Genomic DNA, 56,179 nt, shown 5'->3' on the forward strand with positions numbered 1-56,179 from the left:
TTCAATGATTAAGACACCGTATAAAAAAAATAAACTTTTAACATTAGTTTAATTTGGGTAAGTGCGTAATTGGGTGGTTGAATTATACAAATTATACGGCAGGCAATGGAGTAGTTTGATTCTTAATTTTGCAAACATGGTTAATGCTTGTTTAACACTTTCATCAATTCTTAAGACCATACATAAGTAATATTTAAGCATTTTGGTAAATTTCATTGATGCACGAGAAATGTGGCATTCAGGAGTGAGATAATTTTTCTTAAAAAACAAAAACTCATGTTAAGTCTAAAAATATATGAAATAAAGATATTAAAAAATAGAGCATATTATTAAAGATTAAAAAGAGTTTGCAGATTATTTATATTACCTATAACATAAGCTTAAAAAATGCATACATTTACTGACTTGTATTAGGTAAATTATTAAGATAAAATTTTAGTTTTAATTAAAAAAAATAACATTAGTAATATATGTAATATTACACTTAAGCTGTTTTGTTGTTAATGTTATTATAAATTATTAAAAAAATAATATAGATTGAAAAAGACATCAAAAGCATTTATTATAATATACCTAAATTTTTTCTTAGAAAATCGAATAAAAAATTTCAAAGCACATTCTTGGGATCTAACCGTTGGATGAAGCAGCACGCGTCCTATGTTTCCCAAATGTTGTACGGGCCTGATTGATTGCAGCGCCAATAGAATTAATTATCACAGACTCAGGCTGATCTGGTCCTAATGTTTAAATTAAAAATATTCATAGACCCATAATATTAATTTTTTAATCTTTTCGCCTATCAATTTACTCATTATCATAGTTTACTGTTAAAAAATAATAATAATATATTGAAATGTATATTCATTAATATATAATTAATAATAAAAATGATGTTATATATAATGTGGTATTTTTTATTAAAGTCTTTTAAAATTTTAAAATATTTTATTTATTTATTTATTTATTATTATTCCGTAATGCTATTAGTATAAAAAGATACTACTGTTAAAAAATCATTGTCATTGAAATTTGCATCATTAAACTACTTGTAAAAGTGAAAAGATAAAAAAGAAAAATAATTATATAAGATTCCGGTTGGTGAGTCAGTTTTAAAAAATTAAAAGTGAATGATTTTTATTGTGTATTTTTTTTTCTAATATTAAGTGTATTTTTTGTTAATAGAAGGTTGTTGGTGTATATTTTTTCTCTCTTCCTTTATTATGTTTTCATGTTACTGTTGTTTGTTCTTTTTCTATTCTTTTTACTACAAACTTTGATCCCTTCACCCCTTCGTCTTTATCAAGTAATCACATAAACTTTAACTATGCAAGATTCAGAGATTTATTGAAATTCACATCATTACCTGTAGCATAGGCATGCAAGTTCGACAAAAGGGAACAGAGAGAAAGCAAAAATTATAAAGGTAAATCTACCAGTGAAGGCAAAAAAATTCGAAAAGATCTAAGAAAAAGAAAAGAATATTATGATAGTTTCTAATTATGGATGTTTTTAATAATAATAATAATAATAATATTAAGAAAGAATTAAAAAAATAAATAGATGAAAGACTTTAAAAACATAAAAAAATTATATTATACACGACATTTTTCTATAACACAATCAATAATATATATTATTTAATGTATCATTTAAGTATTTTATTATTTTTTTATCGTAAATGATGAAAATAAATAAATTGACCAACAATAAATATTAAGGATTATACAAGATATTTTAAATCCTCTTATACTAAAATATTTGACACTAACAATTTAATTAAGATATTAAATTGAAAATTAAGGGTCTAGTAAAAATTTAATTATATATTTCCTAAACTAATTATTTAATAGTTTTTATAATATTGATATATATATAATTTAAATTAAATGTTAAATTAATCATTTATTATTTTTTAAAAATAAAAGCTAGTAAAAACATCTATTAATTATTTGAATTTAATGAAATCAAACATGCATTATTTGAGAATAATCACTTTAAAAAAATAATAAATTTAAGTGTTGATCTTTAAACTAAATTAAAACAAATCTCCATTAATTTTTAGAATAAATATAATAAATAAATATTATTTAATAATTAGTCTGATTTAAAAATATTTTATATAAAATTATTAACATTATAAAAAATAATATATCTTAACTCAGTGTATTATAATCTCTTTTCTTGTCTATTCTCTAGATAGTTTGTTTATGCTTTGTCTAAGTATATTAGACTTAAGTGGGAAAACATTAAAATTAGTTTGAATTGAAATATTGAGAAATAAGATAAAAAAAATATTATTGGTTATTTTACTTAAAATTTGAACATATAGGTAATTAAATAACTTAATTTTAAAATAAAAATGCAAATTTTTTACTAAAGATAATTATCGTCTTTAAAGTGTCAATGATTAAACGGTTTAGAAGAAATTTTCTAAATGAAATGTTATTAAAAGTCACTACTAAATCTTCTTGTAAGTTAGAAAGAGAACAATGAAAGGAATAATTAAAAACAATTTTATAGTCGGAGAAGTCAAAAGATAAATATAAAGTAAAATTTAACAGAAAGAAATATCAGGTCAAAATATTTTATGAACACTAAATTAAAACTTTTTAAAAATGAAAGAAAGAGACTTAAAAAAAAAACAGCTTGAAAATTGGACCTAACCTAAAGCGACTGGTCAAGTTAGCCTGGTGGTATTATATCAGGTCGATAACATTCCTACGATGAAGAACAATAATCATTCCTTAAAAATCATTTATTAATTAAAATATTTTAATATTGACTTTTTTAATTAGCCTTTATATTTTAAAAATTACTAATTTAATTATTTTCACTAATATAAATTTATAAAAATGTGAATATTTGAATTAATTACATCATTATTTTAACAGTAATTAAATACTAAAATTAATAAATTTTAAAAGTATAAGAATTAAACTAAAAAATAAAATTTTATCAAAAAAATGAATATAATTTAAAGAATAAAAATATATTTAATTTTACACATATTATGGAGTAACTTCTATATTAAAAAACAATATAATAAATTTAATTTAATTTTTGCATTGAAGAGCCCACTGAATTGGAGATAGTAGAGCCCTTGTTTTTATATGAAAAGGACGTGATAGAGCCCCACTCCATAACTATTTGTCGCTTCTCAATCCAACTCCAATTATTCCTCTCAAATAATTTATCTCTTTTTTCTCTTTTTCTTTTAATTCAAGAAAAAGACTCAGAAAAACTAGCTGTAGCCAGGTGTGTCTTTTGTTCACTTATTTTTTAATCATTAATGTTGTGTTGAATAAAAAAAATTCAAATATTTATTTTTTTAATTAAAAGAGTGAAAGAAAAATAATTTATCAAAATAAATTGTAACCTTTTCATTTATTTTTATTTTTCTTCCATCGCTTTCCTTTGATTCTTCCAAACAGAAGGCAAGAGTTATTAATTTAATTGTCTTATCAAGTTACCATATCATATTATATGATTTTTTTACTCATAAAGTGGGACTTAAGCTATTTTTTTTTCTTGCTAACAAGGATGGCTTGATATATGAACTTTTTTTTTCCCTTTTTCTTCATATTTATGGGTTTTCGTACCGTTTAAATATAAATATAGGTTCACAATAAAATATATAAATATAAAAAAATATTGTTAAAATTCTTCGTGTGTAATGATAAATGCTTGTTTGATGAACAGAAAAGAAAAATATAAAATTTAATTTGAATAAAAATATGAAAGATAAAAATAGGATAATATTTCATTTCATTTATTTTTAACTTAAAGCTCTCACAAGATAAAACTTACACTAGAGAGTAAAGGAGAATAAAATTATAGGATAGACTTCTTATATTATACTAGTTAAATAAATATTAAAAAATAAGATATGATAAAAATAATGATTTTATCCTATTTTATTTTCTTATAATGTAAATTTAGATTTTGATTTTATATAAGTTTGATAGGGTAAAGGAAGATGTGCTTAATATGAACTGAAAAATAAGTTACAACAACGTTAGTGTATGCAAGACGTAGAATGAAGAAGATATTTGCAAAGGACACTTTAATACTTATGTAAATGTTGATTAGCATTGGAATGAAATAGGATTAGTGTTTTTAATGACTAATATGATCAGTTTGATGATGGAATAACACCACAGACATGGGATATGGAAATCACTCTTAAAGGAAATATAATCTCAAAACCAGTTTCCCTTTGGCCTCTTCCTCCTCCGATCAAATACACAGGATTGCAGGTCTCTCCACAGGTGTCAAAGTAGTGAGACCTTTTTTTTTCTTAAGTTAAGTGAATTATTTTTGTTTTTGAAATCTTTAAATTTATTTATTTTATTAAGTTTTTCTACTAAAAACTGTGAATTATTTTTTATATAAGACTTTAGAACTTTTATTATGAAAGTACAACATAAAATAATTTTAAAAGTTTAGAAGGAAGAATTTTAATAAAATTTAAAAATGTAATAAGATATAAAATTAAGGTTTGAAAAGAAAATAATTTTTTGGACTAAATTTAATAGTTTGTTTTGTTAGTATTAATTTAAATTAATTTAATTGATTCAATTATAAAAATTTAGAGAAAAAATTAGGAGTTTTAATTAAAAATTTGACAACAAACACTATATTTATTAAAATATAAAATTAAAAATACTTAATTAGAAAAAAGTCTTGAAAAATTATGATTACACATGATTGAAACTAGATAGATAAAATTTAATTAAGCCATTAAAATTTGAATCACAAATTAAACATAGAATTATAAATTAAAAGGATTCATACATGTAAGATTATTGGATAAAATATATGTTTAATGATTATAGCTATAGTTAAAATTTTAATCTTCTATTTTTTTGTTATTTTTTATTTTTTAGATATTTAATTTATTTATTAATAATGTGATAAATATATCATATTTAATTATATTATGTTAGAGTAATTATTAAATATGTCAATATAATTGTGTTAAACAATTGAAGAATTTTGTTATCTATAATTTAGATAAATGCTTGTTTACTAATTGTGGTCTTTAAATTATCAATTGCTAAGTTTGTTATAGATCATCAATAATTATATATTTAGTGATTTAATTATATCAGTTAGAGAATTAGTCACTTAATTATTAGATTTTATTTATTTATGACTAAAAATTAAGTTATAAATAACTATTTTTCTTGTAATGAAATTATTGATATAATTTTAAAATTTATCAATGATAATTTCCATATAGACTATATTTACCTATATCTTAGCATACATGAATTATCTATTGCATTCATTGATCTTTGAGTTTAAAATTATATGATAAGCTGCAATAACTCTCACTTGATTTTCTGTTGTAGTTCATTTGCAAGTCAGCTTATAATCTGATTTCAAATCTTAAGGACAATGGAGAGATCAATAATAATGTGTTTAAAGTAATATGAAAATGGAGAAGTTCTTCCAAAAATCTCTATTTTTTTTTTTTTGAAGGTTGCTCATGATAAATTATTAAGGACAGTGGAGAGATCAATAATAATGTGTTTAAAGTAATATGAAAATGGAGAAGTTCTTCCAAAAATCTCTATTTTTTTTTTTTGAAGGTTGCTCATGATAAATTATTAACTAATGTGAAAAGATGCAAAAGAGGAATGGCTAACTCTTCAAATTGCTTTAGGTGTAATGAGGACGCAGAAAATGTCATACATATTCTTAGGGATTGATGGTTTGCCCAAAAGATTTAAAATTCTCTTGTTCTTCCTGAAAACTGAATTCCTTTCTTTAGTTAAGGTTTGCATAGTTGGCTCGAATATAATTTGGATACTCAAAATTTTAAAAATTATCCTCACAAAGATGTGTTATTTGGGATAACAATATGGAATTTGTGGAGAAACAAGAACCAAGCTATTTTTCAAAATCAGCATTCTACTGCTAAAAGGGTATTACAGGGTATTTTTCATGAGTTTAATTGTTTTCCTTTTTGTGGTAGGTTTAATCAGGATGCTAGTGTGATGGATTCCCAGAGTCTAATAAAATGGGAGGCTCCTATCCAATCGCATCTAAAGCGATTGTAAAGGAAGATTTTTAATAGTTAGGTTTTGTAGGGTCCTGGATCCTTGTACTCCTATAACTGCTGAGCTTTAGGGATTTTATTGAGGGCTCAAGATGATAGTGCAGGAAAATATTCAGTTGATATGAATTGAATGTAACTCTAAAGAGACTATTTCTTTGCTTGTAAATTATCTTAATTGTAATTTTTTCTTCTTATAATTGGTGAGATTAAGGATTTGTTAAAATGTATTCTTTTTATTAGGTTTAGCCATGTTTTGAGAGAGGCTAATCATTGTGCTAATTGGCTAGCGAAGACTAGGTAGGGCTGATGATAGAATGACTTTTTATTCTTTTGATTCAACCCTTTTAGATTTACTTTTTCTTTTATCTCTTAATGCTATAGGTTCTTGATATCCTAAAGGTACTACTTAGGTTCTTGTTGTTGTTTGGCCTCTAAGCTCTATTTATTAGCAAAAAAAAATAAAATATTCATTTTATTTTTATAAAAGAAACAATATAGAATATCATAAAAAATTATAAATAAAATTGAGATATATTGATTGTTAAAAAAAAATTATACACTTTTGTAATGTTAAATATATATTTATAAAATAATGATTACATCATTTAATATTATAAGTATTTTTTAAATAAAATTTTATATTTATAAAAAATAAATTAATTTAATTATCTTGTTGTTATTAGTTATTTAGTTTTTTATTTATTATAAAAATAATTGAATAAGTTATTTTATATAAATTCTATTATATTTTTACACTGTATAATTAATTAATAATTTAAAATTTTATGACAATAATTATTTATTTGATCATTCTATTTGAGTAAATCATTTATGCTTCAACATTTTCAGTGAAATAGAAAATTATAAATATTTAACAATAATACAAACTATTAAAATTCTATTAACATATATTGTTAATTTTGTTTAAAGTCGTAACATATTAGAATATTTCATATATTTTAACTTTATTCTTGATAAAATATTGATCTTAAAAAAAAACTAATATTACTAATTGATAATTATATTTTAAATTTGACTATTGAAGGTAGAAATTAAAAGTTTAATAATTTTTTCTCCCTCTCTTAAATTAAATTAAGTCTCATGATTTGTCTTACATATTTTCTATGGTTTTTTATTTTATCAGATTTTAGAATTTTCACTTAATAGTATTCAATCTGTAGACTGTATATTGGGTAAAGTAATGTATTTGCATAACTTCTTCAGTTTATTAATCTTATCTCTTTAATTATATTCTAATAAAATAAAATTTTTATTATTGACAAAAATATTTTCTTTTATACACTCTTTTTGGGCTATACTTCCTTTTATACTTTATTCATTCTTAAGATATGATTTTATCATTAATAATAATCATATTTTTATTTATAGTTTTTATTTTTCTTAAATTTAAAAATATTTCTACAGTGCAGAAAAATTTGTTAATATAATATATATCTAATTCGTAAAACTTATATAAACTTTTCTTAATGGTCAACTCAAACCTCTAAGAACAAGGTAACATTGAGAATTTCCATATACAGTACAGCCTACGGTGCCATAAGATTGGGGATCAAATCACGTTTAAAATAAAACAACTTCTATTCAACTTTGAAATGCCCGCAAAGCTTTTTTCCGGCATAGATGCACAAATCAAGAGAGAATAATTATACAGTTAAATAATTAAAATAGAGGAATAATAAGTGATAATAATAAAAAGTTAAGAATAATATAAAAATATCTAAATTCTCTCTCAAGTATATATTTTATTTTTTATTTTAATATGAAAATAATTTAGTTAAAAAAATTAAAATAAATTTTTTTCTAAATATCAATATTTTATTAAAAATAATGTAGATTATAAGAGACGATCTAGTTTATTATAGTTCTAAAATAAATTAATAATACATGTTAAAAATTATTAATCTAATTAATATATATATATATATATATATATAATAGATTCTCTCAAAATTCTTATTGCAGCACTTTCAAAATCTAATTTTTATTTTTTTTTCTTTAAATACATTAAACGCATGAGAAAGAATAAAACTTAATTAACTGCGCCGAAATTGTATTATATAAGGAGAGCTAGTGTCCTCTAAAACTAACAACACAATCTTGAGTTTACAAGATGGCTCCTTTGAATAGTTTCGTCTGCATTTGCTTTCTTAGCTTTCTTCTCTGTGGCATCAATGCCGTTCAAGTCACTCATGATGGAAGAGCCATCAAACTTGATGGAAAAAGGAGGGTGCTAATATCTGGATCAATTCATTATCCTAGAAGCACACCTCAGGTCCAACACCATTCCTCATTAATCATTTTTTGCTTTGTCTTTTTCATATTTATCTCTGATCTATATTTGTATAATAGCATTGTTTATATGTTATTTGTTAACTCATTTTTTATATACATCAGATGTGGCTCGATTTGATTAAGAAAGCAAAAGATGGAGGATTGGATGCTGTTGAAACATATATTTTTTGGAATGCTCATGAACCTGTTCGTCGTCAATATGATTTCACTGGCAATAACGATTTTATTAGATTTCTCAAAACCATTCAAGAGGAAGGACTTTATGCTGTACCTCGCATTGGCCCCTATGTTTGTGCTGAATGGAATTATGGGTAAGTTTGACTCTAACTAAGACTTCTTCAAATTCAATTGACTTCATTTTAAGTACAGAACATATGTTTAATCATAAAAATTATAAAATTCTCATTTTATTAAAAAAAATTTAGAGGGATCCCTGTATGGGTTCATAATCTACCCGGTGTCGAGATTCGGACGGCAAATCAAGTGTTCATGGTAAATTTTTATTATTATTTTAGTTTACTGTTATTTTCTTGGGATTATATTGTGGTAAATTATTATTTCTTACTTTGTTTCATTAATTTTGTATTCATAGAATGAAATGCAAAATTTTACGACTTTGATTGTGGATATGGTAAAAAAAGAAAAATTGTTTGCATCTCAAGGCGGTCCCATAATTTTATCTCAGGTACTACAGCTTTTTTCTAATAAATTTAATTGTTAACGATATTAGATATTATGCAATAAAATAATATTATTTTATATACTAATTAATTGTTGATTGTTATGATTAATGAAAAAAGATCGAAAACGAATACGGGAATGTGATGTCCGCTTATGGGGATGCTGGCAAAGTTTATATAGATTGGTGTGCTAACATGGCCGAATCTTTCGATATTGGGGTTCCATGGATCATGTGCCAGTAACCTGATGCTCCTCAGCCTATGGTAAATTTTACAATTTATATTGGAGTCATCTAAATTATTTTATTTCATTCATTGTTGAAGTTAGCTAATAATTTTCTCTTTAAATTAAATGCTAGATCAATACTTGCAATGGTTGGTATTGTCAGGACTTTGAACCCAATAACCCTAATAGTCCTAAAATGTGGACTGAAAATTGGGTTGGCTGGTCAGTTTAAACTCTTGTTTTATTTGGTCAATTTTTTTGCCTTAAAAAAACTTTGTTCATGAGTTTTCGTTACTAAAGTTATTTTGCAATCAATTTTTTTAATCTTTTTTAAAGGTTCAAGAATTGGGGTGGTAAAGATCCCCATAGAACTGCAGAAGATGTTGCTTATGCTGTGGCAAAGTTTTTCCAAACCGGAGGCACATTCCAGAACTACTACATGGTAAATAATTAAAAGTTCAAATTCTTACTTCTTTTAAGTAACATTCTAGCAACATTTTGTACAAGTATAACTTTTTTTTGTCGCTTTCAGTATCACGGTGGAACTAACTTCGGAAGAACAGCTGGGGGTCCATACATTACCACTTCATATGATTACGACGCTCCTCTTGATGAATTTGGTAACTGCATTTATTATATATTTTCATTTTAGGTTATAATGTTTATTTTTTATTTTTTATCGAACAATATTTTTCCATGAAAAAAACCTTTCGCTTTCAAAATTGCAGGAAACATTGCCCAACCAAAATGGGGTCACCTCAAAGAACTTCACATGGTTCTGAAATCGATGGAAAACAGTCTTACCAACGGAAACGTGTCAGAAACTGATTTTGGCAACTCTGTTAAGGTAAACGAATAAAGAACACTCACAAATTCAATGACTATGATATTTTTAGAGACAAAAGCACTTATTATTATGACATACACAGTTTCAACTTCTAGGCTACTGTGTATTCCACGAATGATTCATCAAGCTGCTTCTTGAGCAACTCCAACACCACCACTGGTGCCACAATAACATTTCGAGGAAATACATATGATGTTCCTGCTTGGTCTGTTAGTCTTCTTCCTGATTGTCAAACTGAAGGGTATAACACAGCCAAGGTAACCCTTTATATTTTCCAGTAGTATAAACCAAAATCATATGCTAGCTATTTTGTTCATGATGACCAATTGTTGCATATGTTGTTAATTGATGCATCTATGTTTTCATAATTAGGTAAATGTTCAAACCTCCCTTATGGTAAAGGCGGAAAACAAAGCTGAAGATGAGCCAATAGCTTTGAAGTGGGTGTGGAGAGCTGAGAATATTGATAATGCCCTCCTTGGCAAAGGTAATTTCACTGTAGATGCACTTCTTGATCAAAAAAGAGTCACTGATGATGCCACTGACTACCTTTGGTACATGACAAGGTAATCAATCATAACCACGTAATTTTTTCTCTTCTTTTGTCTCTTTTTTGTTCTGTTAAAAAATTGCTAACAATATTTGTTTTTTTTATGATAGACTTGATATTGATCAAAATGATCCAGTTTGGGCAGATGATATGTCTCTTAGGATTAATGGCAGTGGTCATGTAATTCATGTATTCATCAACGGAGAACATATTGGTAATATTATGTCACATACTAATTATCACCTACGGTTGAATATACAGCATTATGTTATAACTAGTAGTTACGTTACAATTTAATTTAATAACATGGTCCCTGTTTGATTGAAGTACAGGTTCCCATTGGGCCACATATGGCATTCATAATGATAAATATGAGACTAAAATTAAGTTGAAGCCTGGGAAGAACATTATCAGCCTGCTTACTGTCACTGTTGGACTTCAGGTATCACACTACTTAATTATGGCCCATAACATATTCAATTGTCTATATACATTACTCAATTTAGTTCCAGTTATTATTATGTACCATATTATATGTTTCTTTTGTTGAATAGAACTATGGGAAGAACTACGATAAATGGCACACTGGTCTTGTTGGGCCCATTGAAGTGATTGGTAGAAATGGTGATGAGACCATAATTAAAGATTTATCCTCACACCCCTGGTCCTACAAGGTTGGGTTGCATGGTTGGGATAACAAATTCTACAGTGAAAACTCACCCTATGCTTCTCCTTCCAAATGGGAATCTGACCAGATACCCATAAATAGGATGTTCACTTGGTACAAGGTAAATTGTTTTTCTTCAAAAATTGTGTATTACTATAAAATTGTTATTCCCTTTGGTTGAACTAATCAATGAATTAATAATGTGTTTATATTTTGTAGACCACTTTCAAAGCTCCTCTAGGATCAGACCCAGTTGCTGTGGATTTGCAAGGTATGGGTAAAGGTTATGCCTGGGTGAATGGTCAATCTCTGGGTCGCACTTGGCCTAGTTATTATGCTGATGAAGATGGTTGTAGTGCTGACCCTTGTGACTACCGTGGTGAATATGATGACAAAAAATGTGTTAGCAATTGTGGAAACCCCACCCAGCGATGGTTCGTTGACTCAAACTCTTTCACAATTGCCTTATATGCCCTTTTTTTTTTTCTCATGTTGATTAATTAATTACTATTTTATTTAATAATATCGCATCTCCAAAAATTGGTGCTTTGTTTTAAATAATTTCAGGTACCATGTGCCTCGCTCCTTTATTCAAGATGGTGAAAACACATTGGTTTTGTTTGAGGAAATTGGTGGCAACCCATCACTAGTGAATTTCCAAACAGTTGTTGTTGGCACTGCTTGTGGAAACACTCATGAGAACAAGACTTTGGAATTGTCTTGCTATGGTCGTCCCATCTCGGCTATAAAGTTTGCAAGTTTTGGCAATCCACAAGGTGAATGTGGAGCATTTAGTAGGGGCAGTTGCGAAAGCAATAGTGATGCTTTGTCCATTATGAAAAATGTAAGCTTTTAATTAATTTTTATTTGTATCTTCAAAATTGTTTTATATATGATGATGGATTAACTTGCTTCAAATTTTGGGTTTCTATATATAGGCATGTGTGGGCAAGGAATCATGCTCGATTGATGTTTCAGAAAAAACATTTGGACCAGGAAGTTGTGGAGACATGGTCAAGAGGCTCGCTGTGGAAGCAGTTTGTTAGGATTTTTATTAATTACTAGTTAAATAGATAAGGGACATCTAGTTTAGGCTCATCAGATTCTCTATTTTAAAGAAAGCTTAGACGCATTTCCCTCTTTTTAATTTTAGTATTCTCTTACTGTTTATTTGCTGACGGGCCAAAATTCCAAATCATAAATTCCGGTGCCGCAGCTGGCCAATGTTATTAATATCATACTGCATACTGATCTCTAAGTCCAAATATTGATTCGATTAATCACTAATTAATTGAAGTGGTAAGTTTTTTTAAAGTTACAATTGTTAAGCTATTAGTTGAATTTAATCAACTATGTATATAAAAATATAGTTGATGAGCTAAGGAATCCATCAACAATCAAGTCTGTATATGATCATCAAATACTCCACAGATTGTGTTCTCTTGGGATATATATGATCATCACGTCCTTTTTTCAATTTGTTTTTGGTCAAAATCACATGTCCTTTCTTAATAACAGTATAAACAATTTTAATTAATGGGCCAGGCCTTGTCACCAACATTATCTAGACGAAAAATCTTATCCTTTTATATAATTGAATGAATGGCTAAAAAGAATTACAATATCTGCACACAACTTTACAAGTAATGATCTTGAGTCATGACTATTAAATGATTTTATGAATCTTATCCGCAAAATCGAAAACCTTAACTACGTGGTAAAAAATAATAATGACCCACAGCACTAAACTATAGCAGAGGGCTTGGTCCCATAAAAATTGACCAACCCAAACCCGAGTTCTTGTCACGATTTCGGATATAATAAAATTACCCAAAACCCGACCCATTTAGAAGTTCCACAAGTTCGAGTCCAGAATAACCAACCCATCCAAGTTCTCTTCATAATCAAAACTTGGCAGCTCCGGCACATAGAAGTCACTACTAAACTCATCGAAACCCGGAAAAACACAATATTCGGGTTCGAAATGACCCGTCCCGATTGCGGAAAACAAATCCGAAAACGACCCGTTTTGCGTGGCGTCGCTGTCGGTTTGCACCTTCACCTCTGAAGGCGACGGCGACTCTATAGGCAACGACGCCATCCCCTCCTCCTCCTCCTCCTCCTCAGAAGAACACTCCATCGGTGTAGAAACGGATGGACCCGAATATTCTTTTCGAGGCTCCGAATTCGCGAAACGGGCCGCGGCGATCTGAATTTGAGAGGGAGTCATGGACCTTCCGCCGGCGATGTTCGGCGGGTCAGTCGGGAAATTAAACCTCGCGCCGCTGCCACGTAAGCAGAACATGGCGGCGTCGAAGGCACGCGCCGCTTTCTCGGCGGTGTCGTAGGAACCCAACCAAATCCTCTGTCGACTATTGGGAAGCCTAATTTCAGACACATATTTTCCCCACTTCCTCTTCCTTACACCTCTATACGACGAGCCGTTTCGCTCCGCCGCAGGTTTTTTTTCCACGCTCGACTTCACCATATTTTTTTTTAATTCCGACACAAACTCACTCGCTACTTTAAATGACCCGAAATGTTTTACACTTTTGTTATTTCTTTTTTCCTTTTTTTCTTTTTCGCTTTTGTGGTTTTAGTATCGCAAGCTTTTGTTTGGGTTGTGTTGGGGAATGTTGTCGTTGGCAGTTTTGGCTGCGTTTGCATCTGATGGAGGAAGAGTCTGCGGCTTTTATATTTGCAATGAAGCGAGTGAAGAAGTTTGACTCACTGTGTGTAAGACTTAGAAGGCGTGTGTGACAGTTGACAGAGGAGTTGTGTTGGAAAGTGCATAACGATGTACACGTGGACGCTGACGACAGCCATGATGATGTCCCTCCGCGTCTCTTGAGACAATATTAGACAACAAAATTAGACCACTCACTTGGTTTTATAATCACGTGATTTTAGTATTACATTCTCCTCTTTGAATAAACAACGTTATATTATATTATATGGTAAAAGCATTTTTAAATTCATGAAGTTTGAAGATGCCACACACTCTCACTTCTCACTGCTCACTTCAGTTCTGTGGCCTTGTTGACGCATCCTTTCCATTCAATTAAATATTTGCGGCTACATTTAACTTAAACAAGTAAATACCACTTCCCCAATTACCACCTTTGCTAGGTTTCTACCACCGAAACTTCCACTTCCCTTTGCTCCTTAATAAATTAATCAATAAATAAGTAAATAAAATGCCTTTTACTTTTTCACATATTAAGAAAGAGTTTTATATTTTATTCAAAATTATGTTCAATTATTTTTAATTCTCAATTATAACTTCGTATCATTAAAATAAATTCATGAGTGAACTTAATGTCAATTCAAACGCAATTCAAATATGGTATTTTCATTCAGCCTTTTATTTATTTATATACACAGTTCTCCGATATAACTCAGATTAAGTTGTACTTCACGTAGAATTGTAGAAAGTACAAAGACTATACTCACTCAAGCCTCTTTTATTAAACGTGGGTCAAAGTTTAATAGCGTGTGTATGAGAATCTGTAATCAGGATTTTATGATATAATTTTCTCGCAGCCATTGATTATTATTACTATTTTGAAATTAGTCATAATTTTTTTAAGGGCTCAACATACCATTTTATGAATGCACGTATAAGGATTATCAACCCTTCTATAAGATAGATATATTGCATAATTACAGAATTATTAATATACTTAATATAACTAATAATAAAAGGCCACCTGGATCCGGCCTTGTGGCAATGTTTTTAATTTCGTAGATATTACAATTTTTTAATTTTAAACTAAAAAATAATAAATATATTAGGATGGTAGGTCAAAACAAATAAAAATATTTTAAAATATAAATGTTTATTTGACACGTGTTTGGTTGAAACAATTTTTAAAATAATAATTTTAATTTTCTCAAAATTCTATAAAAAACTAAAAAACAAGTACTCATTTTTATAAAATAAATTAAACAAAAATATTCACTTAACAGGCAAAAAAAATCAAAATAATGTATAAAATAGTAAAATAAAAATATAGTTTGCATGTACGTGGAAACAAGTATTGTAACTCGTACCATGTTTAATTTATTAAACAATAGCTTGTTATGAATAACTTTACAAGGCTTACTGGTCACAGACATTTGAATGTATTATTCTCTAATAAAAATAAAATTTTACATTATTAAAATGTATGATACCGATTTGCATTAAAGGTTAGGATATAAATATTAAATATCAATACATATATATTACTGATATAAAATTATATGTTAGACTAGAAAATGATATTAATGAGAAAAATGTCAACTACACATTTTTTATTATTAATTAAAAGTTATTAAAAATTACATAAATGATACAAGTCTCACTTTTTTATATTCTTAATTTTATCTTTTTATATTATATTATGTGTCTTCTTGTCTTCTTTTGTATTAAATGTTATTTTTATATGATTTATTTATTTATTTTTACACAAACAAGTTCATAAAAAAATAGGTATAAATATTCCTCAAAATAAGTGAATTTGTACAGAAAAATTCAGAAAAAAATTCATGTAAAAAATATATTCTTTAAAACACGTTTAAGATTCTATTTTTCATATTTATTAAAAAGGATAAGCATTGAATATTTGAAAAAAATAAAAAAAAATATTTTATAAACTAGGTTGAGTGTCGCTTTTTTTATTTGCTTATTAAAATAGATAAAATTTCAGTATTGAAAAAGAAAGAATGAGAAAGTTTTTTAAAATATATTTAGAGTATGTTTAATTTTTCTTTTAAAATAGTTTTTTATTTTTAAAAATAAAATATAATATAAATTCATACTATATCTTATTTAAATTATTTTTAAAAGAGAAATCAAACGTGTTCTTAATACATCGTTTTTTCATTTATTAAAATAATAAGAATTAAATATTTAAAAAGAGAAATGGAATACAAATTCCAAAACATGCTTAACATCTCACTTCCCTTGTCCATGATCTTACAATGTGTTTGTTTGTCTACTAACAGCTTAGTTCTTAGCTTCTCACTTCATTAAGATTATGAATTTATGACTGAAAATCGTTTCACATTGAGCTAGTCAATTTCTTGTTTTTTTTTTATTTAAATTATGTATAGCTTTATTTTCTCAATTTTTATTAAGCCAGATAAGTTCTTCGTTTTAAAATTAATCTAAACTGTTCCTCCTCTTAATTTTCTTTAACTTGAAACCGTCAATTAATAGTCTTACCCAATTTATTTGTTCCTTCTGAACATCGCATTGCAATAAATAAATGTCACGTGGCACTAAATATTAATACACGACAAATATGATTAAGTCTCGTTTTAAAAAATATTTTTTTTCATTTTAAGTGAAATTATGTATTTTAATCGGTTGATTTTGAATAAAAATCAATTTAATCAATTTGATTTAAAAAAATTTTAAGTAAGAAACGATAATTCAAAATTTTTAAATTTGATGAAGACTAAATTTATTAAATTTAAAAATTTATAGAAAATTATTAATTTTAAAATTTTATAAACAAAATTTATCCACACTACCAAAATCAACTGAAAAACACTACCAAAAAAACTAAATTTATCCACAATTTAAAAAAAGAGAAGCAAGTAAGCGTACATTTTAGAAAAAAACAACGAGTCAAATTGGCACTAGTTTTAGTATAAGACGTTACCTCGGCTGGTGACCTAACAAGTTCACGATTTCCGTTAAATTTAATAATTTAACGTATGTACGGAATGAGATATTTAATATATATTTTCTTTCAGAACATGATTTTGTTAAATACACAAATAACAAACAATAAATCTTTTCTTATTAGTTAATACTAATAATTTATCTACAATTTTAATTTATGATAAATACAACATTGTTTAGTTTAAATTTAAGACATATATTTAATAATATAAGCAAATTTTGTGTTATATATATATATATATTTATACATGTATTATTATATATCATACAAATTATAGTAATTGATTACACTTGGATTTATTTATTTATTCTGCACATACACATCTTGATATTTCACGTAAAAATTTATGATTTGTGACATATATAAATGTTATATTTATACATATATTTTTATACAAAACATGATATATTTTAGATTTAAATAAGTGTCTTTACTTTCTAAAAAATTGTAATTATTGGAATATATTTTTAATTTTTTAAATTTAATATCTAATAAATTAAGCCGATAAAAAGTAATTTTTATTATTCATTTTTGTTTGCTAAATATTAAGTCAGATAATGAAATTTTAATTTAATATTATAAAAATTAAACATGGGATAGATCTTTATTTTAATTAATACAAAATGTTTTAAAATAAAAATTTAAATAGTACTCAATATTTATAAAAAATAATTTAAAGTAAATTATTAAAACTTAGTTTGTAAATAATAAAATTAGCAATCTCTATCCTTAAACATAATACGTTTATAAGGATTAACTTAGTCTTGTATATGATTTTGCAAGGTATGTAATAAAAATTACAAAATATATATATTTTTTATTTTTTTTTAATGAATATTGATACAAGTGAAGGGATGATTAATGAGAAACAGGAGCACGTGCGCGAAGTTGAGGGAGTAAAGGACATTCAAAGGCAACGCGGCGTTGATAGTTGTCGCTGTTAACGAAAAGGATGCTGTAATAGTAGCAAATGGCCACCAAATTGATGACCTCTTCTTTCTTATTACTGCAAATTATTGTATTTCAAATTTTATAACCATTATTACACATGAAAATTATAAGTAAAAATATATGGTACTTTATAACGGAGAGTGTGAGACTCTCTTACATGTAAAACAATTTTGATAATAATAAATAATAAAATTAGTAGTTTAATTAAAAAAATATTACTATTTTATTATTTTTAAGATATTAGAAAAATTATAATTATTAATTTAAAAAGTTATAGAATATTCGTGAATATCACAATTCAAAGAATTTAAAAAAGTCATACACCAATCACCGTGTTAAAGTGATTTTATGAAGGATATGTTAGCGGTTCTAACTGCAGTAAGCCCAACAAAGCAAAATTTATGTTTACGAATTGATGAAGTCATCGATTTCGCAAGAATCGATTCCTGAATTGGGACAAACAGCACTTAGCCTAAGACTCAAAATATGGCTGAGACAATTGGATCCCTCAAAAAGAGAATAGTGATGTTTGACTTAAGCATAACATTAATTCATTCTTTTAAACATACAAAGTTTTCACTCAAATTTCAGCTTCAGAAACAACTTAGAAAGAACTCCCTACAATAAGATATAATAAATTGTATAAATATATCAATGTTATATTGTTTAATAAAAATACATTATATATAAATTCTTTACGTGTGTAATATTTTATAGATTAAATAAATTAATAATAATATTTTTTTAGTTTTAAATACTATATAGTTTTGAGGACTTCGTAAAAATTTAAAATACCAGTAACTTCATTAATATTATAAATTTTATCAATGATTGTAATTTTTTTAAAAATATAACCTTAAAATTATTGGAATTCATTTTTTTTATTTTTTCTTTATATTGAATTAAAAAGTTTATCTTCATTAAGAATATTTTTTTTTACATAACTAATAAAAAAAATTTCAAGTAATTTAATAAAAAAAAATCATGACAAAAATTCTTAAAAAATATATTTAAGACTTCACATTAATTCGTGACTAGCTAACATTTTTTAAAAATTTAATAAATATTACCAGTGATGTTTAAAATGTTTATTAAAAAATATTATTAATACATGAAAGAAATTATATATACAATAAAATTTTAATCTAAATACACATTGTAAATATAACTTAAGCAAAACATTTTTAATATAATTTTATCAAACACGTTAAATTTGTATTTACATGACTTTATGATCCATGATAGTATCTAAAATTTTACTTATAATAAAATAATTTACCAATAAAAAATCAATTAATTTTTATATCAAATATGTTATTTTTTAAAAATATATATTTTTCTTGTTTAATTTTTATTAAATACACAACTTTATTAGGTTACTCTGTTTATGAAATGTTTCACTATGTATTTAGATTGATCTTTTTTAAATAGTCACTTATTTTTTTAAAAATTTAGGTTTAATTATATTTGTAATTCCTATAAATATAGGCATTTTTGTGGTTTTTTTTCTTTAAGGACTATCTAACTAAGTGCCTGGAACATGATTCAACAAACACTCCACAAGAATTACAATCATTATTCCTTACTACAAGCTAATCTGAAGTTATTGTTGTTGACCCAATTTCTGTTACACATTATGATACAACTAGCTTAACTTAGAGGGAATATGAATTTTTCTTTTTTAGATGTACAAATGTAACATTATGTAAAAAATAGTTGAATTTAATCCATGATGTATTGCTGATAGTTGGATGTAATTGCAAAGTTAATATTATTTTGCACAGTTAAATGTTAACACTGGACAACTGCATATTATTATCCACAATTAGATGTTATTTTGGACAGCTTTTATTCCAGAACAATGTACAAAACATATTAAGGTTATTTTGGATATACTTATGAAAAATATTATGTTGACACAACTTATGTAAAGCCTTTTTGTTTACATGTACAAATTATTTTATTGGTAGATTGCAGAGTTATATATTAATACTGAAAACCTACACATTATTTTGTTGGTGTAAATGTAATTTAATGAGTTGTTATCCCATAACTATGTACAAAACTTTGAAACGTCTTTTTTAACATGTACAAATTATTCTGTTGACTGATTGCAATTAAATATTAACATTGGACACCTGTTGTGCATGTTATTTTGGGACAACTTTTATTTAAGAACAATATACAAAACAATATAAGGTTATTTTACACACCACAGTTAAACAATCCAAATAGTACACTCCCACAGTTGTTCAATAATATGACATTTTAAAAAAAATATTTCATTTATGATAAATCTGGTTACCTGACTAAAGTCACCATCAAATACATACCTAAAAAGAACAATAATTAATCAGATTTACACAAGTATAAACTTTAAAAATACAATAACTAAACACAATTGCAGAACTCTAAAACTGCAATTTCATATTACTACAGTGGACATAAATTATATTTTAACCTATCATGACAATATACATAAATAACAAAACAATTATGGCCTAAGAAACTCCAACTGTGTAACATAGAATCCATCTCTTTGCCTTTTCACGTGCAAGTTTTCTTTATAAATTTATAATCCTACACACATGCTCTTCGGTGATTGTTAGAACCACATTCAAACACAGAAATTTCACTCCCTCGTAAACTCCTTCATTAGCCCATTCAATGAACTTACAAGACTTCTTAAACTGTACATTTCACACACACCGAATGTAAGAAATATTTTTGAAGTTAATGAACAATACAAAACACTACTCGTGAAAGATATTTATTACTTACTTTTCAATTTAGACATATCCAAAACGCCCTTCCAAGAATTTTTCTTTCTATTGGATGTAAATAGGACCAACAATTCTCCACAATCACATAGAGGTTATCCTGGTCGCTTCGATACCGCTGAGGAAGATGTTGAAACTCGTGATTTTGTTGCCATTAATTTTGTTGCTCCAAAATTGTATTGTACCTTTTGTCCTTCCAATGGCTTCGATAATGTTGAGGAATAAGACTACCTGCAGCAGGAGATTGGGGTTTTTCACAGTCTGTCCTAAATATAAAACAATGAAATGAGGTTAAAAATTTGGTGTTTTTCATTTATGAAAGTGACCCACCTCCTCAATAATCTATCTCAGCAAACCACTTAAGCAAGTATGAAGCCATGTAAGCAACTGATAAGGACTCTTTTAGGCCAAGCTTAGTACTTAACAGAAGAAGAGTTAATGGCAGGGACCAATTCGTAATTTACCTATTTTATAAGGATCATTTCTAAACAAAAATATTTGTAAGGACTAATCACAAAAATGTCTATATTTATAAGGACCAAAAACATAATTAAGCCAAAAATTTATAATAAAATTATTAAAAAAAGTTGACTATTCATTTTTCACTTTACCTTCCTTCTCTTTCACCTCATTTTTCTTCTCTTTCTTTTTCTTTGTCTTTAAATTAACTAAAACAACACCCTTTACTCTACCTTTAATAAAAGTACCATTCACTACATTTTCAAAATTTACCAAATTATCACTCTCATCATCATACCTATTAAAGTTGTCATATCCATTAAGGAAAGTGTAATTATTATCTCTACTTTCCTCATCACAAATTATCACCTACCATAATTCATATTTATTAAAATTTATCACTATTAAACAAATCATTGACTACCGTTAGTATCACAACACAGATCAAACATTTTAAATTATAATTATCCATCACTCTAAAGAAATTATATTTGCACAAATTAAACTCAACAAGTCTCACTCTTCTACTATTGTTAAAACACATTTTTATTATTATCATTTATTAAAATCAACTTTTATTAACCATTGTAAGTACCATCATTTGACATAAAGAGTTATGGTAATTGTAACTTGAAATATCGATTATGATGACTTACAATATTGATACAATCATAATAAAAAAATATGTTTTGTTTATGATTTTGTGTGATAATGGAAAGAGATGGCAAGAGAAAGAAGGAGAAGAACTAAGTAGTAAAGAAAAACTAAACAATAAAATAGATGAAAAGGAGAAAAAAATTGATAAGAAATAATTGTTTATTAGGATACTAAAAATTTGAGAAGTTATTATATATATTTTATACATTGTAATTATAATTTTTTAATATCTTAAATATTAAATAAGTATTTACATATTTTTTTATTAAATTATTAAATTTACTGTTTATTAATATAAAATTAATGATAATAATTATTTTACATATAAGCAGATATTATAATCTCTTAATAATAAGATAATACAATATATTTTATCTAATGAAAAAATAGTTAATAAAGGAAGATTAAGATGTGTGAAAAATACTGAATGAATTATAATATATTAATTTTTTAAACAAAAAATTAATTAAAAACGTATTTAAAAGGTGGAGAATAAAAATAAAATAAAAAGTGAGAGAATTAAATTAAAATAAAAAAATAAAGTGTGAAGGTTAATTTGGTAATTTTAACTCTTCTTTTAAACAAAAATTTTAATTTTATTACCGCACATATTTTTTTTATAATTTTAATAAATAATGAAAATTATATTAAAAAGTGTAGTAAAAAAAAATTATTCTGTTCTAAAATTACTTATTGAAAGGGATAAACAAGGGGGCTGAAATGGGTGGGTTGGGCGCGTGAACACAGTCTCAGTATCGTCCGAACGAGTGCACTAGTTCGTTCTAGAAGGGTCGATTATCATAAGATAAAACCCCCTATCCATTTTTAGGGTTTTATTATCTTCATCGTTTCAACCCCCATTCCTCACACACTCTAACCTCACTCACATATCTCTCAGCTTCGCCTGTATTAAAGGTAATTTAATGATACACTTTTCTCGCGATAATTCGCTTTCCACACGAACTCTCATCATCACTTGTTTTCGTTAATTTCGGTGTGCAGTGTACTTATTGCAATCAATGGCCGGCGCTCAGCTCACAGCAACAGCATCTTCAATAGCTACGGCGTCGTTTGAAGGGCTTCGACCTTCGGCGCTTCAGTTTCCTTCCCGTGTCAGAATTCCCAATCTCTCCCAAACCCCCTTTCGTGGTCTTGTTGTGAAAGCCGCCGCTGTCGTTGCCCCTAAGGTTTTCTTCTCTTTTTTTTTTCCTTTTATAAAAATTAGATGAATTTGAAGTGTTGTTATAATTGTTCGGAGTGAAAAAGGTGCTGCATTTTTTGCTATTATCTTTTATCTATTTTGTTATGTCAATGCCGCATAAAAAATGTTTTAATTGGAAGGATTCATGAGAATATGTATATCTTTTGTTCTACAATCAGAATGAAAATTTATCTTCCTTCGCCAAATATAGTGTGGTTTGTATATGAACTCGAGAGTGTGTTGGGTTTGGTGAATAACGCTGTGCGAGGAACAGTTTGTTTGGATGTATGTTTTGGAACTATAGAACATTGACGATGAACGCTTATACCAAGCATTTTAGTTTTGGACAACTGTATTCCTTTTTTTTTTTTATGGTTTTCTATTAGCTTTTATTTCTCCTGGATTGCCTTTGTAATTGAGTTATGGAACCAAACTGCTATGTTCCAGTCACATCTTTGGAAGTTGGGTTTTGGAGAAGAGAGGGAACAATAAATTTTGTTATTTCTAATTAATATTGTCGAATTTGATAATTTTGTAAAATAAAAGAAATAAAATGAAATGGTTAGCATAAACTTATCGCATGTTTGTATTTACGTTTCAATGAACACGGGTCTACACTTACTTCAATTAATAAGTTATAATTTTTGTGCTGGATCTACGTTTATAACTTTTTGCCGTGTTTTCAAACAGATACTTTATGTGTTGGTCTATTGTTTATTTTTGTAAATATTTTATAATTCTCTTAATTTTAGAAATACTATCTCTGGTCCTATTTATATAAAATAATTTTAATATTTTCTTGACCTCATTATAAGAAACATGTATCCTTTTTTAAATACATTCATCTCTAAATTCTTTTAATATCTTTATTTATTATGAGATTTGTGTTACTAATGTAAGCAAATTTAATAAATAAGACACCAATTAATACTCTAAGCATTTCTAAATTTATGATATATGACTACTTTTTATTCGTCTTCATGAATTAGGTATTTGTTTCTTGTAAAGAGGACTAGATATATGTCCTACTCTTCCTTCCTTTTTTATCTAACTCCCAATCATACTCTTAGTCATTCTAGGAATGTTTCAACCATTTTGGCTTTTGAAATACATGTATGTGCTTTTATAATCCAATGCTTTCATGTACCTTATTGATAGTTTTTGCATGCAGTTCACTGCTATTAAGCCTCTTGGTGACAGAGTACTGATAAAAATTAAAGAAGTGGAGGAAAAAACCAATAGTGGAATTTTGCTTCCCCCAACTGCTCAAACAAAACCTCAAGGGGGTGAGGTGGTTGCTGTTGGAGAGGGAAAGACAATTGGGACGGCCAAAGTAGATATTAGTGTTCAGGTAATGTTGCTGCTAAGTTAGGAAGTCAGTAAACCTTTAGTGATACATTTTTAAATTTTCTGGGGATGGAGGTGTTGTCCTTAACTTGTGTGATGTATTTTCTTTGAGCAGACAGGCGCACAAGTTGTGTATTCCAAATATGCTGGTACTGAGGTGGAATTCAATGGTACAAAGCATCTTATTGTGAAAGATGATGACATTGTTGGTATCCTTGAAACTGATGACATCAAAGATCTCAAACCCTTGAATGATAGAGTCCTCATAAAGGTACTATACTTCTTTAGAGCTTTGCTTATTTCAATGTTTGGATCTTTTGGTGGAGAGTGGCATATGATTATTAGTCAAATCATATATAATTTTCAAGGTGAATTTAGGTTCTGCCCATGTCATAATTTTTGTTAACCTTGTTTTTCCATATGGGGGTGACTATTGAAGGCACTATGGTCTCTGCTTCTTTTGGATGCCTGTGATAATGTTGATGGTAGCTACTCATTTGATTAAATATTGAGTGCAGATTGCAGTAGCTGAGGAGAAAACTGCTGGCGGTTTGTATCTTACAGAGGCAACCAAAGAGAAACCGTCGATTGGAACGGTAAGCATTCCTATCACGGTCTTATTTTGTTTGAAAATATAGCTTAATCAATGTCAGTTGTCAAGAAACAATGTTTCGACTTGCGCATTTGGCAATGTCCTATTTCCCATGTACATGCTGTGGAGCAACAATGTTCTGATTGAATGTTTTTATAATATTTGGTATGTTATAGGTGGCAGCAGTTGGTCCAGGGCCCCTGGACGAGGAAGGCAACAGAAAACCTTTATCTGTGTCTCCTGGGAACACCGTTTTGTACTCCAAATATGCTGGAAATGACTTCAAGGGCAAAGATGGTTCTGAGTATATTACCTTGAGGGTCTCAGATGTCATGGCTGTCCTCTCCTAGGAACAACTTGTTTGGGTTTTGTAACGTAAAATTTTTGTGTTCATCTCGAGGAAAAGTGGATTTTTTTTTTTCAATTGTAATGACTTTTGGAATATAGTTGATGGCAATCCGTTCCTTAGACTATCTGCATTATATTTGGATTTGATACACTCCTGGCGTTGAATTAAACTCTGCAATTACTTACGACATTTTCTTACTAATTGTTTTAAGTTAAATCTTAACCTCAGTTTAAGGGATTAAAAATACAAAATAATATAAAAAATAAGTGTTATTAATAATTTAGTATTATTAAGATATTTAATGTAATATTTAATGAATATTTTTCATTTAGTTTTTTGATCAGTTTTTTAAGAAATAATTCCTAAGAAGACTCTTATTACGTCTTAAAATACTAAGTAGAACAGTAGGGGTAATTAATATTTGTAGAATATAATCTTTTTTTTTAAATATTCACGACGATAGTTGCCGTCAGCACTTGAATATTTTCAGTAAATTACTAATTGTGCAAAAGGGAAGAGAGTAGCATTGCTTCGAGACTATGACGACAATTTTTTTTACCTGTTATTTACTAATTAATTAGGAATGAGATTGATTGATAGCCATTTCATGAACAAGTGAAACATTAGTAGCTCTAAAATATACTAGAAGAATAACGAGGGAGAGTAAAAATAAAAAACAAATGAGAGGGAAAGGATTTGATCTGTTTGGTTTTTTTCATAAAAAAGGGAGAAAAACCTCATTTAGAATGACAAGAAAAATGAAAAGGAAATAAGATTCTTACTTTTTTAAAATAGAAAAAAATAGAAAACTCTTTTTAAAAGAGAAATCAAACATACTCTTACTTTTTTTTAAAAATTATTTTTAACTGTTAGTGAGCTTTTAATTATAAAATAGCTGAGAATTATCAATATCACGTGCCATTATTTTTCAAACTGAGGATTCAATCTCATCGTAGACTTGCGTAAGCAAGTCAAAGTTTAGATGTAAAATAATAGGGTAAAAATTAATCTCTTAGTGAAGGAATCACGTTAATAAGAAAATTATGAAGTTATTATTACTATATGAAAATTCAATTATTAAAATTACCATAATATCTACATACATAGTAAATTATATAATTGTTTAAGTTTATCCTCCTAATTTTCTCGTGTACGAATATAATCGCCAATACCGTTATTTAATACAGCACTTGAAGCAGTGAACTGGGTCAAAGTTGCCTCTTCAAGACATCATTTACATATGCAAGAAGTTAATTGCAAGCTAAAGCGCACTAAACCCAAAAGTGCAAAAACGCGAAAAAGAACCTACTTTTCTTCATCCATAATAAACCCCTCCATAATTGCCACCATGGAAACAACTGGGCACTTGAACAAAAGCTAGAATTGGCATATGTAATGTTGATTCTCCCATTCATCACTTGGTTATTTGACTTCCTCATCTAAATTTAACGACCACAAGATTTACATAAGTGTAAGAAAAACATATTCTTCACATAAGAACAATCATATATATTATACACCAGCTGACCTATACGGCTATACCTTGCCCAAAAGAAAGAAAAGAAAAAAAATTTCCTAAGCACTAGAGGCCACAAGAAAAGCAGATCCTGAAGTAGAATCTGCCAACATTTTCAGTAAAGGATTCTGGTCTTGGTACATCTAAGGATCTAAACTTCTCTCTTACTATTAAAAGCATGTGCTGACATAAAATTAGATGCAGGTATGTTTGTTACCTCTTCTACACTACCCCATCAACTGCATCTTTTGCAATGAATATATGTCCTTTCACTTGTGATACAAAGAAGCACCAACAAGAATTATAAGGGTTAAGTTAGTCCTCCATCTTTCAAAATATACAAGTTGACTGCTCCAAAATGTCAGTACTAGATATCCTTTATCTATTAAACGAGGCTGCAGAGTTATCCTCATACTGTCCCCTCCATGCATTGCCATTATCTGTCCCACTACAAGCTTGGTTGGGAATTGGAACATGACCTAAATCCCCATCCAAGCTCATTTGCTGAACCTCAGCAGATGACAATATCTTTATGCTCTGGACACAGCTTACAAATTCTCTGCAGGGAATTAGAAGTTCATGAGTGAGAAAATACACCCGAATGGATGAAATAGAAAAGACTAATATTATTATCTACAAGAATCAACTACTTACTCCCAAGGGTCATCACCGACAAGAAGAATGTCGTTTTCATGATCCACATAGACCAGTTTCCACTCAGTCCTTTGAGGATCTTCTAGCTGCCCTTCAATCCCAAACATCCGAGCCAAATCATGCCGGAGTTCATCATATCCCTTGTAACGAGTGACATCAATACATCTTCCGACAGAACCACATTTTTGAACCTTCAAAATAAGTAAAGCAGTATTAAGAATTCGGATACCATCCAATAATATATTAAAACACAAGTAATAAGACTAAAGCACGTGACACAGATGCAGGAATGACAGCTATGGTGTACCCCCTCTCCCCTCTATATAGTTTTCCAGTCAAAATATGACAAAACATACCAACTTTATTACACCAAATAATCTCAAAGGACAACACAAGTTAATATTCCCTTCATTTTGCAGTACTGGAATAGCAGATGGATGATGAACCACAATTTTTTGTTTAAAAATTGGATAGAGAAAATAAAATATGTAAAAAAACAGGAGAAACAACTATCTGTGTCCGTGTGTGTGTGTGTGGGGGGGGGGGTTACCAAGACAGTTAAAAATCTCACAACTATATGAAATTATTTAGGAAACGAATCTGATATACGCATATTTAAAGTGATCTACGAAAATATAAAGAACCAAAACACCCCTATCATGTTTAACATGCACTATCTTAAAATTGTGAGGCATTTCTACTTTTCTAGTTGCATTAAAGATTAAGAGACCAAATGTATGCAGTAATGGTACTAAATTAAAGTAGACTTATAAATTTGTTACAGAATGAGTAATGACAAACCTTAGTGTAAGTTCGCATCCTCTGAGTCTGATTAGCCCACAAACCGTTATTCAAAACCCCAGTATCATTGATGGCAATATCACTAGAGCATCCAGGCTTAAAAGGCATGTTTGGCACTCCAAATGGCTGCGAACTAATGGCAGCAGTAGACAGCTCAGTTTCAATGTCTCTTGGAGCACTACCATAATTGGACAGCAAGTTTTGAAGATCTTTTTGAGAATCATACCCCCTTGAGAGCAAAGTATCAGGTGTCAATCCATCAAGATTTGATCCAAATGGTAGATTATTTCTTGGGTGTGATTGGACATCCCCATCCATGCAGAAGTTTGGAAGTGGGAAGTTCTGGTGGATGTTATTAGGATCAATACAATAAGATGTTCCAGAAGAAGTTTCCAGCTGATCAGCCATTGTCCCTTTATACTTTAGCTGATCAGGTCCTCTTACACTGGGTACTTCATGTTTGATCTGCATTTCAGACTTGCTTTGAAGCTCTTGCATCAGGTTATTGGTGGGTTCAACTACTGAAGGTCCTCCTAATGTAGCTGTTACTTGTTGATTTCTTTTCAGGAGGTTTGGCGTAGATACCTGGCAGTTATTAGTAGATGGTGAAGTTGAGCATGAGGGGGCATCTCCATCTGTAAGAGTAGAGAGAGCTCTGGTATTAGTAAGCGATTTTTGAGCATGATGAGGTTGATTCACAGGAAACTGCTGTGTTTGCATCAGAGCTGCAGAAGCAAAGTTATTGCCGTTTAGAAGCTTCTCCATTGAGAATCCACTGTTGCCAAGCTGTTGAGGCTGATGCTGTGAAACAGGAAGCTGTGGTAACTGCTGGTTCTGTTGGGGAGTATTTTGTTGCTCTAGAAGCTGAGACTGCAAAAGTGAGCTAGAAGTGGAAAGGAGTTGCTGTTGTTGTTGTTGCTGCTGCTGCAATTTCTGTAGGAACTGTAACTGTGGTTGCTGCTCTGAGGTATTTTGCTGCGACACTTGAGTCATCTGTGGTTGCTGTGGCGCCCTTTGTGACAGGCTTTGTTGCAATAACTGCAATGGAGACTGTTGTAACTGTGTCTGTTGCTGCTGCTGCCTCTGTAAGAGACTAGCTTGCTGGTCTATCTGTTGCTGAAACTGAGAGTCTTGAGGTAAGGATGTCATTAGCAATTGATTCTTACCAGCTGATTGGAAACTTTGTTGGGGTGATATACTTCCTGGGAGTAATTGCTGTTGCTGAAACTGTGAGTAAGTTACTGGTGACTGTACACACTGATTTGGAATCTGGTTAGCAGCAACTGCTCCATTATTCATAATGGTCTGTTGACACGACTGTTGTTGTTGTTGCTGCTGCTGTTGTGGTTGTTGTGGCTGCTGTGCTCTCTGTTGAGGTAGTTGGGTTTGTTGTTGCTGTGTCTGTGGCAGGTTTTGTTGTCCAGACAACTGCTGTTGCTGCTGCTGCTGCTGGAGCTGGTTTAATGGTGTTTGCAACAATGATTGCAGCTTCTGCTGTTGCTGCTGCTGCTGCTGCGGAGGCCATGATGTTGGGGACTGTTGCAATTGGTTCACTTGGTTTGGTAAATTAGGTTTGTTAAATTGAAGATTTTGAGCAGTAAGGACAGGGGCTTGAAAGTTCAATAACTTGGATGGATCATCAGTGTTAAGGTTACCATGAAGTGTATTAGATGAAAGCATGGATGGGGGTATAAAACCAGATTGAGCAGCAGAAAACTGATTATTCTGCTGCATGCTCATCCATTGCACTAAACTCAAACCAGGGAAGATTGAACTTGAGGCATCCTTCATGCCAAGGTCATCTCCAAGCCAGGGCATAGCTCTCTTGAAAGCATTTTCTATATCAGACTCATCTTCTGCAAAGTCAACAGCAAAAACATTTCATAATGAGGAAATGACTTATGAAGAACAGTTGATCTTCAAAGTAAAGTTGTCTTAATTTAACAACTACTATGATGAATTATTCTCAATTATTTTCAATAGATAACAAGTTGAATGAATAAAATTAATTCGTTTGAGGGTCAATATAAAATGCAGGATACCATGACCATAACCTCCTACCTCATGATGTCTAACCTCTAGAAAATTCATACCACAATTATGGTGTCTCTGCAAAATATTTTCTTTGCCTAGAAACCAAATTCTGAAAAACATATTTAATGGATATTGTGTCTCTGAAATATTTCTATTAGTACACAGCCTCCTCACACTAATCACACGTCTACAAGCATATTCATTATTTATATCAGAGTAGGCCAGTATGAATTGCAGCACAGCAGATATTTGTCTTAAAGTGAAAATAGATATAATCAATGGGGGGAGAACTCGTTACCTGGCATTCCTGGTTGTTTGGGGAATTTGGGCCTAAAAAATGGAGGTGGACAAATGTAGAAAGGAGTTACTACAGGTTCAATATCCCAAATCGAAACTCTGCTTGGGCGCTCACCAGCTGTTGATTCATCCCATCCAACCTATGAAAAATTCAAAACTTAATTGCTTCAAGAAGCTAAGACAGAGGTTCAGTATAGACTAGGTGAAGCGCATAGTACTACAGGGTGGTGCCCATGATCATGTACATAAAGATTGTAGGACACTAAACAATAATGCATGTTTTAGATGCTTTTGTAAACTTGCATAAGTTGAGGACAAGAAAGTTTTCTGGTTCATGTTACCATGTCTAGCTATACAAATAATGCATATCTTTCTTTCTGATACCTGAAGATTGCGCCACTGTGAATTTTTCCATCTGACAGGATCCAAGTCACTGATCCCCGTAATTGTACCCATATATCTACGTACTCCTGACTCCTCAGTCTCAAACATCATTCTGAATCTCATTCCAAGAGAAACTTGATTGTACAAGGCTTTATTATACTTGGCCAATGGAATTACAAATTCAGAGGGGCTGGCCCTGTTATATTGATAGATTTTTATAAGAACATGTCACAAATATTCAATGGATGCCATGCCATGTTATCATATCATAGCAAATACAAGCCAAATACAAATAGTACCTTGGATTATAAAATATAGTGAATGGACTGTTATTTGAAGCTGCATGAGCTGCAGCAGCAAGAATGCCAATATGCATGCTGTCACTGGATATTACTGATGAAGATAATGCTGGTTGCTGTCTATTTGCTCGCTTTATCCCTAAAAGGAGTTGCTGTTTTTCATCTCTAAAAGTAAACAAAAATTAATTGGCTCAGCAATAGGGTGAAAATTATTCATGACATTTCCACCAAAAAATTGTATTCCTTACCTGATGAAAAGGACAGAATCTCCAGCAAACAGTCTTTTTGTGCTAACAAATACACTCCAACCAGTAGTCAATAGATGCCTCTTTGGTTGACCTGTAACCGATGTTCTCGTAATGTTAGCATTCAACCATGTAAAACATCAAATAATCAACTTCCATATTCATAATTTGGTCAAACTTATAATATTAGTAGTCTTAGAATTTTAATAAGACATGTTTACTTTAACCACAATGAGGTTGCATCACTAAAATATAAGCTTCTGTGGCTTAGATAACAATGAATTGCATTAGCAAGGCATGTATAAAAGTAAAAACAATGATAACATAACAAAGGATGAAGGCATGAAGGCATGAAGAACATGAAAGATAGGTAAGAGTTGCTATACCTCGATAAATATGTCTAAATGTCCATGTATTGTCATGCAAATCTTTGGCAACGATCTCCTGAGCTGGAGGTTGCATTGAAAAATCCTACCAAACACTTTTTGTCAGCATTAATAGATCACATAAAACTCTTCCAATCCTAGTGAGAATAAATGAAAAACATTGTGAACACACCAAAGGTGGGAATATTTTTTCAGCTGCTCTACGAGGCACCGAAAATCCACCATGAGTGCTGGTGTCACTGGCAGTAAGGGTTTTGCAAAAGAATTCAGTAGGTTGTTGGCTTTGTTTTAGACCCATGTCTGATGCCAGTATTGCTTCCTTGTCATACTGTAGAACAGTTACATCAAATAATCTTTGATAAGTTCCATATCATTGATCATGATGGATGTTAAAGGAACAAATTATCAAATTGAACAGCTGACCTACTTTATTTACAGGTTGAAGGGTCATCTGTGCATAGACCTCATCAGTTTCAGGATCAGCCTGATCCAAAACCGAAAAGAATATCAATATATGTTATATGTTCACCGTAAAAAAATCAAAGAGGACCATCATATCAAATGCTTGAGAAAGAAATATTTATGCGCTGATATTTTGCTTCCCCAGATATACCCAGGTTGGTCTATACATATGAATGAGGTGGCAAATGATATGCCCCACATTAAGCAAATGAGGAATAAAACACAGCTTGGAAAGTATGCAAAACTCCAAGATATCTCATGCAGAAATGTCCAACCTTTTTCTTCAGAGAACACATTTCAAAACAAACTAGTTTATCCTGATGACTAGCCAGGATCCAAAAATATCAGAGAAGTTGAAAATTTAGCACCTCCTCCTTCAAGTTAAATAAATCACGGTAGAGGTGGAATGCATCTAGTTTATAATAATAATTTTTAAAAATCAGCTCCAAAAGTTTTCAGCATTGCAGAACTGCCATGTCACATGAGAAAAGTGCACCTACATGCAAGGCAACATTGTGAAGCATGCAAATCAACTTGGACGGAAGGTTAGGGTAACTGGGTATGAAGTCAGCCTCCTTTTGCATGGATGCTGCAACCTGAAAGTTATAGTAGTCAAAAGAGAATTCCATCAGAAACCACAATGAAAAAATATCATGCTCTTGGAATCATGGCATAATATACATACTTGCTCACTGTGTCCCTGAGGGAAGTAAACCACGAGACTTCCAGCAGGAGGTAAGGAAACCAATGGTCCAGCACAGGCATGCCATAACTCTGAATTGATGGTCTTTCTTTCCCCTGTAAGAGGCACGGACATAATGTTACATTTTTAATAGAAAGATATAAGAACTAAACAGTAAATGTCAACCCTTCAATCTTGTTTATGCTTGTTTATTATGATTAAGGATTGAAATAAAGAAGGAAAAGACAGAAATTGAAGAGTCCATGTTAAAGGACACACATGCTTTTAAGAGCTCAAAGTAACAACTTCATATCAGGCAAGGAATTGATATTTCATTCAAATTGATGGTGACATAAAGGCCAATATAAATTGTGAGGTGATAGCTTCACTGCTTCAGTGTATGGTTTGTTTAAGATTATAAAGTGTACAAAGAGAAAGAAAGTTTCTTCAAGCATGTTGTCAAAGAAGATTACCATGCACATATGTTTACAGGTTTTAAAACTCAAAAGCATAGTTAATGCCATAAACAATGGAGCAGATCTTGCATATTGTTCTCACCATTCTTGTGACCTTGTTCTCACTGGATTTAGTATCTTAATTGATAGCAAGTAGAAAAAGTCATGTCAATCATTTATGAAACACGGGGGATAACAAATTTAAATTTAGCTTTAATACCATTTTTCCCTTAAATTTGAGGCCATACAAACCAGAATCTGAATCTCTAACATTAGATCATCATGTAAACGTATTCAATATTTCCTTCTTGCATTCGATTTTCCAGGTGCACAAGAAAAAGGGGTAGGGGGACGAAATTACTGAAAACAAGCAATTACTGAATTTTTTTTTTGTTCATAATTATGCCATACTTACCAAAAGTAACAAAGAGATGCAGGTTTCCCAGAATTCTAAAATTCAGTTACACGTGATTTATATTTGGATTTGGCATTTACAGCCAGAAATGCTTTTCTTGAGTCAGACAAGAATAAAAGGTGACGAAAAAATGAGGAGAAAAAACGCAACAAAAAAAAAGACAAAGCAATATGCCAAGGTATGCGTTTTATTAAGGCCAGGGAAAAAAGAATCATCTCATGGAGAAGAGGGGCCAGAAAAACAACTCAAGAAAATTAATTCAACAATGTAGAAGCATCATTTTCCTTAAAAGCAATCATCCTCAAAGTCACCAAACAGTTTTAGTGTTTGATGAAACAGGAAAATGCAGTAGCAGAGAGAGAGAGAGAAAGCATAATGAGGCTGCAAGTAAAGCTTGAGAGAACCTACCTTCGCCAGAATTAGGCAAGTAACCATTGGGAGGAGCCTTCATTACCACCTATAAAAGTGATGACCCCAAACAAGTTCAACACTTGGTCTTTCTCCACAAGATTTAACTTTGTTCCCCAAGTTTTCCACAATAACAACAATTCTAACTCCAACTCATCATCCAAATATAGCAGCAACGCTTCCCCAGAAACAAACAAGAAGATGAAGAAGCCCCTTTTGTGCCTGCCACAAAGTTTTCCAATAACATCCAGCAAACTCAACAAAAAATCCACCCCTTTTCCCAGGAATGCAACTAATTGCTGGCTTCAACCCCACACAAGTTCCAAATTCCGCAACTTGGAGGACCAGGACATAAAAGCCTCCACTTTCCACAATTTACTCTACCAACACCCAATGAAATTCTACCCGAAGTTCAAAATCCAAAAGCAATAACTTAGCAGCTGAAACACCCACATCAACAACCCATGAAAAACGAATGAACCTGATGGTGTCCAAGAAGCCAAAACCTGTGTAAGCACAACCATTTCAACAGTAACAGCAAACAATTAAAAAAACATAACAAAACCCACCTAAAAACTGATCCCTCAGATAAAAAGAACATGACAAAAAAAGAGAATCACCTTCAAGACACCATACTCATGAGCAGCAACAACACACAAAGAGAAGTAACCAACCAACCAAAATGCAAAAGCAGAAAATGGCAGGGTGATGTGTGCAAGACCAAAGCTGAGAAAACTGACTTGTCGCCGAGAAATCAGAGGGGCTGAACAAAAGGAAGACAGCTTTTTTTTTTGGGTGCTTTTTGTGAACAAGCCGACATGAAATATAGACTAAAGCAATCAATCACAGACAGGCATGGTTAAAAGAACTCATTAAAGAAGTTGGCTATTATTGTTAACAAATTAACACCAAACAAGATTAACGTTTCTTAATCACATTACATGATCGTGTTTTACACAATAATATTCCTTCCCGTGGTTATTAATTGGGGCCCCAAACCCACCTTGCATTCCACTGAAATTTTGCATTTCTCCTGCTGCTTTTCTTATGACATTTTTTTTATTAATCATAATTATTAAACAAACAAACATTATCATAATTATTTAACACCTTTTATTTCATCTCTCTCTCTTAACATTACAAATATGACTTCAGCTTTGTCTTATAAATACTCACCAGAGTTAATTGTTATCTAACATTCCTTGTCTCGCTCTATTTCTCTCTTCTTATTACATTACATTATCTATCAGATCTATCATTATGGCACCTCTTAAATTGTCTACCAAATATTTTTCATATGATTTTTCTTTTTTTTATTCCTTTATTACTCCAGATACAATCCCCCCCACCATTTTCATTTTCTTATCAACAATAACCGCACATGAACCGGTTAACATAAAAATGTTAAAATAATTAATACTTAAATAAAGTTTTGATGGTTTAAAAATTTGTAACTTTTTACTTTATTTTTTTTAATAAAATTTTAGATTATAAAATGAATAAAAATATAAATGTCATTTACATAAACTCTGTATCATATTATGAGTTAAACTAAATAATATATAGGTAAATAGTAAAGTAATGAATTATTAATAAAAGAACTGTATGAAAAATAATAATTTTGAAGATTTGTTTGAAAAAATCTTAAAATGAAAATAAAATGAGAAATTCATGAGTTTTTTGGAAACTAAAACTTTTTTTAAGCTAACGACTAAATGAGTGCCCTTCAAAATCTTGCAAGTGTAGATTATGTACAAGTAGACATAGCAATTAATGGATAAAGTCTCTACAGAATACCGAAGTGCTTGTTCTCGTACTTGTATTTTCAAAAATTACCTGTACTTGTTTCTATCATTTCATATCCATTGAGTACATAAATATTCATATTCATACTGTGCTCGTAATTTATGTTTTTTTTTTAACTAAAAAAAGAAATAAATGCCATTACAAAATAAATTTTAAAAAATAAAATAAAATACAGAATTACAAATAAAATCATTCATATGAAATTAAATAAAATATACAAAATATTTGCAATAAAATCATTTATTTAAGATTTTAATTTTAATTATATGTAAGCTTATAGTACGTATGCGTGTTTATATGTATTATTGTAAGCAAACGAGTGTTGGATATAACAAATACTAAGAAAGAAGCAAAAGCAAAAGTAAAATGAATAAAGATCATAATATTCTTACTTACTAAATTTTATAAGTATTTACTCAATTAAATTTAAATTTATTGAAAAGTATTTATCTTATTTATTGTAAGTATTTATTTATTTTATCAAATATTCACCGACACAACAATTCCTTCCCTTGGCCAAATTATTTATGCGATGGTTCCATAAATGGGAAATTTTCTTCACCTTCACAAGTGATTAATATACATTTATGTATTTAATAAGCATTTCTATATAAGCATGTGACTTGGAACTATTTGATTCATTATTTTTGCCAAAAATCTATGTATACGTACTATAATTGCTTTTCATTCTTATCCTGGTGGTGGCGGAAGTGAAAGGTAAAAATAAAACTGTTCCTCTGCATGATGTGCTTGCTATATTGCCTTGTGACATTAGGGCCACATGGCCGTTGGATTTACCTTTTTCAGTAAACAAAATTATAGATTTACTTCGTCAATTGAAGTTTATTTATTTCTTTTGTCATGCTTGATTGTGTGGCCATCCACTTATAATTTTATAAAATGAAATTTATTTTGCTTTTTCAAACAAAAATAATAAAGAACGATAAGATAAGGAGAATTAAAATACATATTCTTTTGGGTAAATTAAAAAATTTCAAGAAATGAAGAGTTTAATTTAGAAATTTACTTAATTTTTTTTATTATTGACTTTATGGAAGTTAATTTTCTTGTTAATGATGTATTGCCCCTTTTTTGGGGATTCTTTGTGGATGCTTGGCCCCACAAGACCAGAAAAGCTATTTATGAAACATGACATCAATGATTCTCTTGGCCCAAACGCTACAAAATTTTGAATATCATAATCATGTATTAAGGAAATACCTGTAATAATAACAATAGTTAATGCATGGACATGTTTCTACTTTCTTCTTAATTTTCTATATGCAAAAGAATATCAATACTATTGGCTCATAAATCATCCTTTATTATTCATTTTATCTAATCATTCCCTCCCCCAAAAATAAATAATTAATTAAGTTCCTTATTTCATACCTTGAAAGAAACAACCAAAAACTAAAGCTTCCACCTTTCTTCATGTCATTAATAATTAGTTTTGATTCTTGACCTATAAAAAGTATCTAAAAGAAAAAGAAAGGAGAAATTTTATAAACACGCTAGGACACCCACTAGCCGCAAAAGCTGGAAATCTTCACATGTCAAAGGTTTGGTTCCTTCTGAAGAGATCATTATAACTTAATTAAGCTAAAACCTAGAAAATTAACGGTTCTATTAAAAAAAAAAGACTGGGGGGGATAATTTTTAAGATAATTTTAAAATTATTGTTAATTATTGAAGTGAAATTCTAATTTTAATAAAATAATAGTACCCAGAAAAATCTAAAGAATTATGGCTAAGTCTTGCTTTAATAAAAAAAATTATGGGGAAATTTTTCCAGACATTTATAAACTTTATGTTTAGTCAATAGAATTTGCTTATCTAAATGACTTTTTATTCATGACAATTATACAATTTAAGTACGAATATAACGATCTCCTAACTATAAGTTTAATAGTTTATTTTAACCTTAAAATGAAAATAACATTCACTCATCCTAACTTTTATGTAAAATCAAAATGAACAATTACTTGAATTAATTTATTTATATTTTTTCTTTTCTATATTTATAGAAACTTGATTAGATAATAAGATAGCATCCCTCTCTTCTTTTATGCTTATTTCTTTATTCATAAGATTTTGTCTATTCATCTAAAAAATTTAAAGGACTTTTACAGTTTCACCCAAGTGTTGAGAATACCTTTTCTTTTGTTTTATTTTTTGGTTAATATGAATACTGAGATTTATTTAAAAGTTTCATAACCCATCAAAACAATACTACTAGAAAAATTGTTATTTTCGACAGTCAAAAGCAATTAAAAATAACTAATTTGTGACGACTAATCTACAACTCTAATACTGTTAAAATTCAATGCATTAGAAAAAAAAATTTCCAATGGCAAAAATGAAACATTGTCATCGCTTGGATTCACATGCAATTTGGCCATCCTTAATGATTCATGGCTAAACATTGCTGGCACTTTCAGGCGAAAATTGTCAACTTTTTTAAAATATTGTAATAAATGTTGATGAGATTAACTTAATAATCATAATTTTATGATAACTTTTTATAATAATTGTAAATAAAATAAATTTAAATAAATAAAAGTTAGAAGTAATAATAAAATAAGAAATAATAAATATAAAAAAAATTGTAATATCTCAATTTAATTATGATAAAAAAATCAAACAATAAGAAAAAAAATCTTATAATCTTAAATTCTCATCATAACTTCCATTGTGTTGATTAGGTCCTAATAATGATAAGGTGATATTGGCACTCGTTGTTACTACATAAGTTTTATATATATATACAAAATATATATTATTAGAGAGAGTTTAAGAAGAATTTAAAATTTATATATACAGAGAAAAAATTAATACTTGTTTAGAAAAATAAAAAATAAAAATATATTTATGCAAAGTTAAGACGGATGCAATTTCGTAAGTTCAGATACCAATCAGCTAACAAAATAGCTTCTTATTTACTAACAAGTGATAGTCATTTTCAAGACCTCAAAATAATAAACTCTAGGACTTTTCTCTCATCCAAAACACCATTGAAAAATACAATTATATTTCTATGTAACCATAAATACCACACAGTACTTACCCAAACAATTAATAAATATATATCTTCTCTTTTATTACAACTATCACTAACCTAAGAAAGTAAGTGAGTCGATAAATCTAAAGACAAAATCAGTAAAAATAAGTATCATATTTGAGATAAAATTAAACATATTAAAAATAAATAAGTTGAAAGTTTCTTCAAACCATAATAGAAGCAACAAGTTATATAATCAATTTAAACATCACGATCAATCAACAAACCTTTACAAGAAAGTACATTCAACAATAATTACTATAACTATAAGCACATAATTTATACTATCTCCAATAGTTGTTGTACTCCTAACTCCAAGGTCTCAATGTGCAGCTTGATTTCAACAATCTCTGAAGATTAATAAAAATGAGGCCGAAAACTAGAGAAAGCATAAGATTATATAACCTTAAGAGCAGTGCTTAACATGTTAATGAGTTGACGGCATCTTGATGGTGGAAGATCTTACGTATGTATTATCATTCCCTTCGTACAATTACAAAAAAACAATAATTAATAAGTAGGTGTGTGTTACATATATAAAAAATTAAACATTATGTAATTACTAAAATTAAGCTTATTGAACTTACATAAAAAAATGTTGAACCAATTCTCTGCATGCTCTTGATCATGGATCTTGCCCTAACACAGGAACAACTTTTGAAATACAAAGCATTTCTGACAAATAGCACTCCATAGATATTGCTTGTATGAGATCATCCAATAAAAGATTGCCTCTAACATTGCATACCTGAACCTTCTTTGTATTCAATTCTTATTCAAGCTCTTTTATATTTAGTTCTTGTAATTTTATTATATATTTTTTTGAGATATGTGGAGTTACACAACATGCAACTATAGAATGCCAATTAAGAAATTTCATCCCTCAAAACCTAGACATAGAGCAAGTTGATGATACCAACTTTAATTAGAAAGTGTAAAATGATCCAATTATGACTCTTCTCGAGAATTCCATCCCTCTCCCCACGATGAGCAATGTTCACTCAAGACTGAAGAAATGAGCCTTGATTATGAATCTCAACCTCCCACTCTTTGTTTCAAAATTGTAAAAATTTGTTTAATAAGCAATATATATATATATATATATATATATAATTTATGAAATGAGTTATATATATATTTTTTCTCTTGCAATAAGTTATCCATAAGTTCACCCAAACTGATCATATATATAATTTTTAAAATAAAAACTACAGTATTAAGGTTTGTTTTATAATTTTTAAAATAGATTTTGCAAGTTCAGATATCAATCAACTAACAAAAAAGTTTTTTCTTTACTAACAAGAGATAGTTATTTTCACACTGTACTTACCCAAACAATTAATAAATATATATCTTCTCTTTTATTACAACCATCACTAACCTAAGGAAGTAAGTGAGTCGATAAATCTAAAGACAAAATTAGTAAAAATAAGTATCAGATTTGAGATGAAATTAAATATATTAAAAGCAAATAAGTTGAAAGTTCCTCTAAACCATGACAGAAACAACAAGTTATATAATCAATTTAAACGTTACGATCAATCAACAAATCTTTAGAAGAAAGTGCATTCAACAATAATTACTGTAACTATAAGTACATCATTTATACTATCTCGAATAGTTGTTGTACTCCTAACTCCAAGGTCTCAATATGCATCTTCAGTTCAACTATCTATGAAGATTAATAAAAATGAGGCTGAAAACTAGAGAAAGCATAAGATTATATGACAAGCGAGGGATTCTAGGGTAATCACCTACCTTGACCACTCATATTCTTAGTTGCTTTCACTCTCATATTGTACTAGATCAAAGGAAGTTTCAATCTCGATTGAGGCTACCTAAGATTGTAAGACTAGGACAACCTTACCTTAAAGTTTGCAATAATTATTGTTAAATGAAAATAATTCGATATATAATGTAAAAGAAGATAATTTAAATATCACGTACTATAGTTTGACAATGATGCTCATCTACAAACTCTTCGTACCCCTTTTTTGATCTGAATGATCTTGTAGACCTGGTTGACAGAGGCAATTTTACTAATTGCCTTACCTATAACATAATGTAATTTTGGCAAATAATATTTGATAAATTATAAATTAAATAATATTTAAAGTAACTCTATTCTTATCATACGAAGTGTTTTACAATTAATAATACGTAATAGACCCCTTCTACTACTATACTTATCAAGTTATCATAACCCTATTCGTTTTCACCTTTTACTACACCTTTTGAAAACCAGGTATCATCAAATGGCAATAAATGCTTTTCGTGCTACCTTGCCTATCTAACCTTAAGAGCAGTGCTTAACATGTTGGTGGAAGATCTTACGTATGGATTATCATTCCTTTCGTACAATTACAAAAAAACAATAATTAATAAGTAGGTGTGTGTTACATATATAAAAATTAAACATTATGTAATTACTAAAATTAAGCTTATTGAGCTTACATAAAAAAATGTTGAACCAATTCTCTGCATGCTCTTGATCATGGATCTTGCCCTGACACAGGAACAACTTTTAAAATAAAAAGCATTTCTGACAAATAGCACTCCATAGATATTGCGGTATGAGAATCATTCAATAAAAGATTACCTCTAACATTGCATACCTGAACCTTCTTTGTATTTAATTCTTATTCAAGCTCTTTTATATTTAGTTCTTATAATTTTTTTTATTTTTTTTTGAGATATATGGAGTTACACAACATGCAACTATAGAATGTCAATTGAGGAATTTCATCCCTCAAAACCTAGACATAGAACAAGTTGATGATACCAACTTTAATTAGAAAGTGTAAAATGATCCAATTCTGACTCTTCTCGGGAATTCCATCCCTCTCCCCACGATGGGCAATGTTCACTCAAGATTGAAGAAATGAGCCTTGATTATAAATCTCAACCTCCCACTCTTTTTTTCAAAATTGTAAAAATTTGTTTAATAAGCAATATATATATATATATATATATATATAATTTATGAAATGAGTTATATATATATTTTTTTTCTCTTGCAATAAGTTATCCATAAATTCACCCAAACTGATCATATATAATTTTTAAAATAAAAACTACAGTATTAAGGTTTGTTTTATATTTTTGTCAAAATATATATTGTTTCTTATATATCTCATTCATTTTTAATTTAATCCTAATTATAATAATTTTATAATACTCTTTTATAATTTTTATAAAGTTTAAAGACCAAATTAAAAAATATTATACACATGGGATCAAATTCAAAGTATGTAACAGTAAGAATTAAACTAAAATTTCATAACACGAGGACCGACATCGGTAACTGTTATAATGGATCTAAACACCAAGATTTATTTTTAAAAAATTTTAACATATAATTTTTAAATATATCTTAAGAAAAAAAAAGTATGCAAGTTATAATGAAAATGATTTTTTGAATGTATATTTAAAAACACATATTAAAAAATTTAAAATATAATATTTAATATTATTGACGTATTAAATTAGGTGATATTTTATTATTTTTAATAAAAACATATTATACATGAATTTTTATTATATGTTTTTAAGTATGTATTAAAAAATAATTAATAATTTATCAAGTAATTTTATACATATCAATTTGTTTTCTAATAAATATATAAAGATATTAATTTATACAAAATTATTTTAAATATATTAATTATTTTTCTGATAAATATATTAAGTCCTTAAGAAACATAAACTTAAAAATTAATTAATAATTTATCAAGTAATTTTATTTTATTTTAATTTATATTTTTAAATAGAAATAAAAGTTAATTATAAATTCACTCTTACAGTACTCTAAAAGTATTAGTATGAAATCTTGAAATCATAAATTAACTTTTGATATAATTTGTGAAAAATAATTTTTGAACAGTAAAATTTTGGAAATGTTTTGAAAGTAATTTTAGAGATTAGTTATTTTTTCAACATGATAGGTAGCTTTTTTATATTAAATTTTTATTTTTTAAATATATATTAATTTAACGTTGAAGTTTTATAATATATTTTGAAATTAATCTCTTTCTTTAATATTATTTATTGAAAAAATTATTGTTAATAATTAAAATACATACTTTTTAAAAATTTATAAAGCTTAAAAATAGTTTATATATTTTTTATTATTTATTTTAAAAATATTTTAATTTAAATATTTATACAGATAAAAAATTACTAGGAAGGTAATATTCAAATCTTTGTGTAGAAATTAAAGTGTGCTAATTCAATATAATATTTGCATTTATTTAAAATATAATTTTAATATATGTTAAAACAGTTATTTAAAAAATATTTAACTTTTCCCTCTTTAATTGTTTAATATAAAATTGAAATAAAAATAATAGAAAGGAAACAAAGTAGCATCTAAAGAGCCAGAGACAAGCAGCCAGCTAGGCAGGAGTTGCAGGGAATCTCAACTGACATGTCTGCAGAGTTAGAACCGCCCATCTTAGCCTGTGTTTGTAGCCGATTAGCTTCGCACGTGTACTGTGCAGTCTAGATATCTCTATATCTTTTTATTTTTAGGGGTTATTTAGTTTTTAAAATATTATTTAATTTTTACATATTTATGAAGAAAATTATGAAATTTGTATTTTTATAATTAAAAAATACCTTAAACGAAATGTTCCATAATTTGTTTTATGGGTGGACAATACTCTCGTTTAATTGTGTCAATGTAATAATTTATTCTCAAAAGTCCTTTCCTATTCATAAGGGTATTGGGTGGAATGGGGAGATGGAGTGGGTGTGTGATGAGTGGAGGTATATAGGTTGAAAAGAAAAGGAAGCATGTGATGAGTGATGTGAAATTGGTGCAGCTTTTGTCGCCTCAACCACTTCCATCGCCGACCCTTGTGTGGGGTTCTGCCTTTTACGCCTAATTCTTATTCAGTGGTTATAGTGCTGCTGCTCCTCCTCCTGCTTCCTGCCGTCCACTCCCTCTGTACTCTTTCCCCTTCTCCTTTGTACGGTCAATCCTTTCATTTCCTACTTTTTTCATATAACCAAACTATCTTTCATATACAAACATGTTGAATGTTGATTTCCACTGTCCTTACCATTATTCATGTTAACTTCTAATTAAGTTAAACTAATACTATAAATACTTCCCCTTTATTTGCATGCATAGAGAAGATGAAGATATGAGAGAGGTAAAGCACGTCCCTCGCTTCGAAAAGACATGCAAATAACAGTAATAATCATTTTGTACCATAGTTTGAATGAGAGAGATAGAAACACACGTTAATAAACAATGTGATATGAAACAAAGGAGAGACATTAAAAAAATCGAAAATGAATGTAAAAATAATTGAATATTAAACGATTTATTTTAATATATTTTAATGATATATAATTTTTTTATAAATAATAAATTAAAAATATAATATAATAATTCTCTAAGAGATGCATATATTATACTATTCTTCTCCTTAGTTTAAAATTATATAACTTCATCTTTTCTAAAAAATAAAATACATAATAAATTAATTTTTTTTTATTTTTTTATTAAATTGAACTTAATTATGATCTGTTTTAATTTTTTAGAAGACAAAGTTATAATTTTAAAATAAAAAAGACGATAATGTAATAAATTTTTAAAGAAGGAAATGTAATTTACTGTAATTTTTATTATAAATATTGAAATATATTAAAAAACAAAAGAATCCTGAAAAAAGGAAGAAGAGAAAATAGTATCCATGAGAGTTGCGGTTCATGTACTGAAGTGGGGGATGGTGATGGACATGGTTACCCCATGGGTGGTGAAGTCTTGCAGATGATAGAAGGTGGTTGTACAGTTGTGCCATGGTAACTAACAGGGCCAACACCGTCAAACATGCTGCCAAATTTCACACTCCCATTGTTGGATTCGAGTACACGAACAGGGATGAGTGCTGCTTTCTCACTGTTCTGAAGGACAAATATGTCTTTTTATATAATTTTTTTATTTCTTTTCTATTACTTTTATCAAACAAAACAATACATCTTTGACATTTATAAATTATTAGTTTCAGAAAATTTTAAGAAATTAATTTTAATGCATATAAACATTTAATTTAATTTTAATTGCTATTATATATATAACTCACATTATTTTAATTTCAAGTGAAAACCTATAACTACACTATTTTTGTTAAAAGGAAAATTAGGTTTAAATGAGTTTTTATAAATACTAAAATTAAAAATTTAGTATTTTAAATAACGTACAACATTATGCTTATATATATATATATCATATTTTAATTTTAAAATATTTTAAAAATGATTAAAATTTGATATATAAGGCTTATTAATTTATGAATTATTACGGTTTAATTATATTTTGATATAAGACATAATATGATTTTATATTAATACAAAATATTATTTAATCTATTTTTCTAATTTTAGATTACTTTTTATCAAATATTATATATATATATATAATTATTATCAATTTAAGTTTATTTAAACTACAATTGAACTAAAAAATTGTGACTCAATATATTTACTATTTAATAATTATAACTTAATTTTAAAAATATAGATATGACTTGTTATTGTTTATTTTTTTTAATAAATATAAATTTGTTGAAAAATTCAATTATAGATTTCATACGAAGTATATATAGTTAAGGTTATGATATAATAATTAACAGTTTTTATTGCATTGTGAATAGTGATCATATAATTAAAAAGCAAATGTATACATAAATGAAATATATAAATGAGGATAGTTGTCTCAATAGTTGTGTTTGTCAATATATCAATGATGTTCCAATGAAAATTATCATCAAGATGATATACGACACCCCGTTAGAGACCTAGAAATGCCTACCAGATCCAGATTACCCTAACCCTTCTTTATATTAAAGGCATTTTATAACTCAATGTAAGCTTTATTTATAATCACTCATCATATCTGCCAAACAATTATTTAGCTGCTAGCTAACATGTTTACAAAGCTGAATTTTGTTTCAATCTTTTAGTTAACAATCGATTTTTCAATTAAAACTCAAAGATCAATTATTAATTTGACCTATTTCAATGATTCAATAAAAATAAATAAATTATATCAGTGCTTCAATATTCAAACAGAAATTAATGTTTCGCAATTTATGTAATTATATTGTTTGTTATAAAATAAAATCGAATAACTAAAATATCAATGTTATTCAAGGTATTAATTAACTACATTTTTTCATAACACATTCTTATTTATTTTAAAGTTTGAAGCAATAGATTAAGACAAAGGAAAGAAGAGAATTTTAAAAAAACCACAATATATCATATTTATTTTTAGGTTAGACCTACCTATTTAGATTATGAATAAGAGTTTTTCTATTGAGTTCAAAATTGAACTAACTTTATACATAAAATTTGTAGAATTGAACATTTGTTAATAACTCAAATTTAAGACTGGATAAGCTTTAATAGAAAATTAAAATTACAGAATTTTAGATATAGAAAAATTAAAGAGATATGGAATAACATTTACTTGTTAACTAAATAAGATGAAATTCATAAAATCTAAAGCACTAATCCTTATTTATATTGATCACAATCTCAACGAAAATATATTTTGAGACATTAGGAAATATAAAAATAGATAAACAGAAACCCAGTCCTAAGTGTTAATCACATACTCTAAATAATTTTAAAATACATAGCATTGATATTAATTTTAAGATATTCTTATAGTTGTTTTGATTTATAAAAGTTTGATATAAATAATAACTATTTTATGTCATTTGAGGTATTTATTTAATATTAAAAAATTAATAAAAATTATTGTCAAGCAAATTTTTAAGGTACTGTTACAACTAATTCTATCAAATTATTGTAACTGAATAAATTAATTTAAATGTTTTTAATTAAAAATTAATATTTTAACTTTTAGATCGAAATTAATTTATTAGTTATTTTCACAAAACAAACTTCAATGCTCACATCTTTTCTATCTGAAAAAAGTATAAGCAAACACGAAAATAAAGTTGGATTGTGTTTTTAAATATTTTAGCATAATACAATATTTTTTTGATAAGACAAGTTAAAATAGAGATGGTGTAATATTTCAAGATAATTGTTTGAACCTTTAAAGTTAAAATAAAGGTTGGAGAATGTTTTTTGAAGGGTCTTAAATATGCAAAATTCTTCTCTTCTTCTTAAGCGATTTCAAAAAGCTTTGATAAAAAAACAAATCAGTTTCGAAAACGCGTATACGCAAATCTTATAAGATATGACCATACACACTAAGATATGACCTAGTTCTATTATATACCATATCTTAATATGACCTACAAAGGCTTGCGCAGCAAAGTAAGCAGATTAGAATATTTCAAGAAACTTTGAAATTTTCAGATCGATAGATAACTTATTTTTTATTTAAATATATTTTGTATTTTTATATTTTTATAAAAATTTAATTTTAGTCTTTGAATTTTTTAAACTTTAATATTTTTTTATTTTTTTTTACTAACATAGTTTTAAAGAAGATTAATACGTTTCATTTCGAGATAAAAAATATTAAATTTGTAAAAATTTAAGGAGTAAAACAATAAAAAAATAAAATTAATGAAGATTGGTCTGAATGACAAGTGACTCAGTATTATTTAAGTAAGGTCTTAAGTTTGAGTCTTTATATATGAAAAAAATCTTCTATAATAGACTCACCTACTACATTTAGGTATGCAACCTGAATCGGATACGGATTAAACCGGATGAGTAACTAAAATCAAACTTTCATAAAAATATTAAAATTAAAAATATAAAAAATAAATTTAAATACTAAGAAAGGATATATATATAGAGACAAGATCTTTTTACACCAATGTAAATTAGATTTAAGTTAAATGAAAGATTCAGATTGAGTATAAGAGTTTTTAAACTTATACTGGTGTAAGAAAATTATTTCCCATATATATATATCCTTATTTTTCAATATACATATCAATAGAAAAATTACGTTTCATAAAATAAAAAGCGACACATAGAATATACACATAAGCAATAAAAAGCAAGAAAGGAATTAGTAAAAGAAGCCATCGTGGTTGAAAACCAAGCAAACAAGACATGACACAACTAAACGCATAATCGTATGATCTTACAACCAAATTGAGGAAAGGTTAACTTCTTAGGCTATCTATTTCGCCATTTTGGGGAACAAAGTTTTGCTTATTCAGCCAGCTTAATTAAAAAGAAAAGGTTGTCTGCCATTACTAAAATCAACCCAAAGATATGCTGCCATCAATACTTGTGAATTGTGACAAATTAGAAGACATGCATATACATATTGCACACTTATAACTTGTAATTTAAGACTTAGCTATCAATGTTACATGTTAAATCCTTCCATCAAACCTTTCACCATCTAAGAATATTGGAGGCAAACAGAATGATTCCAACCCATCTTCCAATCCCGTTGCCTTAGCCACTCGACACGCCAATGGAATGATCCATGCATGTTAGGTATATATGCACATGGTTGTGCCCATAATGCCCACAAAGATCATTATCATTGATAACGAAGTTAATTAAAGTGCATGAGTTGTATATAATTAATTGCTCTTTAATAACTAAAATGTCCTTTTAATCTTAATTAACGAAGTTGCATGTCTTTGGTTAAGCTAATCATGGGATCATTAATTCCCACTAAACAAGTTTATTCCTCTAGGTCTTTTGTAACACCAATAAAAATTTTATGCAAGGGATGTTAGTGTTTCTGTAGACATGCATATCTACTTGATGGATCCACCCACACCGTTGAACACGAATTTTTCTAGTGTCCCTAAACTGCTGAATTTAGTATCTACCAAGAGAGAGAAAGAGTCAATTGGTGGGGTTATAGGACCTTACGATTTTTGTTTTCATTCTCATATATGCTTAGGGTGACAACACAGAGAGATTCTTGCTAGTTGTCCCGGGCACCAGCCTGGAATATTACTAGGAAAATCATAGTTGCTTCAAACAACGATATTCAATTTAGCTAATTGGTGCAACCCACTTTATAGGGGAATGACTGTAAAATTTCTGCAACTCAGTAATTATAGGGAAATGAGAAAGCTTTGAATGTTTCCCCCGTTTTTTTTCAATGAGTTAGTGGAATAGAAGTATACAATTTCTCTCGCGAAAAGTGATAAGTGTTAATTTTTTATATAAGAAAATCATGTTTAATTATCATTAAAATTTGAGTGTAATTAAACAGTACTCAAACTTAATATGTAGATCTTGTAATTAAACATTTAGAAATATGTACATGAGTTATGAATTTTGTCTATCTTGTAATAATCATTTAATCTTTTTATATTAAATTTAGTTTACAAAATTAATATTTTTTAACATAGTTCACAAACTTGTCAACATTATTATAACTTTTCTTTCCAAATCTGATAAGTCTTGAAATGAAAGGTCATAAATTAAAAAATAGTAAATATTTTTTTGTTAAAAATTATTTTGAAAGTATACTAAAAATCACAATAAAAACATATTAATAATATTTCTAACAATTTTTTTTTTATTTAATGTCTTAAACTTACTGCTCAACTTTTATCTTATTTTTTATTTAGCACAAATCTCTTTTCTGTCAGTCTTCATCAAATATTTATTAATAATAGAAAAAAGAATGAGTAGAAGGAAGGAGAAAATGTAAGAAAAATACTAGATATATTTAATGATTTTAATTTTGATGTACTAACAATAGAGTTCCATCTAATTAAAATGCATAATAAAAATGCTTTATAAATAAATTATTATAAAAGTTAATAACTGTTATGGATATATGATTAATAACATTGTAAAATTGTTTTGTATTAAAAATAAATTCATAATTGATGTTTAAGTAAAGTAAGATGCTTTTTTGTTAATAAGAGTTATTATTGGTGTTAATATGCATGTACATCATAGACGGAGAGAAACAGAGAAATGAGGTTTGAAGTTTAAAGATGGAGGCACTAAGGTCACCATCCAGGTGATTCAACAATATCTTGGAGTGAAGACTCAAGTGCTTTGGTATCATCCACTTATGAAAGAATAGACACAATGTTTTCTTTTCGTGGGTCCAAGTTGTGTTGGCACCATTAGAAAGGTGGGGTTCAATCAATCAATTTCCATTCCCTTCCTCCAATAGCTTGAAGATAAAGACTAGATTTGGATGTGATAAATCTTAGGCAAGTAATTCATGTGGATGTGTTTGTGTGTGTGAGAGGATTTTGCAATGTGACACCCTACCCGTCTATTATATTGCAGTATATAAAAGCTGAATGGACTCCTTTTTATCTCACCAACAACTACAGTCCAATTGCTTTTATCCCAAAGAGAAATTATACAAATACACTTTCTTCATTTTTTATTATTCTTTAAAATTTATTAAAATTTTTAAAATATTAAAAAACATTAATTTAAAAGAGTAAAATACACATAATTTGTGTTGTTTGCAATAAATTTTAATTAATAATAAAAAAATGTGTTAAAAAATATATTAAAAAGTGTATTGTTAGTATTACTCTTATCATAAATACATGATTTTATATAAGAATTTTAAAAGTGAAAGGGTAAATTATTTTCATATTTTTAAAATTTAATAAAATTTTATTAAATATTTTTATATCATTTTAACTTTTCTTAATTTATATACTGTATAAAAAGTTGAGAATAATTTATGTAATAAAAAATCTACAATATTATATAAATTAAGAAAAAATTGTGCAAGATAAAAAAAAGAAATAAAACTTCATAATTTTTTTAAAAAAAAGTATAAGTGTAATTTGACCAAACAAAAGTATGGGATAAAGATTTTTAAATTAAGCTACAAACGGAAAAATAAACGCAGCTCAAAAAATAGGATGAGAAACTTAAAGATAAATGGATCGTCAAAGGCTTACAGCCTGGCTTATCTCAAATTTAACTCCTAATTTTATATTTAGTATATTTTAGTTTTTAAGAAGATATTATCTTCTAATTAGTTTTTTAAGGCTATACATTTAATACAATTAATTGAAAAATTAGCTAAAAGCTAAAATGAAACTTTCAATAAAAAAATGATTATGCCGTGTTTCATAAATTAGTTTACAAATATAAAATAACATATACATACACATACTTTTATAATTATTACTTTAAAATTTATATTCTCAAGTTCACGTAAAAAAATTGTATTAAATATTAAATAATTAATGTAAAATATATTAAAACATATGCTACTTGGCCTCACTCATTATGATAAGACTTAATTATTGTTATTTTATTATTATAAATAAAATAAATCTATCATCTATCATTCTATAACAAATTAGCAATAATATTATGATAAAAAGAGAAATTTATTAAAATAATAATAAAAAATTTAAAAATATTATATGTTATAAACCCAAATAGCGTATAAAAAATGGTAAAAGCTGAGATTATCAAACACCTTTGTTTTTATCAAATAAGCTTATAAATTAGATAAATAATGTTATAAATTAAATGTCTTCTTAAACATGCTCTAATCAAAATTTTTAAAAAATAATAAACATATTTTTTATAATAATTTCAATCAAACATGATTTATTAAATTAATTAAAGTATGATAATTTTAAAAACTATCTAATTAAAAAGAAGACTTCGGAAATTTTCTAAGTCTAGCACTCATTAATTTGAAGATTTAAACTTGTAGATTTATATAAAGGTTTAGCTTTTTTTTTAAGGTAAAAAAAGGTTTAGTTAAAGTAGTTTCTTTTAAGTTAAATCAGAATTTTAAAAAATAAAGGTAAATCAAGTTAAACTTTAAAAGATTATTTTTAGGGGAAAAGGATATTGGATTAAAGTAGCCCAATGATTCTTATATCTAAAGGGGGATCTTAGATCCAGAATGAGTAATACAAGTATGTACTATTTGATAAACACAGATTACAAGGTACACTTACTTTAATTTGCTCAAATTAACAACTCTAAATTTTTAATTAATTAATTAACTTCTGGTGTGCCTTAGCTGTATCTGAGATTGTCAATCGGAAGAGTACCCTTGCGATTGGACATAGGACAATTGTGTCACTACATCGTTGTTGCTACTGTATGTGATTGAACATTAGCCTACCATCCCTCTAACTACAACTTTTCCCTTCAATTTTACTGTTCGGTGTTAAGGATTGAAAAGGAGGGAGAGGATGTGTGGTAATAGGATTGTGTGGATGATGGGGATAGAAAAAAAGAAAAACCAAATAAAAGAAATCTAGAAAAAGAGAATGAAAAACTCTCATATAAGAGAGGAACACCCCTTTTGGATGTAGAAATTGTTTTATGAGCTTTTGCCTCACTGGTGAAAGAATGGATATTTGCATATTGAATTGAATCAAATTTTAGATAAAACATTATTTCAGTTCATAAACATTTCCAGGTTAAATAACACTTTCGTTAAGTAAATAAGTTACATGTTTAAAAATAGGCTACACATTTGTTTACAATGAAGTCCAACCTTAGTAAATATGTCGTCATCCCTATTCACGAGTATACATGGAAGCATACACATGTAGTTGTTTTATTTTATTTTTTCTCTTTTTTATGGCTATATATCACACATTTACTTGGTGGTTTAAGAAAAAACATTTTTGCTTTAAAAGAAAAAAGGAATTTTTTATCTATAAACCTAATCTGAATTGTTCTATTGGATCTATTACACATATGTTCAAAGACATAATGCTATATGGATGTACCAATTACGTAACAGCAACCTTGTTAATTATTAACCCATTTCTTTAGAGATGATAACTTTTCATGTAAAAAGCCAACAAATTACCAATTGTCCAATTGATTCCTAACATACCAATGAATAGACCAAGTAATAAAAAATAATAGATCTACCCAGCAAGAACATGACGAATGTAATAAACAAATAAACTCTGCCACAAATAGTATATCTATTTGGTTCCCAAAATTGTACAGTGAACTTGAGTACAAAATCATCCATGGAGCCCTTACAAGCAAGCAAGAAGCGTGATTCACGGAACAAGTAACTGCTAGAGGGAACCTTACTTAGCAAGTGTCCCTATTTAATAAATATTAGCCTTAGAAGGCAGCAATGTGTCTTCTGTTTATGTCTTGTATGTTAGACCCCCCACGCATCTCTTCTTTCAAATTCTCAACACCCCCACTCACTTGGTTTCATCTAAAACAATAAAAGGTTAAAAAGAAATAATCAGTTCTTATTTTTTAAAACTAAGTAAATATTTACTGATATTTTTATAATATGATTAAAGAATTGAAAAATTTATTAAAAATATTTTTAATTTTTTAATAGGAAAACCCTTAAAGAAACAAAGGACAGAAGTTAGGGTTGCAAATTGATTGTTTGCTGTCACCGACAATTTAACAAACTACCGAAGAAGAATAATGCATCTACCTTTCCTTCCTTAGCTCCACTCTGCAATAAACAATTGTCATGCGATTATGGACTTGGCATGGGGTTGTGATGATTGATGATTTTTTAATTTCATCACCTCCGTTTCTATGGAATACTTTGAATTTTGAATCCTCACACTCCAATCAATCACTGACGCCTTCTTGCAGAACATCATTAGATCACCTTTTCTTGCTTTAGTTACAGCTAGTATTCTTTTGTATATATTAACCGTAGTCAATATTACTCTTTAATTTGTAATATAAATTAAACCTTTTTCATTTGGCTATTATTGCTTTATTTGTTTTTAGCGTTTAACAAAGAAATTGTGCGCAATGAGAAATAAGGAAGAAAATGTCCTTTATTTTTCGATAAAGAGATTGTACTATTTTAAGAAAGATTCAGTTAATACACATGGATTCTACCCAAGAAATAATCTTATTTGCTCAATATCAATTTTTTTTATCAGATAATTCACTTTTTTCTTTTGAAAAATTTTATTTATATATATACACACACATGTATGTATCGTGAGTTCATCTTTATTTTAAGGGAATACTTCTGGATGCATGCATGCATAAGAAAAATAAAATATCACACACAATATCAAATTTTTGATGATTTAATTACCTTTTTTTATATTATGCCCCTCATTTTTTAACATTGTCATTCATCTTCTGAGTTTATGAACGATATTTTTATATGAAAAAAATATTTGTCTTTCATTTTAGGAACAATAATATTTATACATAATTTTTTTTTATCTTATCAAATAAAAAAAAGTTTCTTCCTCTTCAATTTGTTTTCTCAATTCAACTTATACATGCTCTTATGTAATCTTTTTTGATTTTTTACTTTTTCCTACCTTTTTTTAATTCATATCTGTACCTAGCCTGAGTCAAGGAAGGAAAATGCATGTCAATTTGTTTGGAGGCTGTAATCTCTTTATTATAATATTATATCCTGTCCCTACCAGAGAGAGATTACAAAAGAGTTTGAGACTTGTAACCAGATCAATAACTGCTAATGTGGTAGACATATCAGTGGCTTCTTATAGTGCCATTGGTTTCACTTTCACACTAGTTCACATGAGTAATTTAGAAGTCATAAATTAGGATGAAGATATAGAGGCAATGATCAGATTGTGATTGTAAGTAAATATGCAGAAACAATATTTTTATAGATCGAAATATCAATACAATACAATTGCAATAATTGTCATATTCAAACCTGCATTATTATGATTACAGTAAGATTCACAAGCACCAAACACATATTGCTATTAGTACTAAAATACTAACCAATGAATGCTATCTCAATAGCTGCCAAACCTACAATAGTATGATTTTATTCACTGTCATAAACCACAGAAAATTTAAATCGTAGCTACAAGAAGTAATAATCATGCATGTATCAGTTTACAGCAAAACTTCAGCCCTCTTTTCCATATCCATCAAGGATTATTGGTCCCCACCACATCTGTATTGGAGGCTGGAATTAAACTGTACAACTTACTGTTAGCATCTAACATTAAGAGCAGTTTTATCCGTATACCGATATCTTTCTTTTCTTTTTCTTTCTTTCTCGTTTCTTTAATTTTGGAAGTTATTACTTAAGAAAATAATTAAGATACGTTTTACCAAATAATTTAAAGTTAATGTTGTACACAAAATAAAAATTAGTCAATTTCAAATGAAAGTTTTATTAAACTATAATGTGACCAAATCGTATATAGGAGTTAATACTAGACTTTAAAGATACCATACAAAAAATTTAAGAGTATTAGAAATAAAAATATTAAAATAAATGTATAATCACAAAAAATATACGATTAAAAATGATTATATACAATAAAAGATTAGAATAACAACTATTAATAAAAAGATGACAGAATATCACTTAATTAGTTTATATATAAATAAAGAACGCCTCTTATACAGATTGATAAAGAAAAAAAATCAATAAAAGGAGACTAAAAATAATCTTAAAAAGTCATATGATAAAAAAATATTTGAGAGTTTACTTTTTTTAACCAAATTCAATAGTATTATTTAATCTGTGTTCAAATATCAACTAATAAAATAAAACTCTGTTATTGTTATATTGCCTTTAAAAGAAATTATTTCAAAATACGCTTGATAATAATTTTTTAAAAAGCAGCGTAAGAATATGTTAAGGTTACTCTAACTCGCGTCGATCGAAACATTTTGTATAACTTATTTAAATTTATAAAAAAAATTATAAATTATTTTAACTTGTTTAAATAATGGTTAAAATTAATAAAATTTATTGAATAAATGCTTAATTAATCTATTTATTTAGATATATGCATAATCAGTATTAGACTGATTATACAAAGAATAAACTGGCCGGTAATTAGCCTCTTCCATCATTTTAAACATACATGATAGTATGATTTGCAATAATGTAAAACCCTTTCAGAAAACGTGCATATATGAAAACTTAGACTGTAATGAAATTTTTTTTAGTAAATATCTTTCCATTCGAACAAATAAATCTTTGGTTTACAAATTTACATATGTTCAAAAATAAAATAAAGATT

The 56,179-nt window shown here is 28.2% G+C and overlaps 4 protein-coding genes and 1 pseudogene across 6 annotated transcripts; 3 read left to right on the plus strand and 2 right to left on the minus strand.

Annotated features, from left to right (window-relative positions):
- Nucleotides 1-8,195: 8,195 nt before the first annotated feature.
- LOC113852337 (beta-galactosidase 15) lies at nt 8,196-9,252 on the plus strand (the record flags this gene model as incomplete). The annotated part of the gene is made up of 5 exons (XM_027482566.1): nt 8,196-8,357; nt 8,480-8,688; nt 8,803-8,869; nt 8,970-9,062; nt 9,178-9,252. Coding segments are annotated over exons 1-5 (606 nt in total), but the record flags the coding sequence as incomplete, so codon positions are not given.
- LOC113848483 lies at nt 9,253-12,393 on the plus strand (annotated as a pseudogene).
- Nucleotides 11,843-14,051, minus strand: LOC113848491 (ethylene-responsive transcription factor ERF017-like). The gene has a single exon (XM_027478035.1). It carries the CDS (start codon nt 13,833-13,835, stop codon nt 13,194-13,196), a length of 642 nt encoding a protein of 213 aa, XP_027333836.1. The 5' UTR covers nt 13,836-14,051; the 3' UTR covers nt 11,843-13,193.
- Nucleotides 14,052-22,595: 8,544 nt separating this feature from the next.
- Nucleotides 22,596-25,539, plus strand: LOC113866152 (20 kDa chaperonin, chloroplastic-like). The gene is made up of 6 exons (XM_027501041.1): nt 22,596-22,784; nt 22,872-23,056; nt 24,242-24,421; nt 24,533-24,688; nt 24,936-25,013; nt 25,186-25,539. The coding sequence occupies exons 2-6, from the start codon at nt 22,889-22,891 to the stop codon at nt 25,357-25,359; spliced, it is 756 nt and encodes a 251-aa protein (XP_027356842.1). The 5' UTR covers nt 22,596-22,784; nt 22,872-22,888; the 3' UTR covers nt 25,360-25,539.
- LOC113866132 (auxin response factor 19-like) lies at nt 25,511-35,097 on the minus strand. Of its 3 annotated transcripts, none has more exons than XM_027501023.1 (14): nt 35,017-35,097; nt 34,397-34,902; nt 33,122-33,234; nt 32,937-33,032; nt 32,402-32,458; nt 32,147-32,302; nt 31,975-32,059; nt 31,592-31,682; nt 31,344-31,508; nt 31,045-31,240; nt 30,662-30,800; nt 28,330-30,185; nt 27,529-27,719; nt 26,522-27,433 (listed from the first exon to the last, which is right to left on the minus strand). In XM_027501023.1, exons 2-14 carry the CDS (start codon nt 34,437-34,439, stop codon nt 27,253-27,255), a joined length of 3,369 nt encoding a protein of 1,122 aa, XP_027356824.1. In that variant the 5' UTR covers nt 34,440-34,902; nt 35,017-35,097; the 3' UTR covers nt 26,522-27,252. The 3 variants fall into 3 exon arrangements, with proteins under 3 accessions (XP_027356829.1, XP_027356824.1, XP_027356836.1); XM_027501035.1 differs by lacking the exon at nt 35,017-35,097 and having other exon boundaries at nt 27,253-27,433; nt 28,330-29,695; nt 29,759-30,185; nt 34,397-34,439; XM_027501028.1 differs by lacking the exon at nt 35,017-35,097 and having other exon boundaries at nt 25,511-27,433; nt 34,397-34,439.
- Nucleotides 35,098-56,179: the final 21,082 nt, after the last annotated feature.

Source organism: Abrus precatorius, unplaced genomic scaffold, assembly GCF_003935025.1.
Source record: "Abrus precatorius isolate BTA unplaced genomic scaffold, Abrus_2018 Scaffold10, whole genome shotgun sequence".
In the NCBI taxonomy this organism is placed as follows: Eukaryota; Viridiplantae; Streptophyta; class Magnoliopsida; order Fabales; family Fabaceae; genus Abrus; species Abrus precatorius.

Bases quoted from the DNA above. Each gene is read 5' to 3' on its own strand.
- LOC113848491 (XM_027478035.1), bottom strand. From the start codon at position 13,835: ATGGTGAAGTCGAGCGTGGAAAAAAAACCTGCGGCGGAGCGAAACGGC.
- LOC113866152 (XM_027501041.1), top strand. From the start codon at position 22,889: ATGGCCGGCGCTCAGCTCACAGCAACAGCATCTTCAATAGCTACGGCG. The intron at 23,057-24,241 runs GTTTTCTTCTCT...TTTTGCATGCAG, and splicing joins CCGCTGTCGTTGCCCCTAAG to TTCACTGCTATTAAGCCTCT. The intron at 25,014-25,185 runs GTAAGCATTCCT...GGTATGTTATAG, and splicing joins AGAAACCGTCGATTGGAACG to GTGGCAGCAGTTGGTCCAGG.
- LOC113866132 (XM_027501028.1), bottom strand. From the start codon at position 34,439: ATGAAGGCTCCTCCCAATGGTTACTTGCCTAATTCTGGCGAAG. The intron at 31,683-31,974 runs GTATAGCAACTC...CATCGGTTACAG, and splicing joins ATTTAGACATATTTATCGAG to GTCAACCAAAGAGGCATCTA. The intron at 31,241-31,343 runs GTACTATTTGTA...TCAATATAACAG, and splicing joins ACTATATTTTATAATCCAAG to GGCCAGCCCCTCTGAATTTG.